We start from the raw sequence: 61,893 nt of genomic DNA, 5'->3' as shown, positions 1-61,893 counted from the left end.
GACGTATACCAGAGTACTGACAGGACTGATTAAGGAGTTTCTTACCATAAAGAACTGATTCTACGTTTCAACATCCAACGCTAAATGTTTCAGATCATTAAGAAAAATACAACAAAGATAACCTGGGTGAATTTAAACAGCTGTTTTCAAATGATGGTGTCATTTAGCAAGGTGAAAAAAGTTATCTAAAGGAACCTGACATTAACTGAATTATTAACTGCCCTGCTAGACTTAATATCTAGCAATGATATCGCTATGGAAGATTTTTGCGCCACTCTTCAGAATTGTCCTAAATTCAGCGATTTTTTAGCTTAAGGTCATGACACAACAACTGATGGCTGAAATTCAGGAGTTTCAGGAGAGCAGAAGGCTTGGTTCCATCAGTCATCCAGGTCCTGAAGCAGGAAAGCAGCACCAGATGATCATACTACCGCCACAATATTTTACAGTCAGTATCATGTTTATTTTTTTTATTCAATTTAATTCAATTCAGTTTATTTATATAGCGCCAATTCACAACACATGTCGTCTCAAGGCACTTCACAAAGGGTTTGGAATGGTGCGGGGTTGTTGGGGAAGTTAGATTAAACTACTGAGTGTTAGTGTTTGAACATTTTAGGATGGGCTATGTGTAGGGGTACTAAGTAAAATAATAAACTGAGAAAGTTTGTCCATGTAGAGCCCACTGGTGGCCATTGTTAAACTAAAAACCACAAGGATTGGGGATACCTCTCTCTGTCAGACTGATTATAACAATTGGAAAAGAGAAGGGGTCACACAGGTAGCAGAAATGGAGGGTGTGTTTGCACCTCAACCATAACTGAGCCGGTTTAGGCTAAACCTGACTCCCCCTTACTCCAACCAACAGGGAGGGAGGAAGGCAGAGGTAAAAATAATTGTTACCTGTTGCATTGTGTAAATGCTGCATTAATTTCACACCACCATTAACAGGACACACACTTTCTGCAACGTTCAACTTTTCTCGTCAGTCCACTTAATATTTTTCAAAAGAACTTGAGCTCACCAAAATCATTTTTGGAAAATGTGGGTCATTATGTTCTTTTGGTCAGCATTGGCTTTGACCATAGTACTCTCCCAGTCTTTTTTGAATTGTTGAATTAAGAACACATTAACTGACGCAAGTGGGGCCTGCAGAGCTTCAAATGTTGTTTTGGGTTTTTTTGTGACCTCCCGGATAAGTCGTCAGTGCACTCCTTTGAGTAATTTTGGTAGGCCGTTCACTCCTGGGAAGGTTTATCTCTGTTCTTTGTTTTCTCCATTTATGCATAATGGCTCTCTGTCTGGTTCGCTGGGGTCCCAAACCCTTACAAACGGTTTTGTAACCCTTTCCACAATGATACATGTAAGTGGCTTTGTTTTCTTTAGTATTTTTTGAGATCTTGAAGCCTACTTCATGTTTTATTTAAGTTTAATTTAAAGAATAGGCACTCCCTATTGATAAAACGGGAAATACATATAAAACAGTGTCCACATTTATCCAACAACAATGAACATATTTTTATGTTTACTAACAAGGCTAATTATAGCAGAGAATGGAACAATGGATTGAGATGACATATTTTAAATTAATGAGTATAGAAATGGTGCAAAGCCAGCTAAAACAGCGACAAATAAAATGTTTGCCCCTTTAAATGCTAAATCTGAAATCGACAGGTCTGTTGCAGTGACGAGTAGAATGAATACATGAGCACGGTTCATGAAGTATGAGTAATGGTTAGGATGCTGAATAAGGACATTTAAGGACACAACCTTGTCTGTAACATCAACTCCTGCGTGTTGTGTTTAGGAATAAGCAGTTGGCTCATATCCAGTAGTACTTTGCAGTACATCTGCAGTAAAACATTCTGTCAGAGGCTTTCAAAGGAGCAGCCGATAAATTCTCATTAAAATATATCAGTATTTATTACACAAGCAACCTTGGTGGAAAAATAAAAATGCTTATTGATGCACTAAAATGTCTGTGTTAGGGATGCAATAAAAAGAAGTATTCATATATTATGGAAGTTTAGTTGTTAACTACTTGTAGAGCAGTTGGTGTGAAATAGTAGGTTTGGGTTGGCTATTAGCAACTATTAATAACTATAATTAATAACTAATAAATATTAACAAAATTATTTATAAAGTTAGAATGTTAAATTTTCAGTCAGACTAACAAATCAGCACACCACTGTTGGGCAACAGTGACTGGTTTAACTATTAATAATTATTATTGACAATTAATTATTAACAGAATAATTAACAACATTAGATTATGACATTTTTATCCAGACTAACAAATCAGGGCACCACCTGATCAGGAATAATTTGCCAAACAACTTTTAGTCTGTCTGGTATTGTCCTGTTAATTGCAGCCCAATGTGGTGAGAGGTATTGCAGAAAATAGATGACAATCAGATTGATTTATTTTGCCTCACAGAAACCTGGCTGCAGCAAGAGGATTATGTTACTATAAATGAATCAACTCCTACTAATTATTTAAATTTCTACATTCCTTGATATACTGGGCGAGGAGGAGGAGTAGCAACCATCTTTCAGTTGGATTTATTGATTAGTCCCAGACCAATCAATAGCTACAACTCTTTTGAACATTTAATCCTTAGTTTTCCACATCTAAATTGCAAAGCACTAAAACCACTTCTGTTTGTTGTTTTGTACCGTCCACCAGGCCCTTATTCTCAATTTTTAGATCAGTTTTCAGACCTTTTATCTGATTTAATGTTAAATACAGATAAGGTTATTATAGTGGGGGATTTTAACGTTTATGTTGACACTGAAAGTGATAGCCTAAATATAGCCTTTAATGCTATCTTAGACTCAATTGGCTTTGCTCAAAACGTTAACAAGCCTACCCACCTTTGTCTTCATTCTCTGGACCTTGTGCTGTATGTACTTGACTTAACTTGAAAACACTTAAAAACAGAACAAACTCACGTTACCGGACCATTAGTGTCTAAACCACTCTTTAAAATAAAGTTTGACCCATCAGTATCCTCAACTCCGGCTTAGCAGATAACAGATACCCAGAAGGCAATAAAACAAACATCTGCCCCCACCTCTTACGAAACCTGTTCTGGTGAACAAATTCATCGCTAGACAGGAGGTCCAAAGGGGACGATTAGAAGCTGTGGTATCTGTAAATATAGGAAGCTGTTCGGTCCAGCATCTGGGGCAAGCGTCTGCTTCTACTGTGTCAGGATTGCAGAGCTGAGGTTTCGATGGCGTCTTCTTCAGACAGGGCAGTTAACCACTTTGATTAGAGTCACCATCTCTTTTTGGGGAAGCTCTGGCTCAGATTCATTTCTCCAAAAGCTCAGAAAAAAAAGTTAAGGTGACTAGGTGAATTTTGTCCTATTTATGATCGACTGATAAATCAGATTGTACTTAACTTTGGATCCTGGATGTAGCCCTTTATTCTGCTGGCGGGATCTGGAGATTCGGATGTTCACATGTGTGTCTCCCCTTTGCCATAAGTTGATGGTTGCGAGTGAAGAGAGGGAACAGGGTTGCGACCCAGAGATTTTTACAACGATGTAATCTGGGTTCCAGTTTTAACTCCTCTGTCCTTGGGCTGTCCTGAAAATTTATTAATTCTGTGCATTCAGGAATTCAGAGTTTTTACCAGTCTCTTTTGTTTCAGTGGTTGGTCTCTATCCATGGCTGGGCCCAAAACTGTTATTAACAGGAACTGGAGAAAAGTAGGAAAATAAACATTTCTAATAAAAATGTTATATTTTTAATTAATTTGAAGCATTTAAAATCATACCTAAAATTAGTCTTGTCTTTTCGGGACAGGAAAACCTTTTCATTTGATTTGTTTCTTTAGTGAAGAGCTTATAAAAGTTTATCCCATTGATTCCAGCTGTTTCACAGAGGCCAAAATGAATAAAGATTCCATGCCATACTTGAACTGTTTCTCATTTTTTTTACATTACAACTACAGACTACAATTTTTTGATTTGCTAGGATTTTATGAGACTCACCAACACAAAGTAATCCATAATTGTGAGATAGAAGAAAAACGAGTCATGCTTCGGTTCAAATCTCTGTCATAAGTAAAAATCTTGCAGTGCATTTGTGTTGCCACCCCCATTCTGTGGAACAGTTATAACTGCAGGTCTTTTGGATTTTGTTTCAACCAGTTTCACTAAATCTTTAATATCCTTTCCACTTCACAATCATACAGTACTTTGCATTGGTATATGATATAGATGCAAGGGTAATGTTTTAAATTCTGTATTCTGTGTAATCTGACAAAATATGAAAATGTTCAAGTCAGAAGGTCCTGGATTTGAACCCCAGCCAAGTCTTGTCTGTGTGGTTTGCATGTTCCCCTCTGTGAATGCATGCATTTGCTCTGGGTACTGCTGTTACATTATCCCTACATTATCTAATATTATTTTGTATTATATTAATTTTGCCAAATAATAACCAGGTTAAAAACAATTTGTATGAAAAACATTTTACCCTCTTGATAAAAAGAAAGTACTCCCTATTTTAAGTCCAGATTTCACATATCAGAACATAATAAAAATTGTTGGTCTTTATCAGATTCAAGATGTATTTAAATGTTAATTTAATTGTTCACAAATACGCAACAGATTCCACAGTATATAATAAACAAAATGAAGTGTATAATAACTGCATTAACTCATGGCCCCGGGTTACAGTAAGAGGTGGTGCAGTATTTTAACCAAGATTAAGTCTAGACTTTGATTAGATTAGTGCATCAGTTAACTGGGATAGCCAGCTTTAACACCAGAACCTCCATTGCCTGCTTTAATAGAGGAGGCTGGACTTGCTGATGATGATCAATTAATAAATGGATTTAATCAGCAACATGTGCTACTTTAGTCCTAATTCTGAATGGCCTCTTGACTTAAAAGATTGTGAACTTTCTGTTTTATAATGCCTGTATTTGCTAGCAGGTTTTCTCATGAACAGGACCCCAGGATGTACGTAGACTTTGAAATAACAATATCTCATAAACTTGATGAGTCTGTTAAAATTGTAAAGACTAAGGATATAAAAGGTGGGGGTGGGGCGGATTATGGAGAAAGAAATCAAAGTAACCCAATAAGCAGGTCCTTAGAAATAGTCTACAACTAGTAATCAGTAAACAAATGAAGCATGCTTAGGTTTGATGATTTATTTTGCTGCCTGCTGCACATGCATATCGATTCCAACAGCCCTGGGGACTAAACTAACCTCCCCTGGATTTTACTCCTGTTGAACTGTGTGGGGCCCAGCCATAGGATGAAACAAGGACTGATGAACTACACACAGATAACTAGAGAGACTGGTAAAAACTCGGAACCCCAGAATGCAAAATATTAACCCATTTTCATGACAGCTCCCAGAAAGAGAAGTTATACAGTTTGAATCCCCTTGACCTCATAGAGCTACAAAACTAGCAACGAAACATTTTTTCTTTCTTTTTGCACACAGCCTCCGCAGGGAGTACACGTGCATGAACATCTTGGTCACGCCCCAGCCAATAGGCTCAGAGCCACAGCCTTGTCTTCTCTGTTCATCAAACCTGCTGAAAGCAACATGCTCTCCTGTTCATCAGAACAGTTCACAGTAAGAGGTTGTGTCTGAGCAGAGAAAATTAGTTTAGAGTAAAACAGCATAAATATTGTTTATTTCATTGTGTTCTGCTTTGTTTTGATGCTCAAACTGTGTCAGACTGGAGAAGGTTTAGAGCAGGGCTGGGCAAACCTTTTGACTCGTGGGCCACAATGGGTTCTAAGATTTGACAGAGGGGCAGGGCCAGAAGCAGATGGATGTAGAATTTGTGTGAACTAATATAAATGACATGTAAAGCCAACATAAAAGGTGTTGGCCTTTAATAGATAGTAAAGCATGGATATGCAAGGCTTATTATTCAAATTATTTTCCTATGCATTTTTTTCACAACACAGTAGAGACACTCATGTTCAATTTCAGTGGGAGCAGTGTTGTTGGTCTCCCTTTTTTGCCAATGCATCGAAGTCTGGAGTTAGTTTTGTTGTGGCAATTCTCAGGATAGATCTCAGGTGTTGGTCCATTAACTTGAATCTGTGAACTGCTTTGCTGATGTTCATGACACTGAATGTCTGCTCACACACGTAGGTTGAGCCAAACCACACCAGCATCTTCTTTGTCATCCTCCATAGGTTTAGAAATGTGCCTTCTTTAAGTGAAACATAAAAGTCATTCAGTTTAAGAGAACTGAACTTAAGGCAGAGTCAGACTGAAGATCGATCAGTTCCAACTGCAACTCCTGTGGCACTATTGCAGGATATTGGAATAACGGACAGGACACCAGCTGAAGTGACTTGTCATTTTTTTCAAAATCAGAGAACCGACGGCACAATTCTCTATGTAGGTCGTTTAGTGATTTGCTGTATTCCTTTGTTTTGGTTGGCCTCTTTCTGCATAGCTAATGTGGAGAAATGAACAAAAGATTTGTTTGAAATTTGTCCAGAGAAAAAGGTCAGGTTGGATTTGAAGACTTACATTTGTGTACATGTCGTGCACAAACTGATCTTTCCCCTGCAGTTTCACGTTCATCTCATTCAAGTGTGAAAATACGTCCACGGCAAACGCAAAATCACAAAGCCAGTGCTTGTCCCTCAGCTCGGGAAATTTGTCGGATTTCCCCATTAACTCCAAAAATGCGCTAATCTCCTATTTTAGCTCCCATATTCATTGAAACACTTTGCCCAAACTTAACCAGCAGACAAGAGAGTGGTTAAGCAAGTCCTGGTGATCAGCATCGATTTCCTCCATGAACGTAATAAACTGACGATGCTGAAGTCCCCTTGCTCATATGGAGTTAACAAGTTTTATGACTAGATTATTGACATGACTAAGCTGCAATACAGACTTACACAGAGATTGCTGATGAATGATGCAGTGAAGGAAAAGAACATTCTGGTTGGGGTTTTCCCTTTTCAGCAGCCCTTTGTTTTTTCCAGTGAAATTTGGTGATCCATCCGTGGTGACATTGGCAAGTTTACTCTAGCGTCATTCTTTCAATGACCAGTGACAACCGGTCATATAAGTCCTCTCCCTGTGTTTATCCTTTCAGGGACTCCATGCTCAAAAACTCCTCCGTTATCTCAAAACTGTCATTAATCCCTCGGATAAAAATTAGGAGCTGAGCAGTGTCTTTTATGTTGTCACTTTCATCCAGTGCCAGTTAATATAACTGAACAAACTCCACCTTTTTTTTTTTTCTTGCTGGCCATATCTTCATCATTTAGGTCCACACGGCGAGTCTCTGCGGTCTCTACCATGCATCCTTTCAAAAACCTGGCTTCGGAGAAAGGCTTGCTAGCCTTTGCTAGTTTAAATGCCAGCAGACAACTTGCCTTGGTACTTGACTCCTGAATTGCAGTTTGTCGTTGAAAAAGTTTTTGTTGAGTCTGTGTATTAGCAGTTAACCTCTGAGCAGTAGCAGCCCCTTCTTGCCTTGACTGCTTGCTAGCATAGTTAGCATGCTTCGTAGCAAAGTGAGGACTAATGTAGTCTTTGAAAACCACAACCGTTTCTTGGCATATCAAGCATACAGCCTTTGATCGGACATCAGTGAAAAAATATTTTGTTGTCCATTCCGTATTAAACACTCGGCACTCACTGTCCACTTTTCTTTTCTTTGGTCACCTCATTTTTATGGAATGATTCAATGGGGAAAGCGTGTGAAGAAGATGGTTAATATGCTCAGCAAAGGCCAAAGTGTGTGGAGTGTGCCATCTATTGGGGAATCGCCAGCATTTCAAGGAAAATGCAAAATGAATAAGGTTTAATAAAATACTTTAGAAAAGTTTGGCGGGAAAAATTAAAAACCCCAATGGGCCATATACGGCCCGTGGGCTGTAGTTTGCCCATGCCTGGTCTAGAGCAAGCCGGGTATCAGTGATTTTTCAGTGACTGGTTTAAGGACTGATGGTCTTGTAACGTGAGGTTTTCTGTTTTTAACTGTGTCCCCTCCGCTCCGCTAACTAGCCTACATCAAATACATCTACATAGTCCTTGAAAACAGTCAAAATTGTGTGTCTATTATTTCTGCTGCCAAAGCTAAAGCCCTGCTAATGCTAAGACTGTAGCCACCATTAGTTCTGGTGTGTTTACGACACAACTTGTACTGTTTGCGCTGCAATTGGCCGTAGCATGCTGCCAGTGCTAATACACACATTAGTACTCGTATTAGTGATACTTAAAGGTACATGTCGGGGTTGCTAAATAGAGCAGCAGCAGCTATTTTCTTTATTATTAGCTGAGGCGCTAATCCCTGATGTGACTTCATTACGCCTGCCATCCATCCGCCAAATTCTATTTTGCCGCCATCTTGGCACTCCTTAACTCTTGTCACTGTGATGGTTTGTTAACCCAACATTAAGAATCAATAGTACAAAATTGTATTGAAAAAAATTCCATTATTGTTTTATTAAAATAATTGTTTTCTTTTTTCCATAGTTTATTAGTTTTCCTTATTCTTTTCATTTGTATTTAGTAATTTAGTTAAATGTTTCTAGCTTAGTTAAAAAATGTCTTAGCTGAAATATTTTAACATGAAGTTGAAGTATTTTGATAATAAATAAAACAATAACTGACAGCTGATTGGCTATAAATTCTACTGCTGCCAATAACTTAATGCTCACCTTCTACAGATGATACACTTGGCACTGTCTTTCAGTGTTTAATCCTATTTTTCTCCTAGACATAGCTACTGACTGAGCTTTTACTGTGATTAACTGTATGTGCTCTCTCATACTCTAAACTTAAAATCTGGCTCAGAGTTAACGTGTCTTTCTTTCCTAGATGAAGCCACTAATGTTTTACTTTTCCTTCCCATAGAAAGTACTCCTGGATCAGTGCTTCTTTATTCTCTTTGTGTCTCTGCTCTGTTCTCTCAAACCTCCAGTCGGTCGTGGCTCATACTGAGCCTGGTTCTGGTTCTGCTGGAGGTTTCTTCCTGTTAAAAGGGAGTTTTTCCTCTCCACTGTCGCTACATGCATGCTCAGTATGAGGGATTGCTGCAAAGTCAACACCAGTGACTGTCCACTGTCTCTACATGCTCATCCAGGAGGAGGGAATGCTGCAAGTCACTGACTGGATGCAATCTGCTGGGTTTCCTTAGACAGAAAAACTTTTTATCCAATTTGAATAATAACAGAATGTGACTGAACTGTTTGATAGTTAGGATTAATTGGAATGTATAAACCTGACTTGAAATCTGTATGATTTAATTGAATTGACTTTGTGAAGTGCCTTGAGATGAAATGTGTTGTGAATTGGCGCTATATAAATAAAACTGAATTGAATTATTAATTCCTGATAATCAGGTGGTGCCCCTACTTTTAGTAAAAAAAATACCAACTTTGTTAATAGCTGCTTTTGGCACTAATTAACAGTTATTTACATCAAACCAAACTTATTCTTGAAAAACAGCTCCCTGTATGCATGTGTGTGTAAATCTGTGGATATGATATCATTGAAATGTTGCAGTTTGGAAAACGTGCTAGTCATGTCAGGTTTCCAAATGACTTAAGATTCTTTCAAGTGTTAATACTGGTATAAAGACATATCACAACATGCATGTACCACGCCATTAACCAGTCACACACCTGTGTGACTTTTAACATGGACTGACAAGCGTTGATTTCGACAACTTGCTGTATAACTCACAACTTAATGACCTAAAAATCTACGCAGCACATTACACACTGATACTGTATAATAAACTGATGCAGAGGCCCGCTTTACCAGCCTGCTGCCTCCTACACACTCACACTTGAGTGCATGAAAAGACACGTGCAGAGAAATTCGTGTTGCCATGACACTGAGTGTTTGTACCTGATGCAGTTAATTGACGCAGAAGACAATGTTTTTTGCAATTATAAAGAAATACCCTGTTAGTTTAGGTTAATCTGGCATTTCAAGATAAAAATAATTACTGAGAAAAAACAGGTTGCAGAGAATCTAGTTTTTACTCTCAGCTCATGGCTATGAAATAGGTTTCTATTTATAGCAAAATGCAGGAAATGTAGACTTAAATACTAAAATGAGGCTTCTGCTGATCTCAAAATACAGCTTTAGTTCAGTGGGAAGAATAGATTGAAGAATGAGGTAAAAGTGTGCCGTTTGTGCTGACACAGATGTCACTCATTCACCCTGCATCCTTAAATCATTTAAAATGTTTGCATATGACCTCATTTTTAGGTCACTATCCTTCATGTGGTCATATAGAGTTTTGTCCATATTTTTAACTTGAATAGCAGATTTCATGAAGTTATCAGGTCACATTCAGCTGCCGATGTTTTTCCCTTCTGAGCAGAAGGCTTCCTGCAGACTTTATCTATGTGGTTTATAATAGAATTGAACAAGCTTATAGTAATAAAGTTACTGTACTGTCATTTTCTGTGCCTCCTTTCAGATAGACTTTACAAAACAGACATTAAGTTGGTATTACAACAACTCGGTGCCAGTCAACAAATCGTATGACACTCCATTTAACCTCGGTTCTTTCCTGTTTTCTCTGTCTACATATTTGTGTATTTTGTTGACAAATATCCGTCCGTCTATTCGTCCATCTGTCCTTCTATCCGTTCGTCCGTTGTCTTTTGCTTATCCAAGATTGGGTCATTGTAGTAGCAGGTCCAGGAGGGAAACCCAGACATTCGTCTCTTCAGAGATGCTCTCCAACTCACTCTGGAAGATCTCTTGGCAATCCAAAGCCAGAAGTCTCTCTAACATGTTCTGAGCCTGTCCTGTTGTGTCCTACCACTGGGACTTGCCTGGAAACTCCAAAGAGAGGCACTGGATTGCATCCAGATCAGAATCCCCTCAACTGATTCATTTCAATGTGTAGGAGCAGTGGCCCTTCTCTGAACTGCCCCCACGTGGCTAAGCTTCAAACTCTGTCTCCAGGGCTGAGTTTAGCCACCCAACAAAAGAACTAATTTTATCCACTTGTATCCAGGATCTTGTTCTTTATGGCGTGATCCACATCTCATGACAATAGGTGTGGGCTGGAACATAAACAGACTGGTAAATTGAGAGCTTTATTCTTTGACTTGGTTCTTTCTTCACCACAACAGACTGGAGCAGTGCCTGCTTTACCACAGATGAGGATCCAATCCGTCTGTCCATCTCCCGCTCCAGCCTACCATCACTTGAGAACAAGATACCAAAATACCTACCTCTTGAACTCCTCATCTTGAGGCGGAAACTGATCCCCGACCAGTAAAGAGCAATCCACCCATTCCTGGTTGAGAGCTATGGCCTCAGACCAAGAGGAAATGATTCTCATCCTTACCACTTTATACTTGAATGTGAACCTCTCCAGTGCATGCTGAACATCTTGGCTTAAAGACACCAACAGAACCACAACATCTGCAGAAAGCAACAATGAGACTCTGAAGTTCCCAACCTGGACACCCTCCTATCCATGGCTACACCATGAGATCCGAGAATGTGGTCACACCTCTTGTTTTGGCAATACAGGGACTGGAAATCCATTTAAAGGTATCAACTAACCAAATCCCTATGACCCCTTCAGCTCTGCAAGGGTAAAAATCTGCTCTGTTCCACTGCTAGGATGAAAGCCACCTGGCTCCTCCTGAATTGGAGGTTCGACAACTGATCAGAGCCTCCTTTTCTCCTAGAGTTGCTGGGGGGCTAAGATGTGGAAACCCTCGCTAATTGGGGCACAATCCCTAAACCCCTTTCTTAAAAAAGTATAATAGCCCATGCAATATATTACATATATGATCTAATTATGGCAACTTTGGCTTAGTTTTCCTCTTTTTTTCTTTTCAGTTGTGTTTATATAAGAAGTTGACAAGAGACCAAGTAGTTTTTTTCAGATTCTGCTTCTTATACGTAAATAGACACAACCATTACATCTGAATGTGGCTGTGTCCTTTTGGTATTACCACCTTTTGCTCTTCTCAGAGGTTACAGGACCAACTGCCGAGCTGTGCAATCTGATTTTGCTTCAACAAATTCATACAAAATGTAAATATTTTATCAACTGAGAGTCTTTACGTCACCACACATACAGTAGAGGGACCAGAGAGCAGTTATAATTAAGTCAACTTAGAAAAGAAGTTTAGGTACTCAGAGTTGCACCTGCGCTGGGATGGAGGTCCCACAATCCTGACCTGAGGTTTTCATGATGCATAGAAGCTCCTAGTTACATTTGCATTACTGAGGTGCAATGAACAGAACAGACATATAGCATAGTCTAGTAGCTGATTTTGTACTACATATCAACTGGAGTTTATAGAGGAACAGATTTCTCCACTGAATCTAGCTTTAGAATGTGTCTTAAGAGCCGATGTAAGGTTTTGAGTTTCATTTCAATGTTGTTTTGAAGGAATGCTGTAAAACCTTGATTTAATGCAATCTACAGCCTGACTCTAATGTTTTCCCCAATATAATTTGCATGTACACAAAATTTGCCTCTTGATGTAAGGACTCAACAGTTAGGTCTGTTGTTTGCAAGACAATCCTGAAACAGCTTTGGGTAAGAAAACATAAAACAAATAATGGTCCAGAATAAGAAAGAGAAAATAAAAGCTTGTGCAACATGTACAGTGCCTTACAAAAATGTTCAACCACAAACATCTAATGTATCCTATTGGGATTTTATGTGATGGACCAACACAAAGTAGTGTATGATTGTAAAGTGGGGAGAAAATAATAGATGTTTTTAAAAAAAATGTTCACATGAAAAATTTAAAAAGTGTGGTAGGTTCTTTTAATGAGCTCCTTTATCCTGATAAATAAAATTCAGTTACATAAACTGCTTTCAGAAGTGGCCTAATTACCAAATAGATTCATCTCAGTATAAATCCAGTTGTTCTGTTAGTTAACAAAGAGCATCAGGAAGACCAAGGACCTCAGCAGACAGGTCAGGGAGAAGGATGTGGAGATGTGTAAAGCAGGGTTAAGTTCTACAACAAAATCCCTAGCTTTGAACATCTGACAGAGCTCTATTAAATCCATCATCCCAAAATGAAAAGAGTATGACACAAGTGCAGAGACATGGCCACCCACCTAAAATGACAGGTCAATCCAATTGATATTCAATAGCCACACTCAAAAATTGATGTTTACAGCTGCACTCCAACCAATTTCACTGAGTCTGACTTGTGTTCCCAAGATGTACTGCAGTGAAAGGTGGTTTTACAAAGTATTGCATCAGGTAATCTCACTACAGATGCATGCCACACTTTTAGGTTTTCATTTGTATAATGTGTGTTTGTGTGTCACATAAAAGTACAATAAAATACATTAAGGTTTGTGACTGTGTTGTGACTGAATATGAAAGAAATGCAAGGTCCTGTTTCAGTTTGTTTTAGACTTTCATCTTGAGTTTGTGCCGAGTATTGAATTTATTTCCCTTTAAAGACTCCAGTCCCATCATATCACCAGGTCCCTGAGCTGTCACAACAGATGATGGTCAAAACGACACAAATAAGACAGGAGTTGTTAAATTAAAGCTAGAATTCCTCCAAGGACATGTCATGTAACTCGCTGCACACTGAGTAACCAGCAGGACTCATCCAAGAAAAACACATCCAAAATATTTCCATACATGCACACACACACACACACACACACACACACACGCACACACACACACACACACACAAATCAAGACGCTCCTGCTGCCCACACACTGGCATTCACACAGACAGAAGCAGCGGTGCACATGTGCACACACAACCAGGCACATGCATTAACACACAGGAACACTTGCACACACCCTAGCCTTTACCAGCGGATGGATCTCCGTGCTGGGAGCTTATATAAGGGGGAGTGGGAGGCTGAAAGCTATTTCAGGACCCGAAAAGACGTAGGGATGTGTGTGTGCATGTGTGTGTGTGTGTGTATGGCTGTAGTACCCATATGGATTTTTACTGGTGCTGCTTGATAAGTGTAGGCCCACTCTGAGGTCTATAAGCACTCTGATTCCGTTGGGTTCCATAAACAGTCAAGTTTGAAGTGAACCTCTGGCAGCTCGGAAGGTCTTTGGACCTACAACGTGTTCAGTCACACCCTGCCTGCATGCACACATTCAAAACCTAACACTCTCAGATGTCTGTGTAGCAACTGGAAAATGCCCAAATGTTTGCCTGCTGGAGCCACAGACAGATTAAGGACATCCAGATGGTGGGTTAGCAGCACCCTTCACAGCTCTGATAATAGGCTTTCTTAAACCTTTTAATTGGTGTGCCTTAAAAACGTATCTTCCTTTAAATTGAAGCTAGTTTGATGAAACTACGGTAACTGTGACTGCAAGCAGTGATGTTAGGGACAAAAGGCACTGTATGTAGACTGGTTGACCACTTTAGACAAGGTTGGTCCAGATTACCTGTGACCTCTGCAGGACACATGACAATATTTTCATTTGTTTTAATAAAGTAAAAGCAAAGGAAAAGTATGCATAGTTTTACATGTTTTTTAAAAGAAAAATCTGAGAAGTCATTGTTTTACAAGTCACAAGTCTCAGGTCTTTCCACTCAAGTCTCGAGTCAAGTTCCAAGTAAGGACTTGTAAATACCAAGTCGGGTCTAAATTCATTAAATGTAAATTGAAACCAAGTCCCTCCAGTCAAGGGCCCTAGAGCTGAAGGTATAGGATATGTCTCCATCTGCTTTGCATGTCTTTTTTGTAAAATAGCTCAAGCACAGTCAGACTGCATGGGGAGCATCTGTGAACATCATTTTTTAAAACTTGCCACAGATTAATAATAATAATAATAACAATTATACATTTTATTTAAGGCACCTTTCAGGGCACTCAAGGTCACCTTACAAAGTAAAAACCAACAAAAGCAAACCAAAAAAAACCAACAAACAAACAAAAAAAAGACAACGATAGAAGAAGGACCATGGAGCTTGATCAGGGTAAAAATGCTTGTTTGAAGAAATGAGTTTTTAGTCAGGATTTGAAAAAGGAGACAGTGCTGGTGTTTCTGATGTCAGGAGGGAGGGCGTTCCAGAGGCAGGGGGGCAGATCGGCTAAAGGCCCTGAATCCCATGGATTGTCAGACAAGCAGGAGGCGCTAAGAGGTTGATAGAGGAGGCTGACCTAAGAGAGCGGGAGGGAGTACTAATGTGGAGGAGGTCAGAAAGATATGAAGGAGCGAGGTGATTGATGGCCTTAAATATATAGAATTCCAGGCGGTATCTGATTGGGAGCTAGTGGAGCTGTTGAAGTACAGGTGAAATGTGACTGGTGGGTGATGTTCTGGAGATGACCCGGGCAGCAGCGATCTGGACCAGATGGAGTTTATGAGTGGATTTGTGGGGGAGAGCATAGAGAAGAGAGTTAGAGAAGAGAGTTACAGTAGTCCAGGCTAGATGTGACCAGAGTGTGGATCAGGACTGCAGCGGTGGCAGGAGTGAGGGATGGGCGGAGGCGACGAACATTACGTAGGTCAAAGTAGGCGGAGCGGGTGATGTTGTTCATGTGGCTTTGAAAAGATAGAGTGCCGTCAAATATGACACCCAGGCTCTTAACTTGAGTGGATGGAGAGACAGATGAGTTGTCGATGGTGAGGGTGAAAGTGGAAGGATTTGAGAGGATGGATTTGGTCCCAATGAGGATCATTTCTGTTTTGTTGCTGTTGAGAAAATTAGATAAAAACCAGGCTTTCATTTCCAGTAAACAGTCACAAAGGGAGTTCTGAGTTAAATTTAGGTTTGAGCCATTCTGAGGCATGAAAATGCTTTGATTGAAACCATTTCATTGTAGCCCTGGTTACTGTTGTTCTGCTGAAAGGCGCAACTCCGATCCAGCCTTAATATTTTTGAAGTGGCTAACAGTTATTTAATTAAAAGACTGCCCTGTATTTACCTCCCATCAACTATGACCAGCTTCCTTGTAGCTGTTGAAGAGAAGCATCCCTACTCCCTCATGTTTTACCATGGGGGGTGGTGTGTTCAAGGTAAACTGAGTTTTCTGCCACATAGCATTTTGCATGTGGCAAACATACAATTTTGCTCTAATTTGACCAGGGTACCTTCTTCTACATCTTTGCTGTGATTCCCACATGACTTGAGGTTTTATGGCTTTCTGCTTGTCACTCTTCCCTGAACACATTTTTGTTGGTCTGTGACATAAAATCCCAATAGAATACACAGAATTCGGTTGTTGTCATGTGATCAAATCTGAAAACGTTTCTGGAGTATAAATACTTGTGCAGGATCAGAATGCACAGAAGCATGTTGTATGAATTATTGACCCTGGTATATTACATTTAGAGGATATTTGCACAAACTGTAAATATCATCTTGTGCAAGATCTGCTTATTGAATTTGAACATCATACTGCAGATGAGTCCTTAATAATCCTGAAACAAAGTCCTGCCTTTAATCTCTGCAGTTTGGCTGGTGAAGGACACTGTAACCACTGAAGCCTAGTTGAGAAATACCTAACTTAATATTTGCAAACAGGCTTTTAGGCTGGAGTTTACATTAAATAAGTCTCATTTCCAGCTTTCTCAAATAGCCTGGACCACAAAGTCTCCTGAGACCATGTTCAGCAGATTGGTCCAACTTCAAACATGACTGACGGTAGGGAGTGGTAGCTGGAGGGAGGTGCTGACATAAGCATGTAGATCTAAAGTTTGTTCTGGTTAGTGTGATTCAGCCTGACTGTGGGTTCTGGAGAGCTGAGTTGTGAAATAGCCTTGACTGTGCCATCACTAAAATCATCCAAATCAGCTTCAGGAGGATTTTTTTAACTGGCTGTTGAAGGAGCTTATAAACTAGCCTGAGGTTATTTTAAAAACACAGATAGACCTTGTAAAGTTGTATTTAAAGTATGCTGTGCTGAGAGTGAGAGCGACAAAAGTCTTCCCAGGAGAATGAATACTTACAGAATCAGGGACAGTTAGAAAAAAAAGAAAATGTCTTTAAAGACAATTGAAATTGAATTAAACTTCTTTTCTTCATCACTGTTACCAATATCAAGGATTTTAGTAAGAAAACCTTCAATGTGTTTTGACTTCTTGGTATGATCTCTTTAGAAATCCAACAACTCTGCCCAGCAGTCTCACTTTTGCAGCTCCTCAGTAAGCCAGTATGCCACATCTTATTTGATTCACAGACTGAAATGTTTTTCCCACTTTCTGTTTCTACTAAAAAATTATATTCTGACATGCTGGAAAAGGCTGAAAGGAGTAATTGAGATCAAAAGGATTCTATAGGTAGTGACTTTCAAACCAGCGATTTGTTCCATCAGGGGTCATAATTACTTTTTACCTACATTTGAGCAATTTTGACTGACCTGATTGGCTCCTACAGAGACGAAAATCAAACTAAGTGCAACCTTTGAAACCTTGTTAGAGAAAAAAGCTTCCAAGTTTCCAAAGGACACATAGAGTGTGAGCAGGCACTGAAGGTGGGAGTGGTGGCCTAGTGGTGAGAGAGCAGGGCATTTGTGTCCTGGAGAGGCCACAAGTACCCTGGTTCAAATCCCACAGCCTGTAACTCTGGGTCCCTGAGGAGGACCCTTAGCCCCTGAATGCTCCCCAGGTGCTGCACAATGGCAGCCCACTGCTCCCTAAGGGATGGGTTACATGCAGAGGACAATTTCTCCATCATGGGATCAATAAAGTCTAAATTATTATTATTAGGTAGATCACAGACTTCAAGGTGAAGAATAATCAGAGTTAAAAGAAGTCTAAAAAGGTCTATTAAGTGGAATATGGAGGCTTGAGCTCAGCTTCTCCTCTATCCCTCACAGACAGCAGTTATATCCAAACTCCCCTCACAGTTTGTCTCACACATCTCACTCAGCTCCACTCACACCCACCAAGGACTTTCACAAAGTCACACTAGCAACACCAACATCCTCTGAGCACCCTGATCCCTACCCCCATCACCACTCCCCCATTTGCCTGTCTAACATAAGAAGGCAGCCGATTGTAAGGTGCAGCAATACAGTGGGGCTGAATAAATGCTAGCTGTACCAAAGATTCAAATCCCAGTGGGAATGCAGATATGAACAGGAGAATCTGTCTTATTGTGTAAAATGACTATGAGATATTAAAAATGATAAATGAACCATGGGACGTTTTAACTAAAGTATAACTAAATCTGGATTTTAATACCTTCAACATTTTTTTTTGCACAATAGCAGTTTTTACCTCAGATTATATAACTTGCTGAAATAGGAACTGGGTGAGTTTGCAAGATTCTAGCCCTAAAATAGGTTAGGGGCAAACCTAAGGAGTTTTCTTAAGTGGACTTTCAAAATAAAGCTCACAAAGGTTCTTCAAAGTAACAGTCTGGGAAGTTAGTTATTTTAATAATGAGATTAAAGGGGGAGTTTCCACCATCTTTGAAGTGATGTTCTGTGAAGTGGTGGTAGTGTGCTTACCTGGAATAAAGAAAGCTAAAACCTAGTAAGGCAAACCCTGTTTGACACGGATGGACACACTGGTACCATTTATAATAAAGCCTTCCAGTGCCACCATCTCAAGAAGCTCGGGTATTTTAATGTTAGCAAAACGATTTTAATCATGGTTTACCATCACTTATAGAATCCATTCTCACCTTCAATGTCATGTCAACTTCAAGACTAGCAAAAAGAAAATTAAATTCCAATGCAAAACAAATCCAGCTAGCAAAAACAAATGGCTCAACACAGATTTCATAGATATGGGACAGTGAAGATCAGGAAGTGTGATCAGGAAGACTTCCTGACCCCAGAGGAACCATCTCATCTCCTCCATCACTCATTCAGTCTCCTCCCATCAGGCAAAAGATAGAAAGTCCCACAGGCCAGAAAATCTATATACAAAAAAATGGATTTATTCCAACTGCAATTACAGCCCTCAACAGCAGAAGGATTTCAATAACCCATTAATGGATTTTATTTTTTATCATGTGTGGATTCTATGTTCATTTGGTGTATTTTCTTGTACTGTGCTTCTTTTGAATGTTTTGTATGTGTATCAGATGATGAAGAGCCTTGTGCAAAATAAATTTCTGTTACCGTCTGAGTCAGACAAAAAACCTTTCTATTCTATTCGATTCCATTCTATTTTCATTAAACTGATTTTAATGCCAAAGAGAACCTAAATAAATATAAAATGTACTTTTCAGGTAATCATTTCATTAAGCCATACTTACCCACATTCCCCTGAAAAAGTAACTGCTGTCTAAAATGATTCACTGACGGTGTAACCCTTGGGGGCAACATATTCCATCAAATGTTTCTGATAACCGGCAATTAGTCTTTTAAACGCATTTCAATCACAAACGACCTGTTGGAGGTCACGCTAAACATGGTGTGCTGCAGACCATCTTGCCTTGACCATAAGGTCACCTACTGACGGCTGATTCAAAATGCTGCAGCAAGAGTTTTGAAGAAAATTAAAAAGATAGATCATATTTCTCCTATTTTAGCTTCCCTTCATTGGCTCCCTGTTAAATCCAGAATAGAATTAAAAATTCTCCTCCTCACATATAAAGCCCTTAATGATCTATCTCCATCATACATCAGAGATCTGATGGTTCCATATGTTCCTAACAGAGCACTTCATTCTCAGACTGCAGATTTACTGGTGGTTCCTAGATTCTCTAGAAGTACAATGGGAGGCAGATCCTTTAGTTATCAGGCTCCTCTCCTGTGGAACTAGCTCCCAGTTTTAGTCCGTGAGGCAGACACCCTGTCTACTTTTAAGGCTAGGCTTAAAACTTTCCTTTTGGATAAAGCTTATAGTTAGTGGCTTAGTTTATCCTGAGTTATCTGTGTAGTTATGCTGCTATAGGCTTAGGCTGCTGGAGGACATAATGTCCGCTTTCAATCTCTCTGTTACATTCTCATACTACTCTCCAATTTTGCATTATTTGCTGTTATTTCACCTTTTAACTTTATGTTATCTCTTTTCTCTTCCTAGAAGCTACACCTGGCCTGTCTCTGTGTCTACCTGTGACACCTTCATGGAGGGGGGCATCATCCAAGCTTCTGCTGGCAACAACTTAATGCTCACCTTCTACAGATGATCCACATAGCCCTGTCTTTCAGTGTTTAACCCTTTCTCTCTCCTAGACATGGCTACTGACTGAGCTTTTACTGTAACTAATTTTATGTGCTCTCTTTCAGACTCTAACCTTGAAAACTGGCTCAGAGTTTATCTGTTCTTTCTTTCTAGGTGAAACGACTAAAGGAGCTACATCCATTAACATTTACTTTTCCTTCCCATAGAAAGTACTCCTGGATCAGTGCTTCTTTGTTCTCTTTGTGTCTCTGCTCTGTTCTCTCAAACCCCCAGTCGGTCGTGGCAGATGGCCTCTCACGCTGAGCCTGGTTCTGGTTCTGCTGGAGGTTTCTTCCTGTTAAAAGGGAGTTTTTCCTCTCCACTGTCGCTACATGCATGCTCAGTATGAGGGATTGCTGCAAAGTCAACGCCAGTGACTGTCCACTGTCTCTACATGCTCATCCAGGAGGAGTGAATGCTGCAAATCTTTGACTCGCTGCAATCTGCTGGGTTTCCTTAGACAGAAATACCTTTTATCCAATTTGAATAAATAACTGAATCTGACTGAACTGTTCAATGGTTAGGATTAATTGGAATGTGAGTTCCTGGCTTTGTGAAGTGCCTTGAGACAACATGTGTTGTGAATTGGTGCTATATAAATAAACTGAATTGACTTGACAATGTTCTTCAGGATTTTCTGCTAGAAAGCAGAATTCAGTTCCAGCAGGTCAACCCCAGACCATCACAGTACCACTGTGATGGTCTGGCTGCTCTCCATTTATTCATGGACTGCACACAAATTTACCACCACACTCCACTTGACTGCGTCCACAGATCTTTTGTCTAACCCAGCACTTCCTCGAGGACGCCTTGCTGTCATTTTAAAAGAGAAAAAGTTTTTTTTTGTGTTAACATTATTTTGGTGTGTCAATACGTCTGAACCTTCTGAATGAAGCTGTGCTTTAGGGTTTGTTTCATTTGATGTTTAGAGGGATAAGACTTGCGTTTTGCTTACAGCCTGGTTGGGGTTTTGGTGTTTGAAGGGAAAACATATTGATTCCAAACAACCTGACTGGCACCACGAAGTCACCCTGATTACCTGAAACCATCCCACCTCCACCAGTGTTTTACAGTTGGCATGTTCTTTATCTGAAATGCAACAAAAGCCAAATGCAACACCTCTTAAAATGTTCCACTCTTATTAGTCCACACAATGTTCTCAAAATATTTGGAATCATTCTGATTCTTTTAGTAAATATCTTCTTTTAGGACAGTAGTGGTTTTTGCTCTGGCAGCAACCCAGGCCCGTAGTACTTCAGATGTTCCCCTGGGTTCATCCATGACCTCCTAGATGACTTACTGAAGTGCTTTTAATTTGGTAGCCAGGCCACTACTGGGGTGTTTGTAGCTCTTTCCAGACTAATACACATCCATGACTTCAATGGATTTCTTTAGGTCGGGACATAGTGTTGCTTTTTGATAACTTTTTCCACTTCTTGTCATTTGCCAAGTTCTATTGAAGTGATTTCTTGATTCTACAAGTCTGTCAGAAATGAGGCCCGGTTGGGGCTAATTACTTAACCAAAAATCTGGTTAAATAAATTTTCCACAATAGGGCAAGGCTGAACAGCCTTTTCCCATTATCACAATTATCATTATTAAATAGTGCTTCTTGTAATTCTGTCTGTTAATAACATTTGTTTGATGATCTGAAACATTTGAGTCATTTTTACAAAAACCTTTTTTTTCCCATGATGCTGTATCTAAATGCTAGTTATTTGCTGGGGAAAAATACAAATTGAAAAGGTGACATCCTCATTTCCAACTTCAGCATCGTTTTCCAGAGGGGGTGATAGGAAACACGGCCTGACACGATCACCAGAGGTGGTGCGTTCAGGAGAAAGAAAAATCCCCGTGCCTCAACTTCACCCAGATCCAGAGACGTGTGGAACTTCACATAAAAACTTCAATTACAATAATAAACGACGACAGTGCTGAGCAGAGAAATAAGCTGCACTCGGATTTTTCTTTTCTACACAGGCTGAGATTGAACATAATTAGGCAAAAGTTTATTCAATTACAAACAACTGGGATCAAAATCCCAATAAGCAATCATTTACATGACTATTTAATCTGTCTTTATTTCTACCCTAAACAGAGCAGATATCTGGTTCTCCCAAAAACAAAGTGAACTATATTTTGCCTATTACCAATAAATAAATAACTAATTCAAGGCTGTAATTTTGCATCAGTAATCCGGCACATTGAAACTGATCAGGATGAAGAGGATATGCTGAGCTTTGGAGCCTTGCTGGGAGGTCTGACTGCTGCCTGTAAATGGATCAGCTGTTGGATGCATGTCTTGTAGGATTAAATATGGGTTTGTGCATCCAATGAAGTCACAGACACACCATAGCAGATTTTCTTTTTTTTTTTTTATCACAAATCATTGGCTAACAAAAGTGACGTTGATGAGACGATCATTTAGTTGACGTTGCATTCTTGCTGACTGAAAGAAAGAACAGGAAGAATAACATAGAATCTCTTGCCAAATCACTTCATGGTGTGGAAGGAGGGTCTATTTTGATTTGTTTGCAGTTTTTCTCTGTGCACATGGCTCTGGACGTGCCCGGTGGCAGAGCTGCTGTTTCAGTATCTCTGTGATAACCATCTGTGGCTTCGGTTGTTTTCCGTGCGTCATTGCTATGGTGACCCATGAAGGCTTGTCACAGCTACTTGTCTTCAGAGCTCCTGGCGATGGTCCATCTGCCTGTCCGTTCTACATTTGCTCCGGCTGATGAGTGTTCCTGCAAAGCTGCTTCTAGTCTTTTGTTTAGATTCCTATGGGTGTCCAGGAGCAGGATCATGGGGATCTGGTGTTCAACACCTGAACAGTTTTCCGGCCATAATGCCAGTAGCTGTATCCTGATGCTGCAGTGGTCACCGCTGTAATATACCTGCAACATCATAAATATGATTTTTCAGTGAAAATTACAGTTTTGATCAAACATTATGGCTAGATAAATTCGTTTTTCAAATCCTTGCTCAGAAGACTACTCCATATCCCACTATAGGAAAAAGCCTTAGGGCTTCAGGCTCCGCCCTTTACAAGCAGTAAGAATGGACACAGCACTGGGGGACTGGTTTTGACTCGGCTTGGCTGTATTTGACTGGTCTTGGTAATTATGTAAAGCCATCCAAGACAGAGATGGAGATTAACAGAAAAATGAAGATAGAAAGATGCTGACAGGAGGATAGACATGAATAAAGAAGGGATCAATATTAATATGTTTTTATAAGAATATTCTGTTGAATATGTAGACAGCATAAACAGGTTGCAGTGAGAGGAAACTGGACCTGTCAGTCCTGCAGAAAGGACAAACTTGACAGACACATTGCATCAGAGCATCACAGAATAGCCTGTCAACATTATTAAAGTGGCAAAAACAAGTATTTGATAAACCGCCGATTTTACAGTCTTTAATTTTATCATAGGTATTCTTCAACTGTCATACATCAGAAAAACTAAACTTAATATTTGGTACAGAAACCTTTGTTTGTTAATTCCAGATATCAGATGTTTCCTGTAGTTCTTGATGAGGTTTGCACACACACTGCAGCAGGGATTTTGGACCACTCCTCCAACCAGATCTTCTCCAGATCCTTCAGGTTTCTGGGCTGTTGCTGGGCAACACAGACTTTCAGTTCTCTCCAAAGATTTTGGATTGGGTTCAGGTCTGGAGACTGGCTAGGCCACTCCAGGACCTTGAGATGCTTCTTATGGAGCCACTCCTTAGCTGCCCTGGCTGTGTGCTTCGGGTCGTTGTCATGCAGTAAGACCCAGTCCACGACCCATTTTCAGTGCCCTTACTGAGGGAAGGAGGTTGTTGGCTAAGATCTCCTGATAGATCACCCCATCCATCCTTCCCTCAATATGGTGCAGTCCTCCTGTCCCCTTTGCAGAAAACCATCCCCAAAGAATGATGTTTCCACCTCCATGCTTCACGATTCTTGGGGTTGTACTCATCCTTCTTTTTCCTCCAAACACGGCAAGTGGAGTTTAGACCAAAAAGCTCTAGTTTTGTCTCAGACCACATGACTTTCTCCCATTCCTCCTCTGGATCATCCAGATGGTCATTGGCAAACATCAGATGGGCCTGGGCATGCGCTGGATTGAGCAGGATTTTACTCCATGGTAGTGTAGTTCTGGGCTGATCCCTCAACATCTTCATGATCATTGATGCCCCACGAGGTGAGATCTTGCATGGAGACCCAGACTGAGGGAGATTGACCGTCATCTTGAACTTCTTCTATTTTCTTCTAATTGCTCCAACAGTTGCTGTCTTCTCACCAAGCTGCTTGGCTATTTTCCTGTAGCCCATCCCAGACGTGTGCAGGTCTACTATTTTATCCCTGATGTCCTTACACAGCTATCTGGTCTTGGCCATGGTGGAGAGGTTGGAGTTTGTTTGATTGAGTGTGTGGACAGGTGTCTTTTATAAAGATAACGAGTTCAAACTGAAAAGCTCAATGTAAGCTTTGTTTGTAAATATTTACCATATATCTTGTCTTACTTGATTATATTGACAATGAATTGATTTTTTGCATGAAATTAGAAACAGAATTTATATAGCTTACATTTTATTGTCAATGAATGAAATGAAATCTATAAAATGTATAATATGTACAATATTAGATACTTAGACAATGAGGTGAAGGTCTTCTGCTAATTCTTGAGTGGAAACCCTACACATACAGTTGGCCTTGGAACTGATGGTGTTGCTGTAATGACAGGTATCCTGTTTTTTTACAGAGAAGTAAGATGTTTTAAGTATTTTGTTTCTTGTGAAAATAATAAACATATTCAACAGGAAGACAAAATGGATGGCATGGCTCCCAAGTGCCCACTGAGCTGCACATAGGCTAGCTCTAGCTTGCAGTGATGCTTCTGAAGAGGTTCCTCACATGGATAAATTCAGGGAGCATTAGGAACAACTGCACCAGTACTTGAGACAGTGCTCAGAGCTCTGCTTCTCTGAGTTGCTGCAGATGTTCTAGGAGTGTGTCGGCTGAAAGTGAAGGTAGATCTGAAAACTGGAAATCCTTTACTTAAAATCAACTGATATGTATTTTTTTAAACCAGCTGTTCTTTTTTGTCATTAACCAGGTGGAGGACACCTGATGACTTTCTCAGCACGAAGCAGTAACAAATTCTACTGCAGAACGTTACTGCTGTACTGGGTGGCTTGGCAGAAGAAACCCACCAGTGTCCTACTGCCAAGGGTCTCTATTCATTCCTGGCAGCATATCGCTTCATGGCTGCCCTTCACCTGTGAGCAGATGTACTTCCTCTCTTGGCTCGTCTCTCAAAGCTCTTTCAAAAGAAGGATGTCATGTTCTTGCAGCCAAAGAGCAGGCAACTTAATTAGCTCGGCTCATTTGCTACGTTTCATCTTATACACACTGCTCAAAAAAATAAAGGGAATAAAGGGACCACTTAAACAACACAATATAACTCCAAGTGAATCAAACGTCTGTGAAATCAAACTGTCCACTTAGGAAGAAACACTGATTGACAATCAATTTCACATCTTGTTGTTCAAATGAAATAGACAACAGGGGGAAATCTTTGGCGATTAGCAAGACACTCAATAAAGGAGTGGTTCTGCAGGTGGGACCACAGACCACTTCTCAGTACCGATGCTTTCTGGCTGATGTTTTGGTCACTTTTGAATGTTGGTGGTGCTTTCACACTCGTGGTAGCATGAGACGGACTCTACAACCCACACAAGTGGCTCAGGTAGTGCAGCTCATCCAGGATGGCACATCAATCCCAGCTGTGGCAAGAAGGTTTGCTGTGTCTGTCAGCGTAGTGTCCAGAGCCTGGAGGCGATACCAGGAGACAGGCCAGTACACCAGGAGACGTGGAGGAGGCCGTAGGAGGGCAACAACCCAGCAGAAGGACCGCTACCTCCACCTTTGTGCAAGGAGGAACAGGAGGAGCACTGCCAGAGCCCTGCAAAATGACCTCCAGCAGGCCACAAATGTGCATGTGTCTGCACAAACGGTTAGAAACCGACTCCATGAGGATGGTATGAGGGCCCGACGTCCACAAATGGGGGTTGTGCTCACAGCCCAACACCGTGCAGGACGCTTGGCATTTGCCAGAGACCACCAGGATTGGGAAATTCACCACTGGTGCCCTGTGCTCTTCACAGATGAAAGCAGGTTCACACTGACCACATGTGACAGACGTGACAGAGTCTGGAGACACCGTGGAGAGCAACCTGCTGGCTGCAACATCCTTCAGCATGACCGGTTTGGCAGAGGGTCAGTAATGGTGTGGGGTGGCATTTCTTTCCATGTGCTCACCAGAGGTAACCTGACTGCCATTAGTTACCGAGATGAGATCCACAGACCCCTTGTGAGACCATATGCTGGTGCGGTTGGCCCTGGGTTCCTCCTAATGCAGGACAATGCTAGACCTCATGTGGCTGGAGTGTGTCAGCAGTTCCTGCAAGATGAAGACATTGAAGCTATGGACTGGCCCGCCCGTTAACCAGACCTGAATCCGATTGAGCACATCTGGGACATCATGTCTCGCTCCATCCACCAACGTCACGTTGCACCACAGACTGTCCAGGAGTTGACGGATGCTTTAGTCCAGGTCTGGGAGGAGATCCCTCAGGAGACCATCCGCCATCTCATCAGGAGCATGTCCAGGCGTTGTAGGGAGGTCATACAGGAACGTGGAGGTCACACACAATACTGAGCCTCATTTTGACTTGTTTTAAGGACATTACATCAAAGTTGGATCAGCCTGTAGTGTGTTTTTCCACTTTCATTTTGTGTGTGACTCCAAATCCAGGCCTCCATTGGTTCATAAATTTGATTTCCATTGATGATTGTTGTGTGATTTTGTTGTCAGAACATTTAACTTTGTACAGAACAAAGTTTTCAATGAGAATATTTCAGTCATTCAGATCTAGAATGTGTTATTTGAGTGTTCCTTTATTTTTTTGAGCAGTATATTACCTTTATTATTTTCACACAAGTCAATATTATTCTTCCAGGTCCCTGTCCCTCTGGCTTTAGTCAAGGGCAAACAATAGTCATTAACCTGGCCTCACATCTTCTGGAACATAAGGAGAGAGGAAGAAGCGGGGAGGACAGGGGAGACAGACAGCAGTACTGGGAAAGACTTCCACCACAGGTGTAGTTAGGCGGTGTTTGGCTAACTTTACAACAACTATAATACAAGGGTTGGACAATGAAACTGAAACACCTGTCATTTTAGTGTGGGAGGTTTCATGGCTGAATTGGACCAGCCTGGTAACCAGTCTTCATTGATTGCACATTGCACCAGTAAGAGCAGAGTGTGAAGGTTCAATTAGCAGGGTAAGAGCACAGTTTTGCTCAAAATATTGAAATGCACACAACATTATGGGTGACATACCAGAGTTCAAAAGAGGACAAATTGTTGGTGCATGTCTTGCTGGTGCATCTGTGACCAAGACAGCAAGTCTTTGTGATGTATCAAGAGCCACGGTATCCAGGGTAATGTCAGCATACCACCAAGAAGGACGAACCACATCCAACAGGATTAACTGTGGACGCAAGAGGAAGCTGTCTGAAAGGGATGTTCGGGTGCTAACCCGGATTGTATCCAAAAAACATAAAACCACGGCTGCCCAAATCACAGCAGAATTAAATGTGCACCTCAACTCTCCTGTTTCCACCAGAACTGTCCATCAGGAGCTCCACAGGGTCAATATACACGGCCGGGCTGCTATAGCCAAACCTTTGGTCACTCATGCCAATGCCAAATGTCGGTTTCAATGGTGCAAGGAGCGCAAATCTTGGGCTGTGGACAATGTGAAACATGTATTGTTCTCTGATGAGTCCACCTTTACTGTTTTCCCCACATCCGGGAGAGTTACGGTGTGGAGAAGCCCCAAAGAAGCGTACCACCCAGACTGTTGCATGACCAGAGTGAAGCATGGGGGTGGATCAGTGATGGTTTGGGCTGCCATATCATGGTATTCCCTTGGCACAATACTTGTGCTAGATGGGCGTGTCACTGCCAAGGACTACTGAACCATTCTTGAGGACCATGTGCATCCAATGGTTCAAACATTGTATCCTGAAGGCGGTGCCGTGTATCAGGATGACAATGCACCAATACACACAGCAAGACTGGTGAAAGATTGGTTTGATGAACATGAAAGTGAAGTTGAACATCTCCCATGGCCTGCACAGTCACCAGATCTAAATATTATTGAGCCACTTTGGGGTGTTTTGGAGGAGCGAGTCAGGAAACGTTTTCCTCCACCAGTATCACGTAGTGACCTGGCCACTATCCTGCAAGAAGAATGGCTTAATATCCCTCTGACCACTATGCAGGACTTGTATATGTCATTCCTAAGATGAATTGATGCTGTATTGGTGGCAAAAGGAGGCCCTACACCATACTAATAAATGATTGTGGTCTAAAACCAGGTGTTTCAGTTTCATTGTCCAACCCCAGTAAGTTACATCCATAAAGTGTTATTTAATGTAGCTCATTAATATTTTTCATGCATTTGCTGCTAGTTGTAGTTTTACTCTTACAAAAAAGGAAATTCAATGGGCTGTGGGTGACAGTAGTTAGCAGAAGTCATGTGTGATGTTTACCATAAGCACTGCAGCAGGACGCTGTCGGTGAACTGGAAGACCGGAGCAGTCAGAGAGGCGGCAACCAGGAACAGCTGGATGGCTGTGTTGATCTGAACAAACAGAACAATACAGCTTCAACAGAGAAGAAAATACCTTGTGTTGTGTTCACCCAATCACTGTCAAGGACTAAATAATGTCAACGTTAATTGGTTTCTATTTAGAAAACGATTCCCAGAAACACATAAAACAAAACAACGTCAGTTCATTCTGACTACAGCTTTAGAAGGGTGTACAAGTTTGACGCCATGATGGATTTCTCCAGCACATTCAGAGTAAGAATTATACAAACAGGTTAAATGTCTTGGCACATAATGGAGTAACCACACACCTTTTAAAGCATCAACAAACTGCTGGCATCCATCTGTATGGATATCTGAGCACTCTTTATCAGAACTGGTAAAGCTCATGTAAATGTGTTGCTTTTCTGGAATATACCAAACCTTTAAGCAGCATCGTTGAACTGTGTGCAGCAATGACCCCAAACACAGATCTACATTAAGCTTAGGGAATGGTCTCGACCTTGGAAGTGAATGGACTGTCCTTTAAAACCGGGTCAGTGCAAGAAAACCAACCACTGTGTGTAAACACCCAGCCACCATCATGGTTACAAAATGTGCAACTTGCTATGGGACATATATCCACACTGCAGACACGATGTGGGTCTAGACTTTCCCTTCTATGTAGAACTTTGACCCTGTAGGGATTAGAAAATCTAACACATTTAAACTTGTGTGCCAAAGTCCAGTTCTTAAAAATCCTTAAAGCGGTTTGTTGTAAATTCATTCTACCCTAAAAAAAAAAAACAAGCCCAAAAGTGATCGGGCCTTTATTCTCATGATGAGTGGATATAAAGTTCTCATGAGAGAGAGTAGCTGCGTCATAGTTTAAATTAACATCTGCTTAAAGTTCATTTTCTATCATGTCAAATTATATATTTGCAGTTGCAGCCCCTTATTACATTGAATTTAAACACAGGCATGTGTATATGCTGTAATATTCAAACCCCGTCTGATTTATTTAAACAATTTTACAAAGTAATGAGTGCTACACACTACATGCACCAGCACTCCTCCTCCTCTTATAGCGCCGCAAAAAGAATCAAGACGGAAGATTTCTGCCGAAATAAAACAAAATAAAAAAATCAAAGCCGCATTTACATTATAGCCAATGTCATCTTTACCGAGAAGAGATCAGAAGTGTTTTTTAAAGGTTTACTAGTAAACCACAGCATAATGTTGCTGCTTACAGTCCTGGAGTTACTGGACCTATGGATGATTTCTTCCTCTCGTTGTTATCTCAGGTGGCAGTAGTAGCAAACATGTCAGGACACCCACACTGCTACATGTCCTACTTGGAGCAGATTTAAAGCTTCAACATCACTAACAGTAGGTCTCACCTTGCTGAAGAGGGTGGGTTTTAGCTGGGCTGTAGTGTAGCAGGGGTTAAAAAACTTACTAAGGGTCACCTGCACAACAGAAGAAATCAGAGTGTAAAGATGACAACCAGCAGTCAGTGTAATCCAAGCTATTTTATAGAGGTGACATGATTTTCCATGTGAACAATGACAGATTATGGATAAAATCACTGCTGCACAACAAAAGTGAAAAAAATGAAAGCATCACATGAAACTATTTGCTGAAGTAAACAGAAAACAGCAGAAACGCCTGCTAAAACAGACAGATGTAGCAGTAGATGTCAGAACCAGTACAATTTGAATGGGTCACATTTACACCAGACACAATCTGCACCAATGTTTCTCACCGGTGGAGGTACAGTCTTGTATCTGACCCAGAAGACAGCAGCGATCAATCCAATGTCTCTAAAAATCACTAGAGCTGTCAGCGGAGCTGAAATAAAAGACAGATTGAAGGCTGTACTGCTGCTGTCAAACAGACTCATGGCATGGTGGTAAATTAGAGAGGGAAACAGGAAGCAGACACGAAGGCTCACTGAGTTTTATACCTGGGATAAGTTCGGCGTAGGTGAGACTCACATATAAAACACTGATGAGAATCTTGTCAGCCAGAGGATCAAGAGCGCTGCCCAGAGCAGACTTCTGAGTGGGCCAGGTTCTAGCAATGAGACCATCCAGCTAACAGACACAAAGACAGAACATGTATATAAATATGAAGCAGACATTTTGAATGGCAAAACAAATCAGCACGCTTCATGTTGTCAGACTGGTTCTATTTGAGTGGTTTCCTGAACGCACAGCTTCTGGCAGTAATCTGGCCTGAATTTAGCTTTTCCATAAAAGAAGTGCTTAATTCCACTTAACTACTATTTTTATGTGTTTGATGATTTAAAGCATTTACAAAATGTGTGACTAAAAGGTATAAACAAGAAAATTGTGAGGAGTCAAAACGTAGAATCCAAAAGCCATAGTAAAACGTGAGTGTACCAGTGGGATCTCAAGAGCTTCTAACATTTACACAATAAAAGAGTTTAGCTCTCACTTTCACGTGACTGGTATAAATGAGACAAACTATGAAAGCTGCATGGATGGAGTACATGAGTCTGCATTACCAGGTCAGTGGCTCCAGCCAGAGCGAACAGAGCCAGGCTGAGGTCAAAGTGCTGCTGGGTAATCAGATAACCCAGATAAGGAGCCAGCAGAATCCGGCACACACACAGCAGGTTGGGGACTGTCCATGGGTTCTCATACTGCAGAGAGAAAGGTTACAAATGTCTTACAACTGGGAGTTCATGGAACCTTTCCTGGAGTAAACCGTATCCCTCTGTTATCTATGCCTGCTCATCTGTGTGTGTGTGTGTGTGTGTGTGGTGGAGGTTGGGCAAATCTTGGTTTCATCATAATTTTTTAATCTTAAAATTTGTTTTTAATCAAGGTGATGTCACTAACACCAGACTACAACCATTCAATTGTAAAATCTCAGCTTCTCTGAAACATGAACCGAGTTTAACCTGCGTAGAAACTCGCAGAGAACAAGTGGAAAGCAACACGCTTCTTTCCCATCATGCATCAGACTGAGCACATGCATGTGATGAGATGGTCTCTGCTTGCCCCACCTTTCACAGTATTTAGTATGGCAATATTACAGATTTAATGAAGGAAGAGGTCTTTAAAACATGAATGAAAGGGTGTCTACCAAACTACTGGGTGCAGAACTTCTGGAGCTGAAAAACAAACACCCTGCACCAGAATGAAAGCTCGGATCAGCCAGGGGAGCCCATCTTCCCATCCCTTCACAGCGTTTACATTATCGATCTTTTATTTCTTTGACCTACAATGAGTTCTGACCAAAGGTTATCGTACTTTAGGCTCTGTTCTGATGAACTGCATGAAAGATGTGTGATTCCTGACCTTTAACCCCACTTATTGCACAAACCCAAACTCTATGTGAAGGCCATCTTTAAAATAAATTTCACCCTGCCATCATGCCTCGGATCCTCGCTGACTTGCTGGGCAGAATAACATCTATGTTTCAGTTGCCAATGGTTACCTAAAGGCACCCAACTTAAGACTACAAGAGTTAAACAGCAGGAGAAAAAGTCTAATCTAAAGAATGAAGCTGAAGTAGAAGCCGACCAGTCCAGGAGAGTTTCTGACAACTTCAAAGTGTCTTATATGTTGGCTAAAGGAGCAGCAAACACAAATCTCAGTGATAACTATCCTACTTAATGCTGCAGTTGTGGTTTCCGGCTCACTTTCAAGCCATATTCTACATTATTTTATCAGTGAAGAAATATTGACTTTAAAACTGGCCTTTCCTCTTCAAGCCGGGCTCAGACCACACAGTGTAGTATCTGGTATCCACAGAAACGGGCTGTCGAATAGGAGGCAAACGAGTCTGCAGATCTCGTGGCCTGTACTCCTGTTCTACAACCTCTCACTGTCATACTGGTTTTAACAAAAACTAAAAACAGGCCACTTCAAAAGCAGATATTAAACATTTGCAAAAGCTAGCAGCAATATTCAGCAAAGCTATGACTATTTTCTATGACCATGTAAGAGTAAACCCAAATGACTTGGTCCCATCCCCGCTGCTCAGGGTCCTACACTCGAAACACCTTGGGTCTGAAGAGACTTGTATGTTAGACCCAATCACAACCAAACTATTTAAAGAAATGTTCCCTCTGATTACCAGCCCCATTTTAGATATGATTAATCTATCCTTAGTAAATGGATCAGAACCACAAGCTTTTAAGTTAGCTGTAATTAAACCTTTACTTAAGAAACCTTCGCTTGATCAAGATGACTTGAAAAATTACAGACCTATATCCAATCTTCCATTCTTATCTATAATTCTTGATAAAATAGTTGCTAATCAAATGTGTGAACATTTATACAGCAATGACCTGTTTGAAGAGTTTCAGTCAGGTTTCAGAGCTCATCATAGCACTGAAACAGCTCTGCTGAAAGTCACTAATGATATTCTTATGGCCTCAGATAATGGACTTGTGTCTGTTCTGGTTCTGTTAGATCTCAGTGCTGCATTTGATCCAGTCGACCATAATATTCTCTTAGAAAGACCGGAATATGCTGTAGGGATCAGGGGAACAGCGCTAGGCTGGTTTAAATCTTATCTGTCTGACAGATTCCAGTTTGTTCATGTAAATGATAAATCATCTTTAAACTCCAGGGTTAATTGTGGAGTACCACAGGGTTCAGTACTTGGGCCAATTCTCTTTACTATATATATGCTTCCAATAGATAAAATTATCAGGCAGCATGGGATAAATTTTCACCGTTACGCTGATGATACTCAACTTTACTTATCCATAAATCCTGATGAGCCCAACCAGTTAGATAGACTACAAGCATGTCTTGAAGACATAAAAACTTGGATGACTTTAAATTTTTTGCTTCTAAATTCAGAAAAGACAGAAGTTGTCTTCTTTGGACCGGAGTCTTTAAAAAATAAACTGCTTAGTCAATCCCTTAACCTGGATGGCATTAAATTGACCTCCAGTAATACAGTAAAAAACCTTGGTGTTATTTTTGACCAGGACATGTCATTTAAATCCCATATTAAACAGGATTTCACCTCTGGAACATTGCCTAAATTAGAAATATCCTATCCAGGAGTGATGCTGAAAAACTAGTCCATGCATTTGTTACTTCAAGGCTGGACTATTGTAATTCTTTACTATCAGGATGTCCTCAAAATGCAGTTAAAAGCCTTCAGCTGTTTCAAAATGCTGCAGCAAGAGTTCTGATGAAAATTAAAAAGAGAGATCATATTTCTCCTATTTTAGCTTCCCTTCATTGGCTCCCTGTTAAATCCAGAATAGAATTTAAAATTCTCCTCCTCACATATAAAGCCCTTAATGATCTAGCTCCATCATACATCAGAAATATGATGGTTCCATACGTTCCTAACAGAGCACTTTGTTCTCAGACTGCAGGTTTACTGGTGGTTCCTAGATTCTCTAGAAGTAGAATGGGAGGCAGATCCTTTAGTTATCAGGCTCCTCTCCTGTGGAACCAGCTCCCAGTTTTAGTCCATGAGGCAGACACCCTGTCTACTTTTAAGGCTAGGCTTAAAACTTTCCTTTTTGATAAAGCTTATAGTTAGTGGCTTAGGTTATCCTGAGTTATCTGTGTAGTTATGCTGCTATAGGCTTAGGCTGCTGGAGGACATAATGACCACTTTTACTCTCTTCGCTACATTCTCATACTACTCTCCAATTTTGCATTATTTGCTGTTATTTCAGCTTTTAACTTTATGTTATCTCTTTTCTCTTCCTAGAAGCTACACCTGGCCTGTCTCTGTGTCTACCTGTGACACCTTCATGGAGGGGGGCATCATCCAAGCTTCTGCTGGCAACAAGTTAATGCTCACCTTCTACAGATGATCCACTTGGCCCTGTCTTTCAGTGTTTAACCCTTTCTCTCTCCTAGACATGGCTACTGACTGAGCTTAACTGTAACAAACTCTATGTGTTCTCTTTCAGACTCTATCCTTGAAAACTGGCTCAGAGTTTATCTGTTCTTTCTTTCTAGATAAAACGACTAAAGGAGCTACATCCATTAACATTTACTTTTCCTTCCCATAGAAAGGACTCCTGGATCAGTGCTTCTTTATTCTCTTTGTGTCTCTGCTCTGTTCTCTCAAACCCCCAGTCGGTCGTGGCAGATGGCCGCTCACACTGAGCCTGGTTCTGGTTCTGCTGGAGGTTTCTTCCTGTTAAAAGGGAGTTTCTCCTCTCCACTGTCGCTACATGCATGCTCAGTATGAGGGATTGCTGCAAAGTCAACACCAGTGACTGTCCACTGTCTCTACATGCTCATCTGGGAGGAGTGAATGCTGCAAGTCACTGACTGGATGCAATCTGCTGGGTTTCCTTAGATAGAAAACATTTTAACCAATTTGAATAAATGTACGTGTAGCAGTCCAGACTTACCAGCTCTTTGAATTTGAACAGTCCGTCTCCTGGAACCGTGTCCCCGCCCGCTGCTGCTGATTTATCAGGCGCCTCCTCGGTCTTTCTGCTGCTAAGTCCTCGAGCTCCGGGCAGCAACAGCGGCCTCAACCCGGCCACTGACCTTCCAAGACCTCTTCGGTGCACGAGCACGGAAACTTGCGGGAGTCCGGAATGTTTCAGACGCTGGATGCTCCAGCTTAAGCCCGTGCCCCGGCAGTCCGTCCATATATATTTGAAGAGCCACCAGCCACTAAGCCGAGGCTGTGTGAGCCCTACGTTCACCGTGGAAGGTGGCTGCCCGATGCGCCATATTGCGGGCGCGAGCCGACACACACCCGCGCAGCGCTCAGAAATGTTCGCTGCTTTGTAAAACAACGGAACAGAAATCCGACCCAAACGCGTCGTTATCATTTTCCAGAGACTCGCATTACTGACCGGCTGCCCGTGTGTGGCTTCCCCGCGTGCTCATCGTCGGTTACCGATTCTGACGGCAACTCTGCGAGGACAAGAAGGCTGCCATGTTGCCGGAAACAGATACAGCCCACGATGTCGTAAAACATTTTAGGAGTTTCAAAACAGTAAAAAACAAGTTTTTATTTTTATAATCACCTCCGCTCTGAGACAGTAATGTAATGCATCTATAATTGTAATACTTCATATTTACAAATAAATATTTCTAAATAAATGAACTAAAAAAGCTCAACATATTTCTTATAAAGATTATGTACAAACGACAATATATTTGAGATCCGCTGTTTATCAAAAGCATTTTAAAAACAAATTTATTAAATACATAAACCCAAACAAACAAGATTTATAATCTAAATATCTTTAAGTTATACTTCATATGAAGAATTTATACAAACAGACAGTAGCTGTATATGTTTACACGTTTATTTATATACAAACTGAGAAAAAATATTTCAGGAAATAACGGTTTTATTTAGATTAATTCAAGCTTCTGAGCAATTAACACATATATACAGGCACTTTAGCTTTCATGTGCATCACCTTCTTATTAAGGTTAATAGTTTGTGCGGTAAAGTCACCTTTGTGTAATATAATATACACTGCTTCTAACAGTTAAGTGAAACTTTCTTGTATTAGAGACGTTGAGTTGGTGACACAAACCTTATTGAGAAAGTGAGTTTGGATCATCGGAGCATCTCTACGTGTTGCAAGAGAAACTATTTTTGTGTTTTTACAAATAAAGTCTGTGTGCAGTTAGATGGTCTGCAGCTGGTACAACTTGGGCCCTTTCTTCAGCAGGAAACCCTGTTCGTTGAGGGAATTTAACAGACCTTGAAAATCCATCACCTGAAAGGGATCAACAGCATAAAGTTTTCAGCAGAACAATTGGGATTGTAGAAAATGATAGAATCAGATTTTACACATGGGTATGTCTGGGTCATAGTTTTCACCTTTATGTTCATTTTGTCGGCTATAGATCGAAGCATCTGTAGGTCAAACTGCTTCTGATTGGTCCTCTGAGCGTGTGAGTGGAGCGCGTTGACCAGTCGCTTTGCAGCACTGCGCTGACTCATCCCGGAGCCAAGCTGAGAGCGCTCAAAGTCTAGGTTTCCCAGGCCGTCGGAATATGTAACAGCCAGACTTCAGACAGAAGAAAATACATTTACATCTAGGCACAACAACAGGTCGGATCTATTAAAACAAGCATGTAACTGTCATTACTACTTTGTGAAAATATTGAGTTTTGTAAAGATTAAAGTGATTAAAAGAAATACAGTGCTTTGCAGTTATATTCACACCCTTAAAGTTTTTAATATTTTTTCATGTGTTACAACCACTAATTTGAAAATGATACAGGATTCTCCACCTTTATCAAAAATGGCAAAGCAAAAAGTGAGGCGTGGATCTGTACTCCTGCTTACTCTGATACTCTTAAATGAAATCCAGTGCAACCAATTGTCTTTAGAAGTCACCTATTTAGTAAACAGGGTCAACCTGTGTATAATTTATTTTAGTATAAATCCAGTTGTTTTGTGACGGCCTCAGGGGTTTGTTAGAACACATTAATAAACAAACGGCATCATGAAGACCAAGAAACACAGCAGACAGGTCAGGGATGAAAGTTTAAAGCAGGGTTAGGTTCTAAAACAATATCCCAACCTCAGAACATCCTACAAAGCTCTGTTTAATCCATCATCTGAAAAATGAAACATAAATCTACCAAGACATGACTGTCTACCTTAACTAACCAGGTAAGGAGGGTGCTAGTAAGAGAAAAGGCAAAGAGACCCATGGTAAAAATGGAGGAACTGTGGACATCCACTGCTCAGGAGGGAGAATCTGCTATCATTCATGCTATAATTCTGGCCTTTCTAGAAGTGGGTCAAAGGAGAAGCCATTGGGAATAAAGCCATAGAAGTCCACGTTACACACATGCCAATTAGGGACATAGCAAACATCTGGAAGAAGATACTTTGGTCACATAAGAGCAGAATTCAACTTTTTGGTCTCCAGCAAAACACTTTGTAAACTAATTCTGCACATCACTCTGAACACAAGACATCCATGTTCACACATGGTGGTGGCAGCATCATGTTGTGGGGATGCTTTTTTTTAGCAGGTGCGGCAAAGCTGGTCAGAGTTGATGAGAGGATGGATCAAGCTAAATACAGGGCAATCCTGGAAGAAAACCTGTTTGAAGCTCCAAAAGACTTGAGACTGGGCAGACTTTCCAGCACGACAGCCCCAATTATACAGCTAGAGCTTCAATGGAATGGTTCACATCGAATGGCCCAGTTTAAGTCCAGACCTAAATCTAATTGAGTATCTGTGGCAATACTGGAAAATTAATGCTCAGACATTTTCCATCCAATCCAACTGTTTTGTGAAAAGGAATAAGCAAACTTAACTCAACACGTACAAAGCTGGTACAGATATACCAAAAATGGCTTGTAGCTTTAATTTCAGCAAAACGTACAAAGTATTCAGAACTTAGAAAGTCTAAATATAAATGCAAGTCACAATTTTCAGATTTCCCTTTGGAAAAAATAAATTGAAAACCATGTATTAGTTCCCTCCAACTCACATTTACACAGTACTTTGTGTTGGTCGATCACATGAAATCTCCAAAAAGTTCAAGGGCTATGAATAATTTTGGAAACCACTGTTTAGTGAGTTTCAGTGAGTCTGAAAGTTTCTTTAACTGGCTAAACAATGAGACACAAAAATCAATGGAACATTAACTTTTCACTTGTTAAAGTAAATGTTATTGCTGCAGTTACCTGTGTTTCATGATCTCTACCACATCCTCAGCATCACTTTTTGTCGCCACTTCTTTGAGCTCTAATTTGGCTCTTGCCTGCATGTGACCAAACATTCACCAGATAAGAAGATGAGAACACAAGCAGGAACTTCTTGTATAATGTACTCAATAAATATCTTAACCCAAAGAATCCCACCTCTGTCAGTCTAATTAGTGACTCCAGCTGTCGTGTGGTGATGGGCGTGGCATCGGCAGAGTGTGATTGGGATCTCAGCGACAGATAGAAGTCCTGAAGGGTTTTTGCTGCTTCAGGAGACAGCGTGGGTTGGACGTACTGACGAGCATAGCTGATGTACTTCCTTAACAAACATGCTGGAATCACATCGACCGACTCGCTTGCTGGAACCTTGAGACAAATCGGCATGATGAATGAAGGCAAATCTCAACAAAATGCACAATCATACTGAGGAATGTTTAGGTTTCCTGCTTTAATGCTTAGTGTTACAATTTGTCAATATAAGATAAAGAGTAGATATAACATCAAGTCTTGGTGCCAGCCTGCATCATTATCATGTGTTGCACATAAACAGGAAAGTTTGGATGTGAATGAAGTGCAACCGTGCTCCACATAAAGGATCCAGACCTAACTCAAGCCTTCCTCTAGTCACCATTTAGCTGCCACATTATTACTTGGCAAACTGGTTTAAATCAACAGCCAAACCCAGAAATATCCTTGTTCAGAGAAGAAAGTCTTCACAGGACTTCCCGAAACACCAGCAGCTGGGGCAGACAAAACATCTACCTTCACATGTATGTAAAACAGGCTTTTCCAAATATTTTAAAACAAAAACAGAACCATGTCAGAGTTCCCATTTAAAACCGTCTATAGCATCTTATATTAGCTAGCGTTCCCCAAAGAACATAAACCTGGCAGCCAACATTTTAAACCCAACACATTCCATGACAGACAGCAGTTAACAGCTTCTAAAATAGCTGAAGACGTTTGGAAGGGTGCAAATACATTTATGTATGTCTATTTGTTAGTTCGCCTGTCCAGGGTGTACCCCGCCTCTCGCCCATAGACTGCTGGAGATAGGCACCAGCTCCCCCGCGACCCACTATGGAATAAGCGGTAGAAAATGACTGACTGACTGTCTATTTGTTAGTTCTCAGACAGTAAACATAATTCTGATTCTGAACTGGTGTTACAGATAAAACGGGCCTTTGAAATACTACACCTGCCTGTTTTCATTAATGGCAGTTGGGTTTGTAGTGAACTGATAAATGAAGGCAACATGTTTGTGCCATTTGATTAAACTGAAATACAATTTTACCTGCAAACGCTCAGACAGTGGCATGGTTGAATGTTGCAGCAGGATGGAGGTCTCCAATTCAGTACTGGTCCTGGTGACTGTGGCGCTGCTGGTTCTGCCTTTACCTGTCCTGTTTGCCATGACATGCTCTGACAGCCGGCGGTCATGTGACTCATCTGGGATGTCCAGAAGGAGGAACACAACATCAAAGCGGGAGAGGAGGGCTGAGCCCATTCTATGGACACGCAACAAGAAAATTAAAAGTGAACTGTTGTGCAATCACATCCTCCTCCAAAAGCTGCAAACCATATTGAAGTTGCTTGGTGGCTGTTGAGCAAAACTCACTTTAGATTTTCAGAGACAGTCTTCCCTCTGTTGTAGTGCCCTCCAATGGGGTTAGCAGCAGCAACAACAGATGTTCTAGCAGGCAGAGAAGAGACTATACCAGCTTTGGCCAGACTCACTGACTGCTGCTCCATGGCTTCCAACAGAGCCTGCTGCTGGTTACCCAATTTATCAAACTCATCAATGCAACAAAGACCTAAAAGTACAGAAAGTCAGTCTGAGATACAGGGTGCCTTCTGGCGATGGGCAATATGGACTTAACAGTAACATAAAATGAGATTTTGTGGCATTTATTGACAAGGAAAATATTTAAAAAATCATTACCATCATCATCTTTCATGCAATACATCTATTTCAACAGTCAGTGCTCAAAACACACAAATACCAGTCTTAAAATAAAACTAACCTGTTATGAAATAAACTACTTTAGTACATCAGTTACACGAAGCGGTGAAATTGGTACACCTAAACCACACACAATAAGTGCATTAAATCAGTTTGAAGTATACTGATGTTACTTGATGCTATTTTGTTACCAGCAATAAAAAAGAAATTTCAGTGCACAACAGTAAGAATCTTAACCATACTGTCAGTTGTTGGAGATTTTAGCAATTAGAGTTTATCGTTATCATGATAAATCATGTAATTCATAATTTTATCACATAAAAAATAACATAATAACATTAAACAGTAAAAGCATTTTCTACACAATTTTCATTTCATAAGTCTATACATTTTAAGGATCAGATTTCCAGAGTTCTTAATTCAAAAAGAAAGATTCATTGTCAATTACGAATTTTCCACTTCAATCCTAGATATAAATGCAAGACAAGTCAAGTTCAGTTTTTTACCAACTGGTAAAAGCTTGTCCATCTAAGGAAACCTATATGATCATCATTTACAGTCTTTACAGCAATCGTTCCTTCTAAACGAGGAGGAGGACAATTAATTGCATTCAGTCAATGACCTTGGAGGAATTCCTCATACTGAGCATGCATGTGGAAATACTGATAATGAACAATTTTAGCAAAGACAGCCTCCAGCATAACCAGGCTCTGTGTGAACGGCCATCTGCGTGACTGACTGGGTTTGAGAATTTAGATCAGACATGTCAAAAACACAGAAGCACTGATCCAGGGGTACTTTCTATGTTAAAGAAGAAGTAAACAGTTAATGGCAGGAATAATTATTTTAGTGGCTTCATCTAGAAGACAAACAAAGCTAAAAAGACAGGCTCTGACCTAGTAGTAAAATCTCAGGAAAACTGAGTACATATAATTAATTCTACTTCAGGGAGACAGGGTTAAACACAGAAAAAGAAAAAGGGCCAAGTCTATATTCTTGAGAACACAGGTATTTGCAGCAACAGCTGAGCAGATGGCGCTCTCCAGAGGCCTCATGTATAAAGGGGGTCACCGCACACGTTCATACATCCCAATTTGTGGTGAATTCTGCACAGCTGTATGTGGCACTTGAACCGCCCAGTCTCCGGGGCAAAATATGCAAAATTGTATAAATAGGAAGGCACCTACCACGTGTCCAAATAATCATGGCAACGGCGGTGGTCACTAAGGCAACAAACTGGAGACTCACTGAATATGAAATACAGATCTCTGTGTCCGAGAAGGAGGCAAACAGTTCAAATTCATTTGGCAGTATTTTCCCCGTTATAAAGTAATACATTTTTAAAATCTGAGTGGCAGAAGGTTAATTGCCATTAACATGGTAAGAGCTGAATTACGATCTTTGGCTGGAATAAATCTCATTTAGCAAATTATCTGTGAAATCCAAACGGCGCTATCTAGCTTCTGGATTGAGCTTAATTATAGCTGGTGTGAATAGTCATCCCATATTTCTATCAGGAAGACTATCGCTACTCAAATGATGTGAAATAAATCTTTAAAACCATTCAGGACATCACGTAAAAAAGCAGACGGACACAAAACATCAACTTAGAAGGCAAATTGCAATTTAATGTCTACCATATTAGCCACAGTTAGGGGAATTCAATATATATTTGAGCAACATACAGATGGCCCAGCTCAGGGATGACTGTGAAATACCCGACCTGTCAGTCAGCTACGTCTGAAAAACGCAGGTAAAAAGGACCGCAGCATAGTGAGAACTGACACTGGCACCAGGGATCCACGGTTCCTCCTGGTTTCCCTCTGTAACACTGGAGCCAGCTCCATGCAGAGCTCTAAAATAATTGACTTGGGCAATCTATACCAGCTCACAAGCCATGCATCATCATGTACCAGCTGATCAGTACAACCTCTGAAAAAAAAAATAAAAATCTTCCATCGGGGATGTTCTCCAGCTATGCCAAAGCTGCCATCGTTCCACAATTGCACGCAACTTTATGCAGCTATTTATGGACATGTGTGATTGTCTACAGCTTGTCCACCTTATGAATCGTCAAACCTGACTTGTTTAGAATCAATCTGCTGATCCGAATCGTTTTCTTTTTCAGTGAAAATGAAAGTGAATCTTTGATGATTCACATGTATTTTATGCTCCTCAGCGCAGAGACCGATGAGCATTAACATCTACATGTGACAAAAATAAAGGAAGTTTTATAGTTTACATCCGACGGAGGTTGTTACTTTCTGAGGTGTGTTACGTTGTTGTATGAGACCAAATGAGATTCCGTTGCATTGCTTGGGTTTAAACCATAAAACCTCAAACTCATGAAAAAACATCAGGTTTGATGCTCCATGAATTCAATAAAACTGAATGGAATCATATTTCAGTGTATTCGTATGAGATTTAGTTCTCTGTAGTTTGTTATTGTCGATTGAAAGGTTGTGGCTACGCACATTTTCACAGCAGGTCAAAAGTCTGCTTGGATTTCCACACACTTTTAGGCAGCGTTCATTATTGTACAAGTTGAACTGTACGTAAAACATTGCGACGCAATGTTTTCGTGTGTAAGTACGCTTCGTACATGAGGCCTCTAGAAGGTATTACTCATTCTAGACAGAAAGACTGGGACGAATGAAGTTAACAGCAGCAATAATGACAGATAACACATGATTGGAGAGTAGTAGGAGAAAGTAGCAGAGTAAGGAAAAGTGGTCTGCATGTCCTCCAGCAGCCTAAGCTGGAGGACATGCAAAAATCGAATTCCATATTTTCTATACTTCACATGGACCCCGAGATAGGTTAATTAGCTCACATTGTGTGGTGAGTTTAAAGTGCCTGTGACATGCTTCTCCCACAAATGCGGAAATTGAAAGAAAACATCTTAAAACTGAATAAATCAGGCAGTAATTGACATTGTATTAGGATTAAAGAGCGCAAAAGAGTAATATGGAAATGCCTTTTTAGTGATATTTATGACCATCTACTCAACAACTGTTTACTTGCACAGAATGAATTTCCTTTGAAATATTTTACTAATGTTTCCATAAATGCAATTGGATTTATCATAAAAATTCAATGTCACACCACTAAGTCTATCTCTGATGATTTTTCAGGTTTTATTTCATTGGTCTTATTCTTTAAATAACTTTATAAAAAAACTGAATACCTTTTATTTCATGAGTTAGTATCAACACTATCTAAAAGAAGTAGCCCTGTTTAAATCAGAGGAAGCTGGGTGTAGTGTTAATCAATGAATGACATAAGTAGATCATGTAAGCAATGAGTCTTGAGAACAAAGATACACTATATTGCCAACAGTATTGGTCTTTCTGCTTTAACATGAATATGAATGTCATTTGATGACGTTTTCTATTCTAAATATGACCAAAAATGTTTGACAATACAGTGAATTTTATTCCTCTGTATCCATTCAATAAAAATATCATGATGGCTTAAGAGATGTTTGTTTGGCACAAAAGATGTAAATATGTATATTTGAACTACCTTGGTCAGCCAACACCAAGGCACCTGCCTCCAGAGCATAATCTCCTGTTCCTGCATCTCTGGACAAACTCACTGTGAGTCCTACAGAAATAAACACACAAAATGTTACATTTGGGACCATTGGATAATATAACCAAAACCCAAATTATTTATAGCAGATAAAAAATATGGTCATGGTAAAAAGAAAGTACATCCTCTTTCAGTTGGAAACATCATTTTTGCTGCTCATTTATGAAGGAAGGGTTTTAAGGCCGTTTCCAAACAACTGGAAGTCAATCGTTCTACAGAGAGGACGATTATTCACAAGCAATGTTATTCTCAGCAATGGATATCCCAGCAAGGTCAAACTATGCAAAGCTCTGAAATCCTGCGAAAAAAAAACAAAACCCTGAGAGCTCTGTCACAGACTCTTATGCCCGACTTAGAATGTTGATTGGAAAAGACTGAACAAGGCCTGTCTGGAAGGGTTGCTTTCTCTCCCAAAAAGAAAATGGCAGCACAACTTTGGTTTTCAAAAGTACATCTCAATCTGAAGCAGTAAATATACAACAGAATGGCTGTAAAAGAAAACAAGGAGGGCGTTGTTAAGGACTAAAGTCCGGACCTTATCCCGATCCTGTGGCGAGACCTTCAGAGAGCAGCGAAGAAACAAATGTTTGCAAATCTCAATGAACTGAAGCAAGGTTATTCCAAAGCTCATCTACAGCAACTGATAGATTGATAAGGTCATGCAGAAAACGACTCTACTGTTATTGCTGCTAAAGGTAGTTCTATGAGCTATTAAAGCATGCAAGTACTTAGAAGTTCACACGTGGATTTTCCATTCTGGCATAAATTTGTGTTTCATAAATAATGACCGTCTAGAATCTGTTGCATGGTTTTACATACTTGCGGTTAGATTTAAATCATTTCAGAATCTGGTAAAGACAAAATAATTTTATTATGCTTTAACCAAACCCCTGGAATTGCAAAGGGGTGTGTTTCTTTTATTGTGACTATAGATATCAATTGTTTGTAAGACATTACTTAAAGATTTTAAGTTTTCAAGCTGTTTTACCTGTGGTGCTGGTGCTATTGCCACATACATAGATTCCCCTGGGAGCCACGTTGCACACTGCCTAAAAGAGGGAAAACAGAAACCGTCTCCGTCACTACATTTACAAAAGGACCATGTATTGTTACAAAAAGCCTTCATCTTCCACGTTACCTGCAACATTTGACTCTTTCCCAGGCCTGGATCTCCCACTATCAGGATGTGTGGATCTCCTCTCACTGGGACACTGCTCTTGCCCGTGTGTTTCTGTCTGCCTCCAAACAAGGCTAAAGCTAGGGCAGCTTTCACCAGCTACCAGTACACAAGGAAATGATCGTGTAAATTAAAGAATGAGAAAAAAGCTTTTTGAGAAGTTGACAACAATTAGGACAAGTTGAAGATGAGCAACGCATCTCAACATCCTAGTAATCAGTGTTTGTCTCACTGTGTCATTTCAGTTTGAACTCACCAGATGGCCGTAGATGGCAGGACACAAAGAGCTGAAAGAGGTCAAAACAGTGAACACTATGAACCTTCAACATGTTAAAAGAGTTTACACCCGCTCAGAGCATTGCCATTAGATTTTACAAACTCTAAACCAATACTGTTTCACATCCTAAGAAATGTACAACAATCACAGACTGGATATATGGATGTATGGAAACTGCTTAGTCAGTGAATTACTGTGGATGGCAGTATATGGTATTAGTAATCAGTCAACCAATCGATCATCCATCTATCCATCTCTGTTAATTTATGCTGAATCTTGGATAAATAATGAAAAAATAGGGTTCAACGAATTGAGAACTCTGGAAATCTAAACCTGAAAATGTATAGAATTATGAGGTGAAAAGTAAAAAACCTTGGTGTTATTTTTGACCAGGACATGTCATTTAAATCCAATATTAAACAGGTTTCTAGGGTTTCCTTCTTTCACCTCCAGAACATTGCCAAAATTAGAAATATCCTGTCCAGGAGTGACGCTGAAAAACTAGTCCATGCATTTGTTACTTCAAGGCTGGACTATTGTAATTCTTTACTATCAGAATATCCACAAAATGCAGTTAAAAGCCTTCAGCTGATTCAAAATGCTGCAGCGATTATTAGAAAGGGTGATGTCCACTTTCCTAGAGATCCACAACATCTATGACACTTTTCAATCTGGCCTTTGGAAACATCACTCCACTGAAACAGCTTTACTCTAAGTGTCCAGTGACATCCTGATGTCTGCTGACTCGGGGAGATGTTCTGTTTAATCCTCATACAGTTGACCGCTACATGCTAATAAACAGACTGAGGGATATTGCTGGGATGGCTGGTACAGTGCTGTAGTGGTTCTCTTCCTATCTGACTGGCAGCAGCTTCAGTGTCTCAGCAAACAACTTTACATCTGACCCCTCTGAACGTCAATATGGATTACTGCAGGGCTCTGTCCCGGGACCATTTTTATTGTTGTTGTACATGCTCCCCTTAGGTAGAATTATACAGTTTAGTTCACCATCTGTCTGCGGAAAAAATTCAACTTTGCTTTTCTTTTAAGACATCGGAGACCCATAAAGTGAGCTCTTTCATCAACTGCCTTTCACACACAAAGCAATGGCTGAGTGATGACTGTCTACAATTAAACTCCAATAGAACTGAGCCTCTCATTATCGCCCCAGACAGTGCTATCCCTGGCATTAGACAGTACCTAGGCAGCCTTAGGCAGGCATCAAAACCAAACTTGAGGAACCTAGGAGTCGTTTTTGATGAGGCCATGTCTCTAGAACACCATGTAAACCAACTATTAAAGATCTGCTTGTTCCAGCTGCGCAACATCTTCAAGCTCCAAACAATTGTCTTGAAAAATAAGTTTGTCTTGCTTTTGTTTCATCACATTTAGACTACTGTAATAGTTCGTTCACTTGTCTAAACAAAAAGGAGGTGGCCCGTCTACAGCTGCTACAAAACTCGTCTGTGAGGATCCTGACGCGCACTAACAGAGCCCACATTGCCTTAAAATCTCCTCACTGACTCCCTGTAGTGTATTGTATAAATTAGGAAATTCTGGTTTTGACATTCAGAGCACTGCATGGTCAGGCTCCTCCCTACGTCTGTGACTTGATTCAGCCTTACACTCTAGCCCGTAGCCTGAGATCCTGAGAGCTGAATCTACTGATGGCCCCTCACACTCACTTTAGGGCTCGAGGAGACAGATCCTAAGCTGTTGGACCAGGACTGTGGAATGAATTCCCGCACTATTTGTCATCACTGCACTCTGTTGATGCTTTTAAAAAGCAACTTAAGTAAAACAAGCATTTTAACCTCGCTGGACCCTCGGCTGCTATGACCCACTATGTGTTGTTGTGGTGTATTTATTTTTTTCTTGCTTTAACTGTATTTTAACTGTGAAGAACTTGTGACTGCAGTCTGAGAACTGTGCTATATAAATAAAATGTACTTACACAGCAGAACAGAATTGAGCTAACTTTAATTTAGCATTAATGACCCATTAAACATTTCATCCTGTTTAAACTAAACAGATTCTTACAGGTCATTCATTAAACAAAAAGTCTTATTAGATCCAAAACTGAAACGTACGTCTGTTGTTATTAAAATAGTACAAAATGAAAAATGTTTCTTTTCATACATTAGATCTTAAACTCAGTGAAAAGAAAAGGTATTCCACAACTGAGTAGTTTTACTCCATTAATAATACATGTAAACACTATAAGGTGTTCCCATCTAATTACACTGTAACTGGCAGCGTACATAAAGACGTCGCAATACGACATTAGGCTCTGGAAGCTGCGCAACCGAGCACGATTTAAGCGTCAAAAGGCGCCAACGCCTCAAGTTGGACACTTGTGCACTTTGAAGTCAGACGCTGATATCGAGCATCAGAAACGCTCTAGATGCACGTCTGAGCAAAGTGTGGACAGACACACGTTAGGAGGAGGATTTTTGATTTGTAAACAGTAAAATGATCCTTCCGTCCATGAGAAAATACGTCACTACATCACAAAGATGATCTTCTCTGATTGGTTGATGCTGAAATCCCATTTGGTCTGAATGTGAAAGCGCCATTAAGCTTCAACCACCCACTCTCCCTGCTGCCACACATCTCCAAGAACCACGTGTCTTTTTTTTTCTTTCTTTCTGCTGATTGAAAACAAGCTGATGGGTCTATTAGCTCCTATATGTCACACCCAGCCATTCTGGCAGTGTTTTGGTGTGGAGTTCCTGCACTGAACACAGGACTCTTTTGGATTGGATTTCTGTTGACTATCATATTCCTCATCTGATTGCATACACTAGACTATGGGGATTTGGAGTACATGTACTATCACACAAATCCTTATTTTTGACCATTCAATGATGGCATCATAACTAATAAAATAATACTGCCCACCACAAGGCAGATAAATGTAATGCAGATAAACTTACTGCACGATAAGTCGGAGCAGGTTTGGCTGCGACTGGATCTCCTGGATGGCATAGAGCTGCTTCAGACTGAACTCCTCTCCTCCTGTACGATCTTCCCTCAATCCTCCTGACCCCTCACCTCCAGATTTGGACAGCTGACCTAAACATTCAGCCGACATTAATTCCGTCCTGAACGCTTGGAGAGAAATCTGGCACCAATGGGAATCGTGCATGACAGTACCTTTGGTGTTACTGACTGAAGTAGCTTCAATGTAGAGGAGAAACATGCATTGATCTTTATTTCCTCTGGAAGTGCCTGCAGTCAGAAAGCAGATAGTTAAATTCTGTGTTGAAAGGATCAGATTGAATGGAGCCTTTCAACCCTGGCTGTTGTGCCTGATGTATGTTTATAGATTAGTCTGATTTATCACTGTCCTGTACAAGGGCACAGAGGTTTCCCCTATATCTACTGGATGTGACTATGATCAAAACATGAATACATATGTACCATCATTAATAACTCTGACTATCCCTGCAATGGTGACTGTGTCTCCAGGGACGCAGCTGTCGCAGAGGTCAGAGGTCAGGTGACACTCCACGGTGCGAGGGATTCGCCCAGTCTCCCTCTGCTCGCCGCCCATCAACTCCTGCACCCTGAGGAGGCAAGATGACAGCATTGTAAAGAGCTCAGCTCCCTAAACATTCCAGCTTAATTTGAATCCTTTTAAATATTTCTGTTCATCTTTTTATTATACAAGTTTTGTCCTTTTTGGTCAGCAAGTCCATATCAGAATGTTTAGTACATTTTGTACATTTAATAAATGTATTACAGTTTTTAACATAGTTTGCAAGTAAAAGAATGCAGCCTTTCTTATGCACCTGCAGTCATGGACAAAGACAGTGGCAGCGACACAAATGTTGTGTTTTTTAAGCTCCAGTTGTTTCTGTTACATACTGACTGATCAGACGAAGATCATTTCCTTAAAAGAAATTACATTTTACTTTAGCTTTTCGCTGGAACCTCATGATCAGCCAACGTCATTTCAGTACTGTCACATTATCAGCACAGGTGAAGCTGAGTGGAAATCACTCTAGCAGTCACACCATTCACTTGCTCATCGTTGATCAAACCAAATCTGAGATCATCTGGTCCCAGGGTTGGGGAAAGAGTTTTAGGCTGTGGCCTTGTAACAAGAACAACAGCAAAGAGACTGCTGCTGTCCAATAGAAACAGAGGAAGACCAGACCAAACGTAAGCAGGAAGCATCAAGAGGACGGGAGAAGACTGATGCAGTTGTTTGCTCTCACAATTCTTCTTCTGATTGTGGGGAAAAATCTGTCCATTCATTTGAAGAAAGGGTGAAAGCTACCATGACTCCAGAGAGGGGAAGGATTCTAAAGGAATATGTGTGGCTGCTTCTCATTGAAGGAAATGGGTTTCCTCCGGATCGCACCCAAGGTGAGAAACTTCTTCCAACAATCCAGGTACAGTTTCAGCATGGTGGAACACCTGGTCTCACAGCAAAGTGAAAATAAAGAGGCTCAAGATAAAAACATGAAAGTTTGAGAACTACGGCCAGAAAACTCCCAAATGAAAACCTGTGGTCAGTTCTCCAAAAACAGGTGGAGAAACTGAAGCAACTTTAAACACTAAGAAGACAAAACTGGGTCATCGAATCTCCAGGATTTGGCCCAGATGTTTGTATAAGTTATAAAGAAGAAGGATCAGACTGGGCTTTATTTGGATACATTTAATATATTTGCTTATATTATATATTTATTCACCACAAAACAAAACTTTTATATCATAAAACGTTTGGTCATGACTGTAGAACCTTGAATATGTCCTGAAATCAGCAGCATAACCAACAGCTTCCATCTCTTCTGCACAGAGAAGATGACCATGATACACTTACTTGATGATTTGCCAGTCTACTGTTTTAGTGAAGGAAGAACTGCGAAGGGGGATGAAGGAACGAGCGCGACATCCAGGCTGGATACACTGTGAGGTAAAACATACAAAACTGTCATTAATTTAACAGTCAGGAATACTGTTTTTGTTACCAAACAGGGACCAGAATGAGGCGTTTTCAAATGATGTTGCGGACACGTGATCGCACATTGCGATCGCCATCTTGGGTGGCTTGTTTTCGTTGTTTCAGCGTGATCGGTGAAGCAAAAAATGTAACTATGGGGAAAACTTGCTTAATTGCAGATTGTTCTGCGTGTGGTGGTCAAAATCAACGCTCAGTCTATCGTCTGGCAGACATGATAGAAAATCAGTGTGAGAAAACAAAAACACTGAGCACACAACTTCGACTACTGTGGCTGAATCCAGGGTGGATTTGGACAGCTTAAATTTCACTCACACCCGAGTGTGCAGTGCACATTTTGTGACAGGTAAATAAATAATGTTCGTCTACATTTATTGTAATAATATTCTGGAAAGTAGTTTGCCAAGACCATGAGGTGATCAGCTGATTCTGTGCAGAGGGCCGCTAGGTGGCAGCACTCAGCGCTGTGACCTACTTCAGTAAGCTGCGTTCTCGCCTTGACCAGCTAGATGTAGGCTACCTTTACCTGTTATGATGTAAATGTATTATCCAGTAATATAACTATTATATAATTATCCTATAAAAGGCAGTATTGAATTTATTATGGATTTGTTTGCCTATGAAAAAATAGTTGTGCGGCCATAAACAAACCAACCAGTATGGATCCACCTTGTTGATGAACGCGGTTATTTTGAGGTACATGAGTTTATCAGGAGGCTGTAATGACTCTAGATCCTTATCCATGGACAAAAAGTGTGCAATGTTGAGAAAAGCGTGAAGCGATACGGAGACACCCAAGATGGCGGACCGGAAGTGAGCCTGCGACTTCAGTGACTTCAATGACTTTCTATTACTATGCATATTTATTTATAGGCGCAGACTGGGCGGTCCAAGTACCACATGCAGCTACGCCAAATTTACTATAAAGTGGGATGTATCATACGTTACGTGTGCGGTGATATGTCTACCCACGGTTTCGTACCCCAAACTTTTAAGTATAAAAGTATACATGAGGCCCCTGATCTTTACCCTCACAGAACTCCTGAGAGGATCATGGGAGTTTACTTGCTTAGGTCGCATACATTTTGGAGATCTAGAGCAGTCTTACAACCGTGTCCCTCAAGGTATTTTGAGGGTGCTGTTGAGGGAGTACGAGGTATGTGGCATTCTTGGCACAGAGTCAAACCTTTTCCCAGTGCGGGTTGGACTCTGCCAGGGTTGTCCTTTTTAACTTCTCCTGTTTTTGATGCTTATGGACAGGATCTGAAGCTGTAGCTGTGGAGGAGAGGGTGTCTGGTTTGAACCTCAGTCTTATCTTTACTTTTATGCAGATGTTGTCGGTTCTGTTGGCTTGACCTTCAGCCTGCACTGAAGCAGTTCACAGCTGAGTGTGAAGCGGCTGGAATGAGAGTCAGCTCTAACTCCGAGGCCATGGTTCTCAACCAGAAAAAGGTGCACTGCCCCCTCTGGGTTGGGGGTTGTTCTCTGTCTTAGGTGGAGGAGTTTAAGTATCTAGGTAACTTGTTCATAGGTGAAGGCAGGTTGGAACAGGAGACGGATGATGGTTTGGGGCTGCATGGAGGCTCTTCTCTGTCGTCCCAGTTCTTGATTTCCCAGTCCATCTACTTTCCAACCCTTACCAATAGGCAGAAAATAAGGATCATGACCCAAACAACGAGATGCTGGATACAACTGGCCAAAATGAGCTTCCTCCGTAGGTTGGCCGGATTCAGGAGCTCCGAGCTCAAAACAGAGCTGCTGCTACTTTAAGCTCTAGTCAGCTGAGGTGGTTCAGATATCTGATCAGGATGCCACATTGGTCCTTTCCTCTGGGGGTCTTCCGGGCATGTCCCACCTGGGGAAGACCCAGAACTCACTTGGAATACCTTGGGATCCTCCAGAATGATCAGGAGAGTGTCACTGGTCAGAGGGATGTCTGGATTTCCTTACTGGATCTGTGACCCAATCTCAGATAAGTGGAACACAACAGATGGATGTATGACATATTACTTTCAGGTATTATTTAACCGATGAAAGCTGAACCAAACTACAGAAACTATTCGTGGAATCATCTTCATTCCTGAGAGGAACCCATCAGCCAGGCGCTGCTCGTCAAAGGTTTTACGAACTAATCATGATCAGTGACTGTCTCTATAAAAGCAGAGTCAGGGCAGAATGGTGACCTGTACCACAAATGTGTTAAAACACTGCCAAGGGGTGGAGACATCAGCAATAACTTTGTTGCTGCCCATCAATGCAGGGTAGGGTTATAAGGCCATTCCCAAACGATTCTAGTCCATTATTGTATTAGATTATTTCACATTGGAAAACACTTGAGATGTTTCAGAGTCGGTAATCTTCCCAGTAGAAGATGCCCAAGCAAGTTCATCACAAGGTCAGAATAAGCAGCACTCTAAAAAGAATATGGCAGCTCAACCTAAAGCTTCATCGTGAGACTTGTTAACATCCTTTGGACAGATGAGAGCAAAGTAAAGCTGTTTGGTCATGATGCATGCAATCAGATGTATAATCAGTGAAAATCGAAACTCTGTTTTATTGCATTATTATGCCAACATTTAAAGTGTGCAAGCAAAGCTGTAAACCAGGTGACTCAGGTCACTTTGAAGTGGGTGTACATACCTTGGTAGGTGTTGCATATTTTCCATGCTGCAGCGGTAGGGTCAGAGTGCTTGCACAGGTCTGGCACTTGAACGCCATCCTGGTACACTGAGGTCGGATGTTGCTCACTCTGACCACAGTTCCTCTCACACACACCATCCGACCGAACACACTGGCACGCAATGTCCGCAGCGGGGTCAGCGGCTCGTAGTTATACAACCTGGGAGGGAAATAAACGGTTCAGCTGGGGCAGTTTCTCTGGTGTCCGTAAAACAACTTCCTGCTCTCTACTGTGGTCATTACCTCACGCTGATATGAGGAATATTGATGATTGGTGTAGCGACAGGAAGCTCCTCATCTTGGAGCTCAGCAGCTTGTTTCTCCAAATCTGCAGTCAACACCTGAATCACACACACACACACACACACACACACACTTAGTTGGAAATGTAACACCAAGTTCACTAAATTGAAATATATTTATTGTAAAAATATTCATTATCTGAAGGAAATCCAGCTTTGATTTCCACACCACCTTGACATTAACTAACATTTACCGGCTGTAGGGTGTTTTGGTTCCTACCTGATGAATGGCCACTCCCAAACAGTTCAGCATCACCTCTGGCTGTTCCTGCAGGTCTGTCACAATGTCAGGAAGTGCCTCACACACGAGTTTGTCCCCAGTTAATTCTGTGTAATCCACCAGCACACTGCCCTGACGCTCGATCTCATCCTAGGGAGAAACACATGCTTTCCTTTAAATATATGAGAATTTAAACAGGCGCTTTCTTCAAGACGAAACAAACATGTGACTGACTTTGTCATACAGGTGAATCCGAGATGTGAAGTATTTCTCAAACACTTTGATCTTCTCTACGCTGGGTGAGCTCTCTATGAAACCTTAGCAGACAAAAAACACATTGCAGAGATTAGCAAAAGAACAGTTAAAAACTGTACAGCTACTGTGTGAAACAGCAACACACCATAAAACCAATTCATCATTTGCAAACCAGCGAAAACCTTCCTGATGGGTTCAGATGTTACTTTATATCAGACCTTAGATCCACGGCTCTGTGCTGTTCACATGAAAAGCAACGTTCTGTGCTCAATCTGATGCTTGTTCCCCTCAAAATACATTGATTGTACAAATAATAGTCAGACTTTTGGCAACCAAATGCATGCCTGCTGCTTAGCTTGAGAATAAAGCTCTTAACTCTGTACTGTAGCGGTTTAGGTCCGACTCTCTCATATAGAAATGAAGTCTCTGAGGTTCCCAGTAGTAAACATAACGGAACTGATTAAATGTTGTCTGTAGATACAGGTCCAAAGTCAGCTTTTTAAACAGATTTTGGGAAAGATTGGACACAAGATAAAAAAAGTGTGAAAGAAATTTTTAGCTCTGATGATGAAGAGGTGCGCAGTGATGGAGAAAAGCTGCAGCGTCATTAATGACAGAGTGGAGGAAATGCAGCCTATTGTTTCTGTGCAGGTTTATCATATTTATTCTGCTGGGAATCACACACGACGACGAGGAATAACTGGTAGTTGGCTACTTCTTCTAACAAAAGATGAAACAACTCAGGTAATATTCTGTGAATACATTTCTCAGTTTCTGCTTACATCATCTTCCACCTGTGATCAACTGATGTGAGAGGTCTCTAATTACCTTTCTTTTTTTAAGATTTTTTGCAGCACTAGTGGCCTTTATTTGTATTATTTTTCAAAGGTAGGCAGACAAAAAATGGGGTGAAACGAGGGGGAGAAGACATGTAGCACAGGTCTCTGGGGTCAGGACTCGAACCCGGGACAGCTGCCTGTAGGACTGAAGCCTCCGTATATGGGTCGCGTGCTCTACCGCTACGCCACGTACCGCTCGATTACCTTTTAATGTCCACGAAGAGCTTTCCTACTGGGTAATACGAGTAAACACACCTGATGACATAAATGTGGTTTCAGTCTGAAACGTTCTGTGTGGGACGTGCAGGAAAACTTTCAGGGAAGGAGTGAAAGCCACCAGCATGTTACAACCACCGACTGGGATGTATTCTATTGGTGTTCAAACCTCTTACCACATGAATAAAATCATTGAGTTGAAAGTAGGACTGAAACAATTCATTAGTTGACCATTACTGAAATAATGGTCAACTAATGAAGTAATCGAATAATCGGTAAGTGGAGAATGTAGATTTTAAAACCTGCCATTTGCTGAAAGAACAGCCCACTCAGAGCAGTAATTCAGACAAAACTATAGAAAAAATAATGTGTATATATGCACTAACATGAATAATCATCGTAGTCTGTAAATATGCTCTATTCAAAACTCAGTCTGAGCTTCCCCTGGTTCAAATTCTGGAAAAAAACTTTTGCTCTCAGATTATTGATCGATTAATTGAAAAATAGCAATTAGCAAAATAATTGTTAGTTGAAAAAACTCTCATTGGGTCACTGAAATTCAAATAGTTTCAAATGAAAAAGGTAAACCTTCTTTTATTGTGAGTTTTTAATGTTTGTTCAAGAATAAAGTAAACATGCAACATTTCAATGAAATGAACCAAGTAGTCATATTCTGGTAGAAAAGAGATCTGAGCTTTCTGAAGAAAAGGTGGAAGCATGTTTGCAGCTGTGATTCGGTCTACAGAGTACTGACTGAGGGAGGGTGAGCACAAATGTACAACACCTTTAGGACTTTAATCTGGAACAATTTTCTTTTCCTTCTCATTTCACAATTATGATCTACTTTAATGTTGGTCTATCACATAAAAATCCAATAAAATACACTGAACTCTGAGTGTGTGTGTGAAAATGTGAATAAATTCCAGTGGTATGAACACTTTACAAAGCGCTGTTGTGTGCTATGACATACCTTCTGTGAAGTATAGAGTCCATCCTTTGTATGGACACAGTGCATCAAGAGTAGTCTGGATTGGTGCTGAGGGGGAAACAGGAAACAGCCAGCAGTTTATTCATTGTAGGAAATGGCTGGAGGAACATCTCATATGTTCTGATCTAATGAAAACAATGACATGAGTGCTTTGGAAGGTGATTTCAAAAGTTTGTAAATAAAGAGAAATTCCTGCTGAAAATGCATAAAAATCACAGAGCTCACCTCTCTGGGAGCTGAAGCCTGGATTTCCTGATCCTCCTCCACTAACACCACCTCCCTGGCTTCCTCCTGCTCCTGCTGACCCTCCTCTCGGTGGTCTCCTCCACCCTCCCTGTCCTCTCCATCCACTTCCTCCTCCCCCTCTCCACCCTCTCCCATTGCCTCTCCATCCATTACCAGATCCTCTCCATCCTCTGCTCCCACCTCTCCATGAGCCTGTTGAGGACCCTTCTGCGCTCATTGTTTCGAAAAAAAAAAAAAAAAGCCTGGAAGCTAAAAGAACAAATCGGACTTTTTAACATGCCTGAAACACACCTACAGTAAACTGTGCACACATGCTGGGTATGTCAATGAGTCACTGTGCAAAGGAGATGACACATCTAGTAGAGCCACCGGAGCTATCAGGGGTCACCTCGTTGGTATGGCAGCGGCCAGGTGGTTGTATCGTGTAGCTGTTTGACTAACTGATGTCCAAACAGGACCGATTCTTAGGAGTTAACCTTGGGTTGGGTCAGTGAGTCTATTTACCTATTGAAAACATCAAATATCAGCCAGCCACCTACAGGACCACAGTCCAGATCTTCTCATTATGGGCAAGAACAACCTAATTATATAGGGCTTTTTCAGGGTCAAATAATTATCAAACAAACAATTTAGGAGGTTAAATAAATAACAGTTTGGTTCATGAGTTTCAACTTGATGTGTATATTCTAAGATCCACAGAGTTCAACATTAAGCATACAGACACAAATGAATACACAGATTCTCTCTACTATTTGGTTAAAAGTCCCTTTTATCAGAGAACCAGACACTTTATGAAGCCATCAGCAAAGTTCTTGTATAATTTTGGCTGAATATTTGTCAGCTCTAGTTCCCAGAAAGGACAGAGTTCATTTAAACTGCTTGGTGTTCTGGCACTGCTCGGACTTTTCAAAGAAGCTGAGATTAAAGCCTTTCCAGACGCTCAGTTTGTCTGTTTTTCATTCCAAAACCAGTTATGAAGTGTGTTTTGTACCAGTTAATTAGTGATTTTAAAGAGCAGGGTAAATATATTCTCACATAAGGCCGGGTTAGTTTGGACAGCTTTTTATCCTCAATAAAAGAAATCATCATTAGAAGACAGCTCTTTGTATCTTATCAGGTTATCTGTATATACACTATATCACCAAAAGTATTCATTTACCCATCCAGCTCACTGAGCTCAGGTGTTCGAATCATTTCCAGGTCCATGTGTGTGTAAAATCCAGCAGAGAGCATCTACAAACATCTTCCTACAGGAGATCAGTGACATCATAATGTGATAGGGCACCAACGGTGTCCAGCTGGGAAACGTTTCTCACAACTAAATATTCCACATTCAGCTGTTTGTGCTATTAAAACAATTGGGAAAACTGGGAACGACAGCAAGTCAGCTGTAAAGAGGAAGGCCAGGTAAAATCACAGAGCAAGGTCAATGCATGCTGGGATGTAGTCTGCAACTTTCTGCAGAATTAATAGCTACAGACCTCCAAACTTCATGTGTCCTTCATATTAGTTTTATGACAATGGATAGAGAGCTTTGTTGACTTGGTTTCCATGGTTGACCATCACCATCTAAGCCTCAAAGCACCAAATAAAATGCAAAGCTTCTTATGCAGTGATATGAAGCACACGCCACTGAACTCTAGAGCGGTGGAGATGTTTTCTCTGGAGTTACGAATCATGGCTCTCTGTCTGTTAATCCAATGGACATGTCTGGGTCTGCCAGTTGGTTAGAAGAACGGCACTGTGTCAAGCGCAGAGTGGATAATGGTGATGGACTGTTTCTCAGCAGTTAAGCACAGCCACTTGGTTCTAGTAAAAGGAACTCTTTATGTGTCAGTTTTCCAAGACATTTTGGATGCTTTCATGCTCCCAACTTTGTGGGAACACTGAGATCGGCCCTTTTTGGTTCCAACATGACTGCACAGCAGTGAACAAAGCAAGGCCCATAAAGACATGGATGAGTGAGTTTGGCCTGCAGAGTCCTGACCTATATAATAGAACACCTTTGGGATGAATTAGAGCCATGAGTGCTAGCCAGGACTTCTCGTCCAACAACAGTGTCTGACCTAACAAATGCACTTCTTGACAATGGTGAAAAACTCCTATAAACACACCTAAACTGTGCAAAAGGTCTTCCTAGAGGAGTTAAAGCTGTTACTGCTACAGATGATGGGCTAACATCTATAGGATGCCATGTGTGTGAAGGCAGATAAACACTAGAGTCTGTATAATTAGAGGAACCCAGTTCAAACTTGTTTGTTGTACGATTCCTCCGCCTTAAATAAAGAATGATTTAAATGCACCATTAAAGGTCCTGAATTAACATTATTATTAACATTAATGCCCATAATGAGTATAAAGTGTATATTTTCACTGGCATTGCATCACTATATTAATGATTTTGGTCGAGTCAACAATTTGTTGAAACAAGTGTGTCCTAATGTCTTAGGTTAGACTTTAAGTTAATTTTGTGGACACTTTACAACATCAAATAAATGTGAGAGCAGTAATAATATTCGCTCAGCACGTAGTTACATAGAGGTTATTACCTTATTTTAACACATAAAAATCTAAGATAATGTCAATAAGACGCACATACCCTTTAGTGTGGATCAAAAAGCCACTGTAATGGCTCTGACTTTCGACCAATGTCCACAAATTATCACGTTTCCGAAACTCTGCAGGATTTTCAGTTAGCTAACAAACTGTTGAAGTTCCCTCCTCTGACGACGAGCTTCTTCTTCTGCTGCTGCTGTCAACGCAACGCTCCAGGTTGTTAGCTACTTTACTGCCCCCTAAAGGACACCAGAACAACTACAGATAAATATGTTATTTACTGTCATCTTTTATCCAGAGCTTCATTCGGTTGTAAAAAGTCCAACAACAGAAACATTTATGAAATGATTATTCTTAATGTTAGTTGTTTTAATTATTTGTAGAAATAAAAAACAACATTTTAGAAAAATGTAGAATCACTAAATGTGAAGGGATCCTGTAATTTAAAACAAAACCTGCACAAGTTCGCTGAAATAATGAAAATGATTCAGAAGCTCCTGCAATAAGGAACATTTGGATTGAGTTCAATAGAAATGGAAATGTTGTGAAAGAAAAACATCCGTAGACCAAGGAAGGCATCAGTATATCAGCAGATAAATCTGCCTAAAAATAGAAAATGAACGGCAAAGAATAAATGCCAGAAACACGAGACAGAGTTTGTAAGCAAAACTTGTAATGAAGAATACAATTTGTTCAAAGCTAATATATCTTTTAAATGAGTCAAGTTATATTGAGGTTTGAGTATTCGGCTTAAATTGATCAGGAAGATGTTATATTGACTTTGCTATCAGTGCGATCATTTTTGCTGAGCCAACAGTTAGTTTAACATTAATTATAAAATAACCTACATAAAATATTCTAAAATTCTAAGAACTAAAGGTTTTGTAGAGAAACTGGAAAAGGACTGAAAATCCATATTTTAGAAAGTCATATGGCTCCATCTTCTGGACATTTTTATAACAACATCAAATAAATATGGACGGCAATACACTATTGCTTCTGTGTATTTGTCATCCCAGACTCGCTTTAACACATCAATGTAAAAATAAATTATATACATATCACATTTAGATTTTCTCAACAACTGCCTACTTTATGATTAAAATAAGTATATATATATATATATATAAACACCTAGAAATGCTTTATTAAAGAAAGCTGTGGGTGAAAAATCGAGACAGCAGGAGGAGCATCTTAGTTGATTTGAATTGAATTGTGACATTTTGTCAAACTACTCCTCTAATCCTCTGAATTTTCTCAGCAAAGAAATTCATTGCAGGCCTTGTTAGAGTGGAGTTCGGGTGCGGTTTGTAAACCTGTTGACCGCAGCAAACAAGGAATGAGCATTATTAACGTTTTATTAATGATTTCAGAAAAGAAAGATTTCTTTGCATTTTTCAGTTTTAAGGTATATCTATGAACTCTATCTTTATAGATGTCAAAGTGAACCTGGAGTTCAGTCTTTCGCCACCTCTGTACAGCTTTTCAACACTCCCATTTTTCACTTCTCACAGGTGGAGCATTTCTCCACGGAGACAACCTCCACTTTAATAGGAGCAATGATGTCTGAACTTTTAGAATGAAGGTTATCTACCAGCTCATCTAATGTGTTACTGGACAAAGTGAAAATGGAAGAGTAAACCTGGTTAAATGTTAAAAAGAGTTTTCTTATAATGTCTCTTTGGCTACTTGAGTCAATGGAAATAAAGCTTTCAAAGATAACAGAGAAGTGGTCACCTAGGGCAACATCAGTTAAAAAGACCTTGGAAATGTTCAGACTCTTAGCGATGATAGAGTCCAAAATATTTAACATGTTGAGTTAAACCAAAATGTTTAAGTGTATCACATCATTATTTGACCCTTTTGTCCTGAGGGTTATCAACATGAATGCTGAAGTCTTCCACAATGATTAAACATTCGTAATCAACACATATCAAAGATAGAAGGTCAATAAAATCATTGAAAAAGTTTGCATTAGACTTGGGAGGCCTGAAAACATTCATAAGCATAGCTCGAGCAGAGCCCTGGACCAAGACAGCCAGCCATGGAGGTTTTGTGGAGAAAATGTGAGATTTAGGCTCAGAGTAAGTTATTATTACATGTTGTCAGTAAAATCCAGTAGAGGGCTGTCTGGATAAGGGAGTGGTGGGTGGGGGTCTGGGAGGAAGGAGGTTTGGGCTCCTCTGTTGGTGCTAAGGCGGAGGGCCACTTGTCCTGTTGGAGTCTGGGAAGATTCCATTTGTTGTAGTGATGAAGAAGCCTCTTTCTGAGTCAATTTTTCTCCATGGTTTATCCTTACCTCAGCAGGCTTCAGTTGTCCTTCAGAACGTCATTCTATCAGTTGTTTTTGTGTGTTTTACTGTTGGATATTCTTCCACGTTCATCAATATTTTTTCGGAGATATCAGACACCATGCTATTGACAAAACTAAGTACTTTGGTGTTTTTCTTGCTGCAAAAATGTTTAATCTCATTCACAGCTCCATCACCTACTGTTGGAGTGTATGGCCTGGTGGCTGACACCATCTGAAGACGTTTAGAAGAAAACTCTTTAAAGGACAATCTGTTCTCCTAACTCTCGCTGGTGAAAAACGAGCTTTCCTTCTGGGGGTCAGAATCTTGCAGAAGAGGAGTATACCTGTTTTCCAGAGGAATTCCCATGTTTTCAGTTGGTTGGCTCCTATCATTTGTTGTGAGAACATGTGGTTTTCTCCTTTTTGTGGGGATTAAGGAGACGTTTCTCTGTATTGGTGGCCAAGCTGTTTCATCTAGGTGCAGGGTTCTTCCTGTTAACCCTCTTGCCAGATCTGAAGGAAGAGCTTTATCCTTTGGCTTTGTGCCAAAAGTTCCAGGGAGGATTGTTGGTCGGTTTTCCCTAATTTACTGCAGCATTCCGTTTTTTGGTGGTGCTAGTTAGTTGTCAGTGTTAACACTGTTTTGAATCATTGGTACGGTCGTATCATTTCCATACCCAGCATTTACCTCCACATTCACTTCAAGCTGAATAATTTTTATTTCCATCTCTGTTATTTTCTGGAGAAATTTGTCCCAGTCATCTGTGAAAAAGGGAAGAATCTTGTACTGATTAACTTGTGCTGCCATGAAAAGTGCAGCTGCTCCTAGCGTCATCTGGTCTTTCTTTCAGAAGTGATTAAAATAAACTCTTGAGAAATCCTGTGAAAAATCCTTGAGTGACACTAATTTAAAGTAGTTTAGTCCAGCCTT

At 40.6% G+C, this 61,893-nt stretch overlaps 2 protein-coding genes across 3 annotated transcripts; both read right to left on the bottom strand.

Moving 5' to 3' along the window:
• Positions 1-22,426: 22,426 nt before the first annotated feature.
• crls1 (cardiolipin synthase 1) lies at positions 22,427-35,655 on the bottom strand. 2 transcript variants are annotated; one of them, XM_047351874.1, is made up of 7 exons: positions 35,096-35,654; positions 31,253-31,390; positions 30,689-30,818; positions 30,488-30,573; positions 30,123-30,191; positions 28,685-28,776; positions 22,427-22,968 (listed from the first exon to the last, which is right to left on the bottom strand). In XM_047351874.1, the coding sequence occupies exons 1-7, from the start codon at positions 35,525-35,527 to the stop codon at positions 22,875-22,877; spliced, it is 1,041 nt and encodes a 346-aa protein (XP_047207830.1). In that variant the 5' UTR covers positions 35,528-35,654; the 3' UTR covers positions 22,427-22,874. The 2 variants fall into 2 exon arrangements, with proteins under 2 accessions (XP_047207830.1, XP_047207831.1); XM_047351875.1 differs by lacking the exon at positions 30,488-30,573 and having other exon boundaries at positions 30,720-30,818; positions 35,096-35,655.
• A 339-nt stretch (positions 35,656-35,994) lies between these two features.
• On the bottom strand, positions 35,995-58,864 carry mcm8 (minichromosome maintenance 8 homologous recombination repair factor). The gene is made up of 21 exons (XM_047351873.1): positions 58,713-58,864; positions 56,093-56,362; positions 55,850-55,915; positions 53,804-53,886; positions 53,570-53,719; positions 53,291-53,388; positions 53,009-53,207; positions 50,231-50,316; positions 48,823-48,968; positions 48,556-48,630; positions 48,336-48,474; positions 45,379-45,409; positions 45,084-45,221; positions 44,934-44,994; positions 43,877-43,957; positions 40,007-40,202; positions 39,683-39,896; positions 38,545-38,754; positions 38,368-38,444; positions 36,538-36,727; positions 35,995-36,433 (listed from the first exon to the last, which is right to left on the bottom strand). The coding sequence occupies exons 2-21, from the start codon at positions 56,328-56,330 to the stop codon at positions 36,341-36,343; spliced, it is 2,571 nt and encodes an 856-aa protein (XP_047207829.1). The 5' UTR covers positions 56,331-56,362; positions 58,713-58,864; the 3' UTR covers positions 35,995-36,340.
• Positions 58,865-61,893: the final 3,029 nt, after the last annotated feature.

The sequence above is a fragment of the Girardinichthys multiradiatus genome, chromosome 22 (genome assembly GCF_021462225.1).
Source record: "Girardinichthys multiradiatus isolate DD_20200921_A chromosome 22, DD_fGirMul_XY1, whole genome shotgun sequence".
NCBI classification, from domain to species: Eukaryota; Metazoa; Chordata; class Actinopteri; order Cyprinodontiformes; family Goodeidae; genus Girardinichthys; species Girardinichthys multiradiatus.
This window is presented reverse-complemented; position numbering and strand designations above follow the sequence as displayed.

Bases quoted from the DNA above. Each gene is read 5' to 3' on its own strand.
- crls1 (XM_047351874.1), bottom strand. From the start codon at position 35,527: ATGATAACGACGCGTTTGGGTCGGATTTCTGTTCCGTTGTTTTACAAA. The intron at 30,819-31,252 runs GTAATGCAGACT...TGTGTCTGTTAG, and splicing joins TGGCTGGAGCCACTGACCTG to CTGGATGGTCTCATTGCTAG. The intron at 22,969-28,684 runs GTAAACATCACA...ATGATGTTGCAG, and splicing joins GTCCTGCTGCAGTGCTTATG to GTATATTACAGCGGTGACCA.
- mcm8 (XM_047351873.1), bottom strand. From the start codon at position 56,330: ATGAGCGCAGAAGGGTCCTCAACAGGCTCATGGAGAGGTGGGAGCAGA. The intron at 43,958-44,933 runs GTAAAACAGCTT...TTATTTCTGTAG, and splicing joins CAATAGCACCAGCACCACAG to GACTCACAGTGAGTTTGTCC. The intron at 36,728-38,367 runs GTAACTGCAGCA...TTCTGTCTGAAG, and splicing joins GTAGAGATCATGAAACACAG to TCTGGCTGTTACATATTCCG.